Source organism: Solea solea, chromosome 6, assembly GCF_958295425.1.
Source record: "Solea solea chromosome 6, fSolSol10.1, whole genome shotgun sequence".
Taxonomy (NCBI): Eukaryota; Metazoa; Chordata; class Actinopteri; order Pleuronectiformes; family Soleidae; genus Solea; species Solea solea.
In genome coordinates this window covers 9,173,453-9,245,541 of record NC_081139.1, presented here as the reverse complement: position 1 = coordinate 9,245,541, position 72,089 = coordinate 9,173,453, and the positions used below count along the sequence as shown (strand labels likewise).

General features: G+C 39.3%; 3 protein-coding genes across 5 annotated transcripts in view; 2 read left to right on the top strand and 1 right to left on the bottom strand.

The window, feature by feature from the left end:
* The window catches only part of ccdc71 (coiled-coil domain containing 71), a 16,286-nt gene extending 9,921 nt beyond the window's left edge, over positions 1–6,365 (top strand). Inside the window, exons 2-3 of one of the 3 annotated variants that reach the window (XM_058632026.1) lie at positions 1,962–2,153; positions 2,611–6,365. In XM_058632026.1, coding sequence (XP_058488009.1) covers positions 2,621–3,697 — 1,077 coding nt within the window. In that variant the 5' untranslated portion in view covers positions 1,962–2,153; positions 2,611–2,620 and the 3' untranslated portion in view covers positions 3,698–6,365. Of the gene's footprint in view, positions 1–1,941; positions 2,154–2,610 lie in introns of all 3 variants that reach the window. The other 2 variants (XM_058632025.1, XM_058632023.1) reach the window with 2 other exon arrangements.
* Positions 6,366–12,910: 6,545 nt separating this feature from the next.
* stab1 (stabilin 1) lies at positions 12,911–70,614 on the bottom strand. The gene is made up of 71 exons (XM_058630849.1): positions 69,871–70,614; positions 67,600–67,727; positions 66,541–66,656; positions 66,345–66,430; positions 65,865–65,934; positions 64,788–64,883; positions 63,820–63,933; positions 62,938–63,125; positions 62,495–62,631; positions 61,705–61,832; positions 60,811–60,887; positions 59,941–60,063; positions 56,284–56,421; positions 55,961–56,032; positions 55,279–55,392; positions 55,024–55,077; positions 54,531–54,611; positions 54,258–54,416; positions 53,478–53,540; positions 52,939–53,031; positions 52,507–52,593; positions 52,306–52,417; positions 51,293–51,479; positions 50,688–50,781; positions 49,950–50,108; positions 48,819–48,944; positions 47,839–47,928; positions 47,331–47,411; positions 46,997–47,044; positions 46,639–46,769; positions 45,350–45,461; positions 45,097–45,174; positions 44,706–44,807; positions 44,518–44,622; positions 43,976–44,110; positions 43,460–43,588; positions 43,227–43,283; positions 42,902–43,015; positions 42,420–42,615; positions 41,497–41,592; positions 41,352–41,397; positions 39,934–40,013; positions 39,722–39,847; positions 37,996–38,069; positions 36,699–36,770; positions 35,415–35,534; positions 35,282–35,329; positions 32,524–32,604; positions 32,207–32,353; positions 30,941–31,075; positions 30,803–30,862; positions 30,446–30,622; positions 30,150–30,239; positions 29,642–29,788; positions 28,649–28,705; positions 28,396–28,549; positions 27,379–27,528; positions 25,417–25,521; positions 25,186–25,302; positions 24,642–24,774; positions 24,419–24,479; positions 24,058–24,202; positions 22,737–22,870; positions 20,460–20,625; positions 20,147–20,253; positions 19,526–19,645; positions 18,512–18,646; positions 18,074–18,178; positions 16,556–16,705; positions 16,203–16,307; positions 12,911–13,384 (listed from the first exon to the last, which is right to left on the bottom strand). The coding sequence occupies exons 1-71, from the start codon at positions 69,919–69,921 to the stop codon at positions 13,316–13,318; spliced, it is 7,743 nt and encodes a 2,580-aa protein (XP_058486832.1). The 5' UTR covers positions 69,922–70,614; the 3' UTR covers positions 12,911–13,315.
* Positions 56,656–59,275, top strand: LOC131460395 (E3 ubiquitin-protein ligase TRIM35-like). The gene has a single exon (XM_058630850.1). It carries the CDS (start codon positions 57,229–57,231, stop codon positions 58,636–58,638), a length of 1,410 nt encoding a protein of 469 aa, XP_058486833.1. The 5' UTR covers positions 56,656–57,228; the 3' UTR covers positions 58,639–59,275.
* Positions 70,615–72,089: the final 1,475 nt, after the last annotated feature.

Below are 72,089 nucleotides of genomic sequence, written 5' to 3'. Positions count from 1 at the left end.
GATTGGGAATCTCAACTGATGAGGAATGTGAACACGATTGTTGACAATCACATCTGAGAAAACACTGAAGAGGAATACAATTATTGTATCTAAAGCCAGGTCAAGGAGGAGTATCAAGGGGGTGTGTATTTACATTTAAGTCCACAGATGGTGGAGTGAGTTAGGTATAGGAATAATATTTTCAGGGTTGAGTCTGTTTGTCTTTTTACCATCACATTTTTATAAATGGAATGTCTCAAGGGAACTCATTGAAATTTGTCACAAATGTTCACTTGAACTCAAGGATAAAATGATTAGATTTTGGGGGTCAAGGAATTTTGATGATGCCTTTTCAGGGTTTGTCAAATAGTTTGGATAAAGTGTATGTTTCTTTTACAACAAAATGGCTAATTTCCTGAAATAGTTCATATGGAAATGAGGAATTAAAAAAATTTAAGAGATGGAAACTGCTCTCCCTGGACCAGTATTGTTGGCTGAACAATTTGTAATATCTAATTGCGATTGCAATATGATTTGCGATATCAAAGGGAATGGTAATTTTTACATCATTATTTTCATTTTCATTGAAAAAAACATTTAAAAGGATTCATGTGTGGTATTTGTGCAGCTGTACGAAACAGAGATGTTATCTTCAGTCTTTAGAATAAGATGTGCAATAATAAGTCATCTAAAACTATATTTTGACACCAATTTTGGCTTGAACAAATATTGCGTCTCATGCAATCTGAAAATTGCAGTAAGCTGTATTGCGATTTGAATTAATTGTTCAGCCCTATTGTGTACAGCACAATACTATCTCCTTTATCGTGATAAAGAGTGAAATGATAATTTTGAGTATGTATACATTCATATAAAATTACCTCAAGAAAAGTGCAAAAATTAACAATGCAAGTGCTTGAATATAACTAACTAACTGATAATCTAACTGATATGAATAACCTGCATCTCACAGCTATTTTTCTACCACTGTTTTGCTCAAAGCTCTTTAATTATAGCTCTATTTTCAATGTCTGCTGAGGATAGACCACTAGAACTATGCTGAGGAAGCACAGGACAACTCAAAAACGGCACTTACAGATTGTCAATGATATTCTAATGACTAAATTATGTGCCCGGCATGGTGGTGCAGTGGTTAGTAGTGGTGGTTAGCACTGTTGCCTCACAGCAAGAAGGTGCTGGGTTCAATTCCTGGTCTGGGACCTTTCTGTGTGGAGTTTGCATGTTCTCCCCATGTCTGCGTGGGTTTCCCCCGGGCTCTCCGGTTTCCTCCCACATCAAAAAACATGTTAGAATGTTAGTTACATTCGGTCAGGTTGGTCACTTGTGGTGGCGCGCTCAGTCGCAGCGGCTCTGATCAACCCTCCATCTGACCTCGACATTTTGTTGTGCAATACCAGTTGTTGTATAATGACAATAAAGATGCTTTCCTTTCCTTCCTAAAAAAACAAACAAACAAGCAGTTGAATTTACTGCACAGCACTGCACAGGAGCAACAAAATAAATTACACATTTTAAAAGTACACCAGTTATTTTAACACTTTTAATGTAAGAATATTCTCAATGTCTTTTTTCTGTAGTATTGTTGTTTTTTATACCATGTCTCTCTACACGTCCTGAAAAAGTAAGGCAATTTGTGTTTGGTTGATTATTTCTTTGTTGTAACTATACTTCTTGGCAATAATAATCTTTTAGTGTTGGAAAGCCTGTTTCTGTTACTTCCCCTTCAAATGGTGCAACATTTGTAAGTAAAATGCATCTATGGGATGAGCAGTAGAGATGAGTATGTGGGTTGTGCCCATGAAAAACTTGCTAAATCTTCTCTGCCAATGCCAAACGGCTTATTCTGCCATTGACTCTTCATTTTCCTTACTGGTAAAACAAGTAATTATTGGAGGCAATCTCAATTTAGAGTGATATAGTGATAACACTCTGCAACCGCAGGCAATCCTATATCTCCACAGTTTGGGACTGAACTCTATCCTTCAAGATGACAACGCTCATTCCCACAGAGCAGGGTTTATCAGAGGCTACCTCCAGAATTTGGGAGTGAAGAGGACGGAATGGCCTGCCTACAGTCCTGACCTCACCTCCAAGGGGATTAGCTTGGGCGTGCCGTTTGTGCTAGAGTGACCAACACAACCACATTGGCCGAGGTACGACAAATGCTAGTTGAAGAATGGGATGCCATACCCTAGCAGTATGTGACCAAGCTGGTGACCAACGTGAGGAGAAGGTGCCAGGCTGTTGTGGCTGTGTATGGTTCTTCCACATGCTAATGAGGCCCCTGCTTTTTAAATAACTAAATAGTTAAATTGCCAATATGTCTTGTTTCTTCAGACTTCAATCATTCAATCCAATAAACGATACCAAGAGTCATTGGCAGCTGTTTGGCATTGGCAGAGAAGATGCATTTTCCTTAAAAATGCGGCACCATTTAAAAGGAAAAAAAACAGGCTTTCCTACCGTATATGATTTATAGCCAAAAAGCATTGTTACAACAAAAAATAAAGGACCTTACTTAAGTTTAGATTAAGTAAATTATTGAATGGTAAGTGATATTAGTTCCTTTGCATTGTCTAGTTTAACCAAATTGTTTTTTTTATTTTACAGAAATACAAACATGGCTGACGCGGTGCAAGATGCCGTGGTTGGCCGGCCATTGGCATTCACCAATGAAGAGAGGAGGGCTGTTCACTCTTGGTCTCGAATCTCATCAGCAGGGCACAGTGTCCTTCTAGATGCTCTAAAGATCCTCAGTCCGATGTCACGTGATCTCTCGAGCACTGAGGAGCTAGTCACCTTCCTGCAAGAGCTGAATGAAGAGGGCCACAAGCCCACTGTGCTGCGCAGCAAGGAAGTGTATGGCTACCGCTCCTGTACAAGCCAACCTATGACTGAAGACATGCTAAAGCCACCCAACAAACATGTTAGACCCTCTGCCAAAAGGAGAGGAAGAAGAGGCCTAACCAAGAAGAGAGAGGTACACCCATCCTGGAGCTGCTCTGAGAAGAGCAATCCCAGAATCCAAGGCGTCCGCCCTCCAGAGCTGCTGGTAGATCATCGCACCATTGCCTGCAGCAGGACCAGCATTCGGACTCCTGAGAAGTTGCATGCACTGCAGGTGCAGCCTTGTCTCCGATTGACCAATATTGAAGGCCTGTCAGGCTGCCACACAGCAAGACTGCAGATCCACACAACCTGGGACTCGTCCTCTGAAGCACCCCCTGTTGCCTTTTCAAAGCAACATTACCCTCCAACGCTTTCAGGAATACCTTTACAGCCTTCGCAGAATGGTGTTGGGGTGCCCACCAAAGCTGTGGCCTTGTACAGCCAGAAGAGCCTGTCCTGCCCCAACCGACCGGACGGTGCCCTCATTGGAGATTCTGCACCAGTCTTCTATGCTAACGGTCGGGTGTTTCCACAGACTCATACAGAGCTGACCAGCAACGGCTGGAGGAGCAATGGCTTCCACCAAGACAGTCGGGGGCCTAAAGAACTGAACAGCACGCCCTGGCAGAGAAGAAGCTGGAAGGACAAGAAAGGTTTTAGATGGAAAGTGATAAAAGTGGATTACTCTCGATCAGTAGCCGAGGCCCGCAGAAAGGCGCAGAAGATCTTACAGGTCAATCTTTCTCCGGTGATTCAGATCCAACCTCTCAATTATCTGCTGAGAGACTTCAGATACCAGAATAACTGACTAGTTCTCCCCAAACCCCACACACATTGTGTTTGTAGCAGATGTTAGTGTTTTACATCCAGTAGCCTCTACCTGGCTGAGCCTAAGTGTTCATAGCAGACATCATACATGGCAAGGGTTTGTGTCGACTGTGAAAATGTTCAAGCTACACAATACTAAAGCCAACTATCTCTCTGCCAGCTAGCCAATGCTGGTGATTAATTCATAGACCTACAAGTGATCCAAGATCATTTATGCAGTTATGAATAATTTGAAGTATAACACTGTTGTCCCAAAGTATTTTTACTTGAACAGGTGAAACAGTGCTGTCAGTCAGTGGTGCCCTATGTTCGACTGCAAAGGAGGAAATTAAATGAGTGGCAGAATAGCACATTTCCCATTTCATGCCCAGATAACAGGTGGATTTGCAAGGCAGGTTTGAAAGGTCTTCAGACAAAGCAGATCAGGTGGTCGGTTGGTTCTGGCAAAATAAAACTTGAAAAGAGGAAAAAGAAAATTGTTTCCCATTTATTTTATTTTATTTTATTTTATTTTTTTACATGTATTTGTTTCCACCAAAAATCAGGAAGGTTCTGGAAGTGAGTGCAGCAGGGAATTGAACCTAAGGCACACAGTGATGCTTGGCTGATTTGTTTGAACTACAAGTCTTCAGAAATTGTTTCTTTTGGTTCAGTTTATCCACACAATGAGAAAATATAAATGGTATGTTTGACTATTGTGAACATTTGAAGTTTCACAGAGACGAATTATGAATCCCATTATAGAAAATAGTGAGTATGGGGAAAGGGAATCTAGCTCTGTGAACACACTTAAGAATAATATTTAATATCTTGGGCTACATCCAAACTATTTCATTTCCATTAAAAAGAAATGCAGAAATTCTGCTCAATAAAATTAAGACGTTTGAAATTATTGCCTGCTTCATTTAATTTGAAAACTCTTGGGCTACATTTTAGTCTGGACGGGCAGACCTTTACACTGTTACACACCTGCCCATTTGTACCTGAATCATCATAAGATGTTTTCAGGTTGTGCTTTTTATGGATGCAGATTACTTCTGATTACTTGTCTGGACACAGATGATTTTTATCTGAAAACAAATGAAAATGTAATATTATGGATGTAGCCTTAATTGTGAACACAGGAATTCCTGTTTTAATCTCAAAGAGCTCTTGTATTTTCTCATTGGTAATCTTGGATTTTAGAAAATCCCTTTATTTTTTTATTCACAATTATTTCTTTTATTTGGAACTATGTATTTTCCCTCAAATTATTCCATTCCATAATTTGGCCATGGTCCACTTTCACAAGTTTATGATGTTTTACAGACACTAACACGAACTATTCAAAGTGTGCACTGAGCCTGAGAAAGTATCAGATGGTGGTGTTTTGCTGCTCAAGATTTATGTTTGCTTGAAAACTTTCTGTACATTAATGGGAACCAACCATCAGTGTCCTGATGTATGTTTTGTTTTGTTTTTGATTTAAAAATATTTATGGCGAGTCAGTGGTCTGTTAAATTTGTAATTGCAGCTTATGAAAGTTTTATCTCCCATCAGAGCTTTGCTCTGTTGATGGTGAGAATTTTCCAAAATCTAAGTTTTAGTTAGAATTCCTCAGCAGTAATCAGACTGTTGAGGCTCTCCTTAAAACAAAAAAAGCACTTTGAGAGTGTGCAGTGTCACAGTGTTTCACTGACACTTGTTCCAGGTCATGAAAGTCTTTGGTATTTTTATTTCCAGCATGTAAAAAAATATTTGAGATCTCTAAAATTTGGTTTGACTTTCTTTGAACCCACACTGGTTTTTGCTTCTGGTGCTAACTTTGCAATGTTGGTGCTGAATGAAATGGCTCAAGAATGTCATCCTGTTTTTCCCCTACGGGTCCTGATTGGAGCATCTCGAGCAATGACTTCCTGTGAAGTATTTTTTTAGAGGAACTGATGGCACTGTTGCCCCTGCAGGTTGGGATGAGCATGCCAAATCTGCCTCGTGTGCTTTCCAAAGGGTTTCTACTGTGAGGAACTACTCAAATCCATTTATCTGTGAGAAACTTTGCGTATTTGTTTAGCAAATCCGTGCTCCACAAAGTAGATAAGTTATTGAGCATTAACTCTTTTATGGGGGCTCAGAAATGTTAGTTTCACAATAAATGTAGACTTGATTCACTTGCTAATTGTTCGCTGGAGCTTTTACGGATCATAAGCTAATTTAAACCGGATAAAAGCTCCGGGTAAGCCAGAATTGATTATTTTCGGTTTAAATTACTAAACCAACATCAACTCAGTAAATGTATGGTCAAAAAGATTTTGGAAAAAAGAATGAAAATTAAAACTGGATTTACAAATAAATTTAAGGTTTTAATGGTTTCCAGTCTGTCCTGGGCCAATTGGTACAAATAAATAATTTGTTTTGGAAATCTCAAAACTGTTACTCTCTTGAAGCTGACACAATGTCAGTTCTGGGTGGTTGGCTAAACAAATAGGTTTACTTTCTGAAAGAGACTCATTACCTTGCACCCTTTTTGTCTGTTGGCAGTCATGTTCATGCCCACCAACAATTCCCTTTTGTAGATCTTTCTGTTAGTCTTGTTTGTGCAACACTTGTATTATATTGTATTTCCTACATGATCTTTCAAAAACTTTGTTCAATAAAAAGTAAAAAAATTATTTGTGCACAATTTTCTGGGTACATTACTGACTGTTTCTGTGGTGTGTGTGTAATATTGACAATATAACAAAGATGATAAATCCAACAGCTTTGTCTTGGAGACTGTTCAGAACTACAGTGATTGGTGATTGGTCAAAGCCTGGCATCATGCTACAGATTAAGTTGAGGCTTTAAATGGAGCTAGAACGGTTATTCTGGATCAATATTGCTAAAAAACAAAAAAAACAAAACATGCCTGCTGCACTTTTTAATGTTAAATGAAGTGCAGGAAACGACAGATCTAGCCACAGGTCATGAAGGAGGAAAGTACGTTTGTGTATTGTAATCGAAACCCAGCACAGTAATAATATTGTTTAAAACAGGGGCCTCAAACTAACAATGGGGCCAGTGAACTTCTAACCTGGTCAGGAGGGCGCCGGCAGTTAGGAAGTCAGAATTTTGATTTTCATCTGAGAATTCTGAGAAACAAGTCAGAATTTTTAAGTTATATTTAGAAGTCAGGCTGTTTTCCAATGTTTTGTTTACATTTGGTCCTAATCCTTTTATATTATATATTTATCTTTAGTTCACAAAACTGTTCATTCAAAATGAATCTATATATAACAAAAACAGAGAATAAAATAGAATCAAAACAATCACCTACAAGAATAGTATGTTAGTGAGCATCTTAATGTATATAATTTACAGTATGAAAAGTATAGAATTATGAAGTATATTCATCACCTTAAACATGGAGCATACATGTAAACATAAACAAGGTCTTCAAAGCTTTGAGGATTTTTACTTCTGTTGTCCACCTCTACCAAAATTTCTCATTCCACTCTTCTCATTACTTGAAACTAAAAAAATTGGCTATTTATCCTCAAAGTAGTTGGTTTTCAAAATAGTCTTTCACATGCTGCTGATACATGGGCAGACCCAACATGCACTGAGCTCACGACGCAAATTGCACAATCAACGCGCGTGCAGCCCAGGTTTTGGAACCACATGCAAACAGCGAGTTGGATTTGAGTGGACAGCGCACGCGCAAACTAAACTTACGCCCCACCAGTAGGTGGAGCATAAGCCCCGCTCACCAAGCAGTAAAACCATTTCGGCAACCGGAGAAGTAGTCACCACTCGAACCAGACATGTCCGAGGGAGCTGTAGCATTGTTCTCTTCTTCTTTGATAGGAATGTGTCCTATTCCCTGCGTCCAGACTTGTACCGCCATCTGATGGTCAAGTGGGATACTACGGCCCAGGTATACTTCAGCAGCATGTGCATGGAAGTATACCAGGGCCTTAACACTCTGTGTTCAGTGCAGGTTCTGCAGACCCAAGTGAGTAGGACGACAGCATTCAGGAGAGCCAACCAGCTATTTGCCAAAGACTGGCTCACTGGACTGTGGAGGCCATTTCTGTGGCTTACAGTTGCAAAGGTTTGCAGCTGCCCCAGGGTTTACTGGTTCATTCCACTAGGAGTGTGGCTTCATGGGCTCTGCTCAGAGGCTGTCTGTTCAGGACATTTGCACTGTGGTGTGCTGGGCCACGCCTCACACCTTTGTCAGGTTCTACAGACTAGATGTCTCTGGGCCTTTTCTCTAGAAACCAGTCTAGAATGTTTTGATGGGGTGTGTCATCTGTGGTAGTGGTGGTGGTACAAGTCTGGACGCAGGGAATAGGACGCATTCCTACCAAAGAAGAGGAGAACAATGCTACAGCTCCCTCGGACATGTCAGGTTCCCAGATGAAATGCCTGTCAGGCAGGGGAGTCGGGGTCAGCCGGTTCATGGGTCGCCAGGTAAAGGCTCGGATTACTATCCTTGGCAACTACTTCTTCTGTTGCCGAAATGTTTTTTCTGCTTGGTGAGCAGAAAAAGTGGCTTATACTCCACTATCGGTAGGGTGGAAGTTCAGTTCGCACATGCGCTGTCCACACACACCCATGCGCTCTTTGCACACGGCTCTAAAATCTGGGCTGCGAAGAATGGAGGTAGGTGAAATCAACCCCGCTGTGGGACACCTTAGGCAGGAAAGTTGGGTTGGACCATAAGAAGACTTTAGAGAGTGCTGGGCTGAACTGCAAACAGGAGGGGTGGATCGATCACATGTTAAACAAACATAGTGGTCCTAACTGCCTCTATAGACTCTATAGAAAATGTTGAGAGAATGTGTCTAGCACCACCAACAGATCCAACAGTGGAACCAGGGGAAACACCCTTCATGAAACAACCAACCAGGGGGTCCTGTCCCACAGGCTTGTGTCCAAAGCTCATATGACATGCAGAGATGGCAGTCATTTACACTTTAACTGTATAAAAAACCTTTATTTCATCTACCAGTACTTGCATAAACACAAGAAGTCACCACTGAACTTTGAAAAGCGACTGTGAGTCTCAACTCGCACCATTCCTCAAAAACTCACCATTTGTCTAAAAGTATTTTTTCCGAGCTAAGTTTTACAACTGCAGCGAGTGAGTGTCCCCTTGATGGTTGACGTAAGCCACAACTGTGGAGTTGTTTGTTTTCACCTAAATATGACGGCATTGGAGAAACTAATACCCCAGACCCCAGGTGCCACTCTGCTAGTGGCCGTCACACGTCATTGTCAGTTTCACGTTTGCGACTGAAGTAGCAGCATTGTAACAGTTGTAATGCTATGACCCACCACTCAAAATGTCTTATCGTCAAAATGCACTTTGGAAATCACTGGTGCCATCAGCCTGAGGAAGCACTAGCATAATCAGAAGGATACAGCTCTTTCCAGGGGAAATTGGGGAAATCTACAAGAGGGGAAGGAAACCGCTTTTTCCACAGAGATGAGTTGATCTCACTGGGGTTCAGATTGGCCTCTATCATTAACAGATGGCATTCATGTTGGTGGCAGTTGATTTCAGTGCAGTACCACTGTTGTTGGCCTTTGTCGTGATCAACAACGATCAACAATACCCCACTTCACACAATGTGCAGCGTGGGACTGACACTACTGACTTGAAAACAAAACATCGCTATACAGAGAAACACAAATAGTGTTGTGCGGAGCTGATAGGCTAAATCTGCACTTTGACAATGGTTTGAATTTAACACTCATCCGTTTAGATTTAAAAGTTATGCACTACAACCTTAAAATGCCAGGAGGATCAAAGGAAAAATGTCCGTGAACAATTTATGAAAGCTGCCAGAAGACACAAAGCCCCTTGTGGAAAAGCAGGATTGGAGGTGTGAGAAAATGACTGGCCAATGAGGTCCAAGTACGTCTGTCTGAGCTTTATCTCAGATCTGCCCGGGACGTGTTTCATAAGTCAGGAGGTCAGATGTGAACCATCAACTCCTTTTTGAATTGAGCTCTGCAGTGATGGCAAACAGCCAGCCAGTCAGCCTGCAGCAGTGAAGGTTATGGTCTCTGGTCTTCATCCTCCCACCCCCTTCTGCCTCCACAGCGCTGTTTTTCAAGCAAAACCATTTGCAATCTGCTCTGCTCTGCCGCCACTGCTGCAGCTCAGCTCTTCCTGTGTTGGGGGAGGGGAGCTCAGCAAGCGGAAGAAACAGCCGGAAAAGTAACCTCCACAACTGATCGCTCTCCATTTTGGAAAGGTTAACTTACCACGGATGTTTTGATCTCAGTATGGCTGAAATGTTGAATTACACTAGTCTGCTGCTTTCCACCGAGCTGTACAGCCAATCAGCCGTCTGACAGCCACATGGACGGCAGCAGGAGGAAATCCGACTTGTTCTTTTGTCTTTCATGTGAACAGTGGAGGAATGGAAGCTTTTGAAACCGAAGGTCTACAGTGTGAGGGAGCATCTTCTTTTCTTCCTTTTATAAGTGAGCCAGCAGTTAACACAACTGGGCAATAACAAATTGGTTCCTTTCATCATAAAAAGCTTGCCTGCTTTCACTTGGCTCTTTTTTTTTCAAAAACAATGTGGTTGTGTAAACAAAACACATTTGTTGTGTTTAGACAACCACAATAAAAAAATCAGAGACCAATCAGATACAATCAGAGTGACTGTTTTCTTGTAAAAAAAAAGAAAAAAAAAAAGGGTTTGAAATTAATTCTGGCAACAAAGAAATTAAAGAAAAGACTTCAAAGTATCATACAATCATAAAATAGAATGTTTTTGAATGAAAACAGCAGTCTTTTGCAGACGCAGTGTCTGTCACCTGTGTGTCAAATAATTGATGTCAAAAATATATATTATTTATGAGCTGAACAAGTGTCACAGCTCTCAAGAAGATGATGTCAGTCGGTTGTTCTTTGTACCACTTGAGTTCAGACTGAAATGACTCGATGTGTGATGTCACGAGAATGAAGCCTGATGACGATTGTGGTCGCCTGACATTTGTTCCGGTCACCATTAGGTTGACATTTGTGGTTTTAATTTAAATGGGACCACTGAGAATTTTTGTTATGGTTTCTGCCTTGGTCTTAGTGTGTTGTTTGATCTGCTTCTCAATCTCTCTGTATTCATCCATTCTCACACTTCTACGTCCCACGTACCTCTCACCCAATTTTTCATCCCAAAACATCCCAAAGTGCGAACACTTCACCCCTGTTTTATATCAACTTCATTGGCTGCTGCTTCATTTTAGAATTGATTTTAAGATTTTACATTTTCGCTTTTAAAGCCATTAATGACCTTGCTCCGCCGTATTTAGCAGAGATTTTAACAATCCGTGAAAATGAGAGGGTTTTACACTCATCAGGTCAACGGCTACTGACTGTCCCTAGGTCAAGATACAGTGATTTGTGTTCTATTGCTGACCTGGGAGTTTTTAAAAGTGACACTTTACCTCTGTTCTTAATTACATTTTCTAATTTATTCAAATCTTATTTTATTGGTTTACTGTTTTATTGTGTATTTTATTCCAGCTAATTTATTGAGTGTTTTTTATTCTTTCTTTTCTATGTGAAGCAATTTGATTACCTTGCAGGTATTGTACAGTGCTATATAAATAAACTTGATTGACTGATTGATGTCAGCTGGGATTGGCTCCAGCCCCCCTTATGTGGAGGACAAAGCAGTCGACAATGGATGAGTGAGATGCACCTCATTACGTCTCCCATACTGGGGCTTCTAGTTCTTGCCACCTGGCTGTAATTAATATCAGCAATCTCATACGTTTATTGAAGGTCAGACTTTGTGACAGGGATCTAATACTTTTGGGAACAACAAGTTAGATACTCGAGGACACATAGTCAACTATAAGCTATAATTCTCAAACTTTACATTATGCCTCCTACAGATTTCAATGATCATCGTGACATCCATGTCGCAATAGATGTATTCATCTTGAATATGACATCAAGTTTTGTGTGATTGTATGATGATGATGACACCTATTCAATTTTAGGCTATTATAGAAGTTAGCATATGATAAATGAAGATAAATCTTAGCAGGTTGTAGCTAAACACACACACACACACACACACACACTGCAACGCATGCCACATTTCTGACTGTCAGAAAATTATTGCAGCCGCTATTTGTTATGAAGTAAGACAACTTTTTCAGAGTAGTAAGTGTTGGGCTGATGCTTTAGTTTAGGATTATTAATTTACCCACGGGCAAGGGATTATCAGTTACACAAAGAAAAGGTATATATACTAAGTTAACCAACTGCTGGCTGCAACTTCATATTTAACAGATCGTAAGACGTGGCATGATCGATTCTTCTGTGTCTCTGCCATAAAGTAATTTTGGATTAATTTTCAAAATGTCAAATTCTTTTGCTAAGGGTCTAGTATTTTAAAATCAATAGAATTTAAAACAGATATATCATTTGTTTTGTTCTTAAATGTCGTCCATGACATCAGATCAGGTTTTTGTCGGTCTGTAGTTTCAGCGCTGTCTCCACTGGTTCTTTTCACACCTTCTTTTCTTCTTCTGTCATTTTGCTGTTTTCTAATAAACTTGACACATTCAGAGTCTCACGACCAAAAGACACCATCAGTGCCAAAGTCTCTCTGTGAGTGAAGTAAAAGTCTGGTGACGTGGTCTTTCCATCGTCTTTGTTACTTTTGTCTGCGTTAAAATTGCTCACAAATATAGATTCATTTCTAAAAAAGCTCAGTAAATTCTCTGGACTTCCAATGTGCTCCACTCGTGGAGTTTGGCCCACTGGGGTGTTTTAATCGTCTTTGGACAATCATGGAACCCTGTGGCACAGTTGAATAAGATGTTTTCTGCTTTTTTTCCCACTTGCTTTCTGGACTGAAGATTCTGGCTTGTAGGAGCTGTTGGGCAGTTGCTCTCAGCAGATAGAAGTGGTCAGACACTCACTGGTGAACAAAGTGGAGCATTTAAGAACCACATTTTATTCACAGGAATAAGTGGAGAAGCAAAGAAGACTAGTGAGTATATCGTGTGTTGTTTTTTTAACATGTAAAACAAAGGATATGCTCGCTGTAATTTATTTTAGAGCGTGTCTGCCCGTCTGTGTGTGTGACAAGCTGATAACTAACATTAGCCAACATGTACCAACAACACAGTCATCCCACTGCTTGGATGGATCACTTTTGACTCTGAAGGAGATATACTTGAAGGAAATGTTCAACTCTTAGCTGTGAAAAGATTGCCTTTATTCATATAATCTCTGTGTCGGTTTACTGCTAAACAGGTAGTGCATAGAGGGCTTTTGTGGAAAAGCCACTTCTCCGAAAACAGGTGCAAGCTGAGATGGGACCATACAAAAAAACGAGGATCTAAAAGAGCCTGAAAATCATCAGAGAGCTGCAGAGTTGGTGATATTTCTTTGGTGGACTCACAGCTGGATATTTCACATTACACAGAATGATTTCATCAATACAAATTGATTTGAGTTTCCTTACTGGGTTAAGTAAACAGACAACTTTTATTTCTTATTTGGACATACTGTAGGTTAACTGCAAAAAGCTGAACAATGATATTGCCAATAGGTCATTGTGATTTGTAAACAGATCCAGTTGTTGAGTTACAGCTGGTTTTACTGGTCCAGATCCAGAATGTTTGGAGATTCTTCTGGTTGTGTTGACTCCACCCCCTGACTATTATCCTGCAGGAAAGAGAGACAATTGTGAAACCAGGAAAGCCACATGGTATACGGTACAAGTAGCGTGAGGTGACTCTTCTGCTTTCTCTCTCTCTGTGTCACTCACTCGTTACTGTTCGTTACACACATTTTCCTTACTGAACGATAAGCTCCTCATGTGTAACAATATTCTGCCTTAAACTAATTTCATATCTTAGACACAGACCATAAGTCAGTGTAATTAGCTCGTTTGTCTGCAGCTGCTGCCTCTCCACACTTTAACAAGTACTTTAACGAGTGAAAGATCTGACCTCATAACAGTAAATGCTGAGTCCAGTGCAGTTAAACCAGGGCGTCACCCCCCACAGATCCCAGATTTGACCCAGCTGCTCTACACTCTTGCCCGTCAGACTGCGAAACTGCAGTCGCGTCAGTTGTTGAAACTGGAAATTCACAGACGTTACCTGCACCCAGGTACCTACAGTCTAGAAGTGCAACCATTTTTGTTCCACATTATTAAGTCAATCTAAAAAAGACCCTACATTGGCTGCTTATGGATCTTGGTGTCGAGATATCTCATGTGAATGTATTTCTTATTTTCTTTACCCATTTTTACCCTTATATTGTGCAAATCACATGATTTATATCTTGTGTTTTCTCGTGCGACGCATATTGATCTTGTTGAACTTGGCGTGGTTATAAGTCACTCTCCCTCCTTCCACCTTGACGTCTCCATTCAAACGATAAAACATTATAGAAGCCCCAGATATAATCTTCCCTTAACCTGACAGACATGCTGGCACTTTCTATAAAACTGTCAAAGCTGTAATATTTCTTCTTGGACCCCAGTTAGCCCGAAAAACAACTTGGACAGTCCGGAGAAAGTGGGAGGAGAAAGAGTTTTATCTTAAAACCCGGTGACCTCTCCCCACAAGTCATACAAAGTTGATAATTGAAAATTTAGCGTGTAAATAAGGCTGCAAAACTCTTAAAACAGTAGTAGATAGAAAAGTAGGGAGAATCTTTGACACTCTGTCCTCTGATCTCAAAGACAGAGGGACTTGTGAATATTTTCTGAGAACTTACGTTTTTGCACTTTACTTTCTTTTTCCGTTATTTTAAACTTGAGTACAATCAGCCAGGGGTGGAGTCGAACTTGCGACCATTGTTTCCTGACATTATAAATCACTTGAGAAGTAGCTTAATTTTCCAATAGACTTCCATTCAAACTGAGTCCATTTTACAGTCGGCAGAGTCGCCCCCTGCTGGCTAACTGCTACTTCTGTCCTACTTCCTGGACCTCAGTTTTCAAAAATTACATCAATTTCTTATGCACAGTAATATTACGAGGAATTGGTGGATGGAAAGCTAACTTCTAGAGACAATAACCTGCCACCAGTGGGCAGTAAATTAAGCGTGGATTTATACAGACTACATAAGATCTTCTGGGGACAAAATGCTGTTTTGAGATGAGCGTAAAGAGAGATATCACTCCTGCTTTGGAATTATTTAGTTGGTGTATGTAATACACAGCAGCCTGAAGGTTGTAAACAATTATCCCCTTAAACGCTCCATCACAAAACAAACAATAGTTTAAAAAAAAATTGTTCTATTAATGAACAGCTTGTGAGTCCAGGCTGAAGTTGAATGTGAACAGAAAAAGGACTCACAATGTGTGACTAGAAACTGTGGGACCGACAGCAAAGAGATGACGCAGCTGGAAATAAAGTGACGTCAGTAAGTCCTGACACAGAATGAAGGTGTAAATTACTGAAATACTGTATGTCGATGAGAGAGTGTCCTTCACACACTGTAAACAGCAGTGTTGTGTGCGTCCAGGACCAGCTTATATACTGTACATATATATATATAAACCTTGCCTAAATCCTTTACTGTGGGCAGCAGTTACACATAATACCTGTCTGTTCATGCCAAATGTGAAGCAGTTATTTATAACAGGACCTGAACTTGATTTGTAGCCACAAGGCCATTTTCAACCGGTTTTTCCTCTCGAGGACAAAGATATGGCTGACTCCCCCCCCCCTTCCCCCCAGGGGCCCTGGTCACCATAGTAACCACTTACTCAGCACTTGGTGGTGACTCAGCAGTTGCTTGGCAGAAGTAGTGTGCTAAGCTAAGTGTGCTAATTACACCGATTATTGTTTATTCTCATATGAGGCATTAATATACTATATGTGTGTGTGTGTGTGTGTGTTGTTTGGTCTTTTTGTTTGGTTTTTGGGGCATTTTTGAGCATCACAGCTACAACTTTATGCAACCAGCATTGACACTGGGACAGTGACATGTGACTCCATGAATGGCTCACAGGTGAGGAAGATCATTTGTTTCCCCTTGCTCCTGCTTGTTTCTAGGACACCAAGTTCTGGGTCAAGCGACTACTTTCCATGATTTAAATAGTAAATTCTTGATGACCATATAGAGCTGCTTTAAACTACAGTTTTGACATTCACTCACATATTATATATACAGTGCATCTATGTGCAGCACAGTTTCTGTCACACATCTTTCATACCCATTTACATGCTGCCTGGCAAACATGTCTGTACATTCAAATTGATCTTTTTACTCATCCAAAGGTTTCCTTACTCACATGTAAATACACCAAATATCCACCCAAGAGAGTCAAAGTTATCACAGTGGCAGAGGTCTTGAATAAATTGGTTTAGATTACTGGTGTCCACACTTACACACTGGAAAATACTGACTGATTCTCTCATCTGTGGTTGTTTGCTTAGTTTCAGAAAGTGCAAAAAATCTAAAAAAAAAATCTCGTCTGGAGGCCACATTACATGTTTGGCAATATTTACATTGGTCAACTCACCCCAAATGGCTCCCTGAAGGCCCTGGAGCCACTGTACAAAGGATTGGGGATTGAGACCAGAGTGGGTTTGGTTCTGCTGCCTGCTGCACCATTTTCATCCTCATTCTGTCACAGAGGAAACCACAGCGATTGTGTTAGCAGTGTCCGTGAACCACCAGCAGCTGAGTCAGTGATTTAAACTTGACATTTTTTAAACAGAGAGATCTGAATTTTATCCAACATTCAACAATTAATAAAGTCAACATGAACTACACCAAAGTTTATCATAATAAGTAGGAAATTAACCAAATGCTACAAGTACAAGTACACACTAGGTCACACTGGGTCAGACTGTGTGTGCATGCGTGTCTCACTCTGAAGTAGTGGAAGCGGAAGGCATCGGTCTTGTGTTTAAAGACGTAATAGCCAAGTGCACCCAACACACATGCCAGCAATGTCGACACCAAGATGGCTGCTGCTGTGCCACTGGAGTGGGCGTGGCCTCTGGAAGCATCATGGGAGATCTGGAGGTAATGGTACAACAACCACAAACACACACATGTGAATTACTATATATGTGAGGAGATAAGACTGAACCTGTTAATCCACACCATTCAATTTCACACTGTCCAGCTCTAAATGCCATGGCAACAGCTACAATAACAGCTACACTGTTGCCATGGAGACATGACTCACTGTACCATATTTTTTACTACCAGCATTATTTCCCCAGAGGAAGATAACATCTTGACCAGTTCAATGATTCATTAATGTGTAAGTTCCATTTAGAAGACAGACAGACAGAACGTCATGGTCACATGTCCACAGGAACGTCCCACTTTCTTTCATTGATGACTTCTCGCTGTGCGCTTGACCCTCATACAGTTCAGGTTTCCAGTCTATAGCACAAGACCATCCTTCACTAAAGTTTCAGGTGACGGATGGACTTGAATGGTAAAATAGGGTTAATGCTTATTTCTTTATCAGCTTCTTAATTTTTGACAGCGTTTCAAACTCTGGCACCATTTCCAGTGCAGTCATATGATGTGCATCTATCTTCTGGCCATTAACATAGCCATTATTCATCAATTTTTTTAGCTAAACTTACTTTTTATAACTTGTGACAGGGCTAAATAATCTTTATTTTGTCTTACTTCCTTTAATCAACAACTTCACTTCACTCGCCATTGTACCGAAGATGCAAAATAATAACAACTGTCACGTTGTCACTGAGCTCCATTGTGTTGCTTATGTTTTCTTGATGTAACATTTTACAAAAGGGGCAAAAATATAGGGGCATGGGAATGGTGTTGATTACCTTTTTACAGCGGGTTCAGACAATTTTCAGGTTTAAGTGTGAACAGCAAACTCAGCAGAATGACTGGACCCAATTATTCAGACACCTTCCAGAGTTAATGTCTTAACAGGGCTCTAGTGAGCTACTTGGTGATTCAGGTGAAGAAGATGCCCTGATTAGGCCACACGGTGGCATAGTGTTTGTTGCCTTGTGGCAAAATGACTCAAGTTTGCAACCGGGTTGGAATAAGGGCCGTTCTACATGGAGATTGCATGTTCTCCCCATGTGTGCGTGGATATTCTCCGGGTTTTCTGGTGTCCTCCCACAGTACAAAAACATGCAGAGGTTAATTGGACACTCTAAATTGACCATAGGCGTGTGAATGTGAGAGTGAGTGGTTGTTTGTCTCTACATATATATGTTGGCCCGGCGATGGACTGGCAACCTGTCCAGGGTGTACCCTGCATTTCGTCAGCTGGGATTGGCACCGGAAGCCCTGCGACACTCATGTGGAGGATGAAGTGGTAGACAATGGATGGACAGATGGAAGTTGCCCTGATTGTTAACAGCTCTGGATTAAACCATCTTGACTCACTGGTGGCGGGGGTGCAGTCAGTGGGCCCTCAATGACATGAATAATCCCGTTTATGGCAGGAATGTCCCAGTCCAACAGCAGCTGCTTGTTCACCAATTTAAAGCTCTATGAATAAATAACATGCAGTCATTAATAAGAGAAAGTTGAGTAAAATGGCACTGATTTTTAGGTCTTTAAATTTAAATGTATATGAACATTTAATCATTTGATCATTAAACACAATATATTTACATATCTGTCAACACCTGTAAGTGTATGTTTCTAGCACCTCAAACATTGTTTAGTAAATAGTTCATAACTGAACTATAAAGCTATTAATTACAATTGGAAGCCTTAATGAATAGCATTAGAAAGTATTAGAAATAAGACTTATCTATGGCTAAGGCTTATTGCAGCCATAGGTCAGTCAGGGAAAGAAATGGCTGTGTTGTTTCTGACCTCGTTGTTGCCATGGGTCACAGTCAGGTTGAACCCAAGCCTCGATGCGATTGCTTCTTTATGTCTCAGATCCTTGAAAAGATGTCTGCTGTGATTGGATGAAATGTGATACTCTAGATCCCGACCAGACAGCGTCTAAAGACACAAATACAGAGATGAAACATTCAATTTTGCCAACAGCCTCTGTTTAAACTATAGATTAGTCTTCCTGGTCCATTATGTGGCCAACCAGAAAATTACAATATATTGAATATCCATTGGGGGCCAATCCAGTAGATACAAAAAAATAAAAATAAAATGTTTGAATGGAAGTCTAAGAGAAAATTATCCTAATTCCCACTTGATTTATAACATCAGAATCAGCTTTATTGGCCACGTATGAGTGCACATACGGACTCGCTTACTGTGTAATTACACTTAAAACAGAAAAAGGACACATGACAAGGACAATAAGTGGACAACTGACCACTGATAAAAGGCAACTGATAAATTAAGGGGCTTGGTCTGTACTGTAAAGCAGGGGACATTTTAAATATATAAATATATATGTACACAGTGTATTTACAATTTGTAAATGAACTGGTTTAATGTTGATACTAAATATGTTATACATCATTATGTTAGATGTAGATGAAATAGATACAGCACATAAATGTGGATACCAGTGTGATTGACGCCTGGTATGGTTCCAATGGAAGCCTGGTTGCAGAACATTACACCAGCCATGTTGAATTTTAATTTAGACTGGTGAATGGGGATTATGTTATGTTGACTAATGGTTACTGGACAAACAGACGTAGCTATTAAGGAAGGAATTAATCAAAAATCTTTGATTTGTTCCATTCTCAGACTTCAACTGCTCTTTAAAGGCTGACATGTATACTAATATTGTAGGTGGATTAATAAATGTGTGCCACATTTGAAATAGTTATCATGTGAAAATTATACAATGTGTTGATTATATTTAATGAATTCAGTCGTTTTTAAGTCATTATTCAAGGGTTTAGGAATCACCTGGTGAGGGGCGAAGCCAGCATTATGTGGAACAAACAGCGTGACCTCAGACGTCCTGTGAGACAGAAATTCAACAAGCTTTTGGCCGTCCGAGGTTGAGTCACTATAATCCAACAGCAACTTCACAGAGACAGAGACAGAGAGAGGAGACTGAACTTAATAAAATATACAGATTATTTATTGTCAAGTCTTAAAATCAGCCCCAAAATCTACTGTACTTTTTGAGGGCTGATTTCACAGACAACATTGCCTCACTCCATTTGTAAACACAATGTATGTTTTTATTTCTAAAAGGAATGACGCCAAAAAAAACTAAAAAAAACTTGATGACAAGTTCAATGAACCGGAATTATCATTTTTTTTTCCATTTTATTTGACTTTTGACCCAGCACTTTTCCTGTGCACGCCTAATTAATATCAGTGTCACACACTTTAACTCCATTACTTTTCTAGACACGTGTTCATAACATGTACAACACAGATCTTTGTGCATAGTGTGACAGAAAAACCCCCACACAATTAACACTTTACCCTTAACTCGATCTGTGTCCTTATTGTTTATGTTGAATGAATGGAAAGTGTATGCAAAACCAGAATTGTTGTTAAAAATGTGTCACTCACCTTGTAAAAGATGGAGAAGTTACTATACGTTGCAAGGACATCTGTCAGAACACCGTTACAGAAGTCCCCGTCTCCAACATAACCAGCAGGACACGTACACGACACATCTGCATGTGTCCACACACACACACACACAATTAGGATTATCAGAGCTTCATGTACATATTACATATCAAGTTTTTAGATTATGAAGACCAGCTATAATAATAATTTTGATGCTTGTACATAAACCCATGGACAGATGCTGTTCACAATCAATCTCCTGTGATAAAGATCCGTCAGCAGAGTGGACCTGACTCTGCTGCTGTAGTACCTGTGAGCCTGTAGCAGTAGGTGTCATACTTGCTGCTCTGGTCCACGGGTTCTTTGTACATAACCAGACCCACGTGGTTGTCTCCACATTTGACTGAAGGGAAGCGTGTCGGGTAACCCACCCTCCCTCCCTCGATCCAGCCAGCCGCGCACAGATGCATCCCCAGCTGTCCAGACGAGAAAGGATGACAACAACATGATATAGATGACTGATCACATGCTCCAGCAAGCACTTCTGTGGTCAGAACAGCAGAAAGATGAATCAGTACTTAATCATTTACTGTAGGAGGCTCCTAGACTACAGTGGCTACAGAGAAATCTAATGACTATAAACCGATTGTTAGAATAATAGATATAATAAAAGAATGAAAACACTCAAAAAGATCATTAAGGCTCAGCATGACTTGATCGCTCGCAACAGACGAAGCCAGCGACTGTTTTGTGTATCTGCCATCTAGTGGAGCTGGTATTATTATGGTGCAGGTCACACACATTCACTGCCTGCTGACTGTGACAGCAGCATGGAGAATCTGATTAAGCAGTGGTCTCAATAGTGATAGAGGTTTATTGTGAATTGCAATCATAGCATTATCAAATAAAAAAAAAAAAAATAGTTACAATACTAAAATGAAAAAGTTGTTTGTTATTTGTTTATTTTCCCTCTTTGTTTTTTTTCTTCTCTCTTCTCTCTATACTTCTGTGACTGCACGCTAGCACTAATAGCACTAATACTGTATACATGTCTCTTTACAGCAACAATGCAATACATTTCAATACACTATAGTGTAATGGACTCACTATACTCATGTGACTGTAACTAACTAGTGTGATATTACAGAGCAGATGTTGGGCCACTTATACTTGTATACTCCTACAAATTTAAATATTGTTACTGTTACGGAGATTTTGATTATCAGGTGAGACAATGGAGTTTCTGGAGTCAGTGATAAGTTGAAAAGCTTCATTGAAGACAGCTCAGATCTAAAGGGGAGCCTGAGACAATGCCTGACATCTGAACAGTAAGGCATCATCACAGATGGTTAGTAAGCCATGAGATAGTGTATCCGGTCCAGATGCCTGACGCCTTGGTATCTAGGGAGGGAACCTTGAAAGGCACCTAGTTTGTGTCTTATCCTAAGTTATGGCTGTTTATATTGAACACTAGGTCTGGTTATAAGAATATGTGAGTAATTAAGCTGAAGATTAAAATCTTTCTCTCACAGTTACCACTTGAAAATGGTGTACGCTCTTCCAAACTTTCTACACCTTGTTGTAAAAAGTAACACTGAACCACGCTAAACACCAGAAATTCCATCCATCAATCTTCTACCGCTTTATCCTCCACATGGAGGTCGTGGGGGGCGCTGGTGCCAATCCTGGCTGACATAGGGTGAAAGGCAGGATCACACCCTGGACAGGTCTGCAGCCCATCACAGGGACATATATAGAGAAAAACAATCATCCACCCTCACATTCACATCTACACTCAATTTAGAGTGTCAAAGAGAGACTGAAACAGAAACTACTGTATTTACCAGCTTTGGTGGAGGACTGTGCTTTCTGAGTGCTCTCTCCACTTTTCAGTAATGAGATAAGAAGATTAAAAATAAGTAAGGACATTTGTGTTTGGTGGATTATTTCTTTGTTTTCCCTTTAAATGTTGCCACATTTATAAGGAAAATGCATTTGTGGGATGAGCAGCAGAGTTGAGTATGTGGGTTCTTCTCTGCCAATGCCAAACATCTTACTCAGCTATTGACTCTTGTTTGATGTCGTTTATTGGATTAGATGATTGAAGTCTGAAGAAACAAGACATATTGGCAATTTACATTTTTTAAACAAATAATTAAAATGAATAAATGTCAGGAGCATGTGGAAGAACCACAAGCTACCTACAGTACATACACAACTGCTGCTCAACCCACAAATGCATTTTCCTTACAAATGTGGCACTATTCAAAAGGGAAATAAACAGGTTTTCCAACAGTATCAGATCTATAGCCAAGAAGCATTGCTACAACAAAGAATAATCCACTAAACACAAATTACTTTTTGTGCTAAATTTATATATTCAGTGTAAGTGTGTCATATAAACAAACACAAACAAGACACAAATTAAAAAGAAATCCTTAAATTGGTATTTGCTTGTGAATAGGAATAAATCAGTCCAGAGTTAAGGCAGATATTAGTATCATTATTAGCAGGTATTAATAGTGTTTTGAGGGGTTTATTGACCTGTCTACTGTCTGTTTGAAAACCCCTCCTTCAGGCAGTTTACCTGCTGTGCGTCTCCCAGTTGTTTAAAAGTGACCAGTGTGGCACCCTCAGCCTGGCAGGCGGCATTGGCTTGACTGTAGTTCATCTTGTACTTTCCCTCTGTAGAGCGCAGGTGGAACACTCCAGCTGTTTTGGCTGAACCACAGCAAAAATGAAAGGGAAAAAGGAAAGGAAAGGTTCTATACTGTCATTATCCAACCAAAACCACTGCGCAACGAAATTGTGAGGTCATGTTGTCTTAGCTTATTGTCATCCTTACCTATTCAATTTTGTCAATACATTTAAACAATATAATTCAAAGAAAAAATCCTAGTATCTTGTTTTTGTTTCTCTCAGTGAATTAAAATTCTGAGCCTTAAAACCCCCATGTTCAACAAGCCCTAAGGAGCTCCAGGTCCTAACGAGCTATGGGTCTTAACAAGCTCTGCGCATATTCCCACGGGTATCTGTTGGTGTTTGTTTACCATTTTCAGAAAAATTACTATTGTTGTCAATAATATCCCCACCGATGCGTTACCTTGGTGACAGTCATCTTTAAAGGTGTGTTGCCAGTGTACTATACTAATAAAATGATAGATTTGTCATGAGTGGTAAAAGAAATCATAGCAGACAAAAGGCATTACTGTAGGTTACCATGGTAATAGAAACATTTTGAAGCTTTTGAAACAGGTGCTGCAGGTGTTGAATTAACAATGGCTCTATTCAGTTCCTGTAAGTCAAAAAAAGTGTTACATTGAATCAGTATGCATCCTGAATGCTAAATGGAACTCAGCCATCATTAATCTGATTGTTTAAATCTCTGATTTTCCTGCTGTGACCTGTCAAAATGGCTGCTGTGCACAAGCCAACACGTTGAACAAACCAGCGGCTTCATCAACACCATCACCAAATTGCAGTTGCTCGGCAACACAGGTCATGGTAGACCGAGGAGAACCTGGATGGAGTGTGTCAAGAGGGACATCAAAGTGTGCTGCCTCAACGGCATTGACCCACTGGACAGAGCCGCCTGGAAACGTGGTGTGAAGACTAGCCGACTGCTGCCTACCCCTGTGGGAGGGACCCCCACAGCAGTATAATCTAATACTGGATACTACTATACTACTACCAAGACCCATTCAAGGCATTTCTTGCTGGTGGTGGTTCATCATCGGTAGTATAAACTAATTAGCTTGACCATTAAACTTATCTGTTGTTCTGCATTGTTGTTGAACGGGAGATGTCTTAGTGGGACATGACATGTCATAACATGTCACTTTCCTATAAAGAAGTCATGTAAAATAAATGACAATTGTAATAAATTAACAAAAGCACAGATGTCTTACCATGATAATGGAGGTCCTTGCAGATAGCCACTGGGTCGCAATCTCCATTGCTTTCCAGGCAACGATCAACAGGTGGCACCAACTTCTCTAAACACTGGACCCCATTACCCACGTACCCCGGCAGGCACTCACACTCATGCTCATTCTGGAAGAAACAAAATACTGAGTAATTCAGTTTAAATGCTACAAATGCTTGGGTTGTGTGTGTAGATGCAGTTGGTCATTAAAAACTTCAATGGGTGTCATGGATATTGATTGACATTTAAAGCAGCCAATATCCACAACACTGACTGTGTTATCAGGTGACTCTGTGACAAAAGAATAGACAAGCCATGAAATCTTCACTCAAACTTTTACTCACTGGACCGGTGAACTTGCAGGAGGCAAAGTCACTGCAGCCACCATTTGGCTCCTCGACACACCTGGAATATAGAAAACAAAACAGCAGCCTGATCCCATCTGTAAATATCTTACAGTTATATTATGTCAAACTGTCAAACTTATGTCATACTGGTAAGACAGACAGAGAGACAGAGAGAGAAAGAGAGCGAGAACAAGCAACATTTTAATGATGCTACGCTCACCTGTTGATGGGCTCGCAGGAGTAACCGTCTCCTTTGTAATCACTGTGACAGGTGCAGTTGACAACCATTCCAGTCTGGTTACAGTCTGCGTTCTGGTCACAGCCGCCGTTATACTCAGCGCAGAGGTCTGGAGCTGCAGGGTGTTTCATAAAATTGTAATCGGACTTTGTCCACTGCTATGTAACATCATAGCACTTTTCTAGTCTTGACGATCACTCAAAGCATGTAACACTGTAGTACACTGATGCTTGGAATGACTGAATGTGTTAATTGATTCAGGGTTGAGTTTGCAGCAACTTCACAGTAATCTCAACAGCTCCCCGGTTGTGGTTGCTTAGTAACAACAGATGCGATATATGTATACATATATATACACATACATACACAGTATATGTGAATTTAAACAAACTCAAATTTAGACTTTGAAGCTTTGAAGGCTCTATCATAATTCCTGGCTTCACTCTGCTCTGGTCATTCTGGTCACTATCATTGTATAGACAAATGACAACAGTGAGTCATTATCTCTGGGTGATGAATCACTCACGTGGCACTGGACTGCAGAATGTGCCATTTCCCTGAAACCCAGTTTTGCACACACACCCAACACCTTGCACACAGTCCGCCTGTGCATGGCACTGCCGGCACTCCTTTGGGATCGAGCCTAAACCAACAGATGTACGATTAGTCGAACAGGAAAGGTGTATACCTTATAACATCCAGAGGCTGATATATGATTTAATGTATTCAAATCCTTTCATTCAAAAGCAACACTCACCAATTTTATTCTGGCAGTGATTGCCCTCCCAGCCCAGATTACACACGCACTGTCCAGAGCCGTCAATGCCATCATCACACCTTCCCTTCTTCCCACAGCCACAGACTGAGAGAGACAAAAGCATCCACTTTAATAAGTGACTGATGATTTCAAATAATCTAAAAAAGAGAGTTATGATAGAAGAGGTATGTACTCTTGAAGCTTGTATGGAAATTGTACTTTTTTTGTTTTGGTGATCATGGTAAAAAAGGTGATCATGAGCGATAATGACTGTAGAAGCTGTATTCACATTGCAACAAATAGGTCTGGCTCACAGATATCATATATTGATATGAGGCATATCACAGTGTAACAGATGTCTGGCAATCTTTGGTGATATGATGGATGTAATGAAAAAGGATTTGACAACAGAGGCATGTAATCAGAATCTATTTAGAAAATTTGGCAAAACAATACAAAATTAAGCTTCTGTGGTGATATGGCTAAAACCATATCATTGTTTGTATTTTTATGTAACCTAAACGTATTTTAGTAACAGTTGCTACAGCACTGGCCAGTACAGTATATTCAACATCATTTCAAGTTGTATTTTTGACTGGTGGTTTGCAGACCAAGTTCACAGCAGCCTCACACACTGACAAATTTACACAAAATTTCAGAAAATATTCACCACAGCTCACATTCATCAGATTTACGCCAGCTGTTAATATTTGGGTGTCTCTAAATGAAGAAAGCTGGCAGGTTTGTCCTGAGCAGGAAGCATACCCAGCTGTGTGATGGTGAGTGTGGAGTGTCACCATGGCAACAGACTGCTGGTGAGATGATGAGGTGACACATCTTTTTGGGGGGTGAGAAGGGATGCGGGTTTAAAGCCGAGATTAAGTGATTATATTATTAACTATTTTGATAACTGTTGATGATTTCAGTTATTTTTCAGCTTCTCCTATTTGGCCTGTTGGTTGGTTTTCTGTGTTTTTTGATTTTTTTGGTCTATTGGTCAGACAATGCCAGCAAATTCAAGATATCTATGGGTTTTGAGAAACATTCAACATAACTTTTAATATAAATAATACATTAACAAAAACATAATTTATTAATATTGTATTCAATTTTTGTTGATGGATTATACACTCTGGACCTTTAATAAAAATCTTGAGCAGTCACTTTAAAAATCTGTTTAGTATCAATTCCCTCAACAGGACAAAGCTGCTGGAATTTCAAAGAAATATTCTGAACAATGAGTGCATGAGCTGACTATGGCGACAAACTGAGGCAATGGTCAAATTTATACTTTTCATCATTTTTATCTAAAGACAATTAGGTAAATGACTTAACCTTGAAAAACTGAGTGCAAATAGATGGCAGGTGCAACAGATGGTCACAGCAAATATTGATTTACCCAGGCTGATTTTACAGATGAGTCCAATGACACTGTGTGTGTGTGTGTCTTTTCTGGCATAAACACCGACCCTGTCAGGACCAGTAGTCCTTATTTCTCAGGAACTTTAGATTTAGGGATAGGCATTGACTGTTTGTCGTTATGGTTAGGGATAATAGTTCATTTAGGGTGTCCAAATGAATAGAAAACAAAGCAGTGTCTCCAGAAGAATAGCTGTGTGAATTAGGAAGGAATTAATATATACACTACAATGGGAGGGCATCACTGATAGCTACATGTATTTGTCCTATTGCCCAACCATAATAGCTAGCATTTGCCTAATACATGTGCCTCCTCAGAAAGCAATCACAATTTAAAGTTATCATGGCCACAGTGTTAGGTGTCCTGCCTTTTCAGAAATTCACATCAAGCAAATACACCTTCACTTACTTGATTACCATTTTCTATAAGCCATAGCAGTGGTTTCATTTTCAATAACCTATCTTGAAGTAACCCATGCTGTCTGTAGCAATAAACCTTTGCACATGCACGCAAATAAATAGTTGTTCTAGTTTCTGGTGTACCTGTGCAGTTTGTTCCATAGAAGCCAGTGTCACACCGATCACAAGCAGTTCCTCTAAAGCCTGTGAAGCACCTGCAGCTTCCTGAACCTTCCCGACCATCATAACAGGTCCCGTGGTTGCTACAGGGCGCCTCCACACCACCTGGACAGACTGACACAGTGAGGGAAGAAGTAGAGTCAAAAGACAATCGGAACAATGGCTGATAATGTAGTTTACTGATACCAAATTAATAAATGACACCTCATTTTGTTAAAATAAAAGTTAAAAAGGAGGGGGAGGCTGCAGGGGCATGCCCATCTCTATGTTTGAATGACAACAGCTACAGGGTCAGTGTTTGGTGTTACATCTAAAGGAACAAGAAACATAGAAAATAAACATGCTTGGTAGTTAAAAGTCATAGACAGGACATGTTGCTTGTAGAGTACCATGTTATACAACCATGTTCTATCTTCTCATACTCAATTACATGACATGCCTCAAGTCATGATAATATGCTCAGCTGTTGACCAGATTTCCAAAAAAAAATCAGCCACAGAGTATGATTTTGAATCATTTTGTTGATCGCCTGACCTTTCTTCTACAGTAGCACCACCAGGTAGACAACATTTTATCATGCACATGAGAACTAACTAAACACTTGAATTTCTGTAAAAGTCTCCCGGGTTGCTTGCCAAAGCGCAAAAACTGCAAACTGGTTCAAGAGTAATGTTCCAAACAGGGGCTAGACAGATAGCACAAACATTTACCCAACTTAGCTTCCCATGTACTGCTTATGGTTGTGTTTCCCCTTCCTCTGAAATGCATAATACAATTGATACAAATATACAAGTGACACACTAGGACCACACTTGGCACAATCTTTACATTTTTACTTGTACGGTACATAATATTATGGTAAGGGTCAAAGTATGAACACTGTGGCTTCTAGATGTTAGAGTGTTTCCCCCTGGTTCCTGTGGGCTGGATGAATCGAATATCTAACTACAGGAGCTTTTACTTTCTTCCTTTCTTCCTTACCATGACAGTCTCGGCTGTAGTGGTTTTTGCAGCACTTCTGGGTCCAGGAAGGAAATAGACATACTCTCTTGCACCCCATTCTGTCAAAGCGACTCGAAAGACCCCAACGAGGGTAGCTTCTGGAGCGATATTTCGTACAAGGCACTGTCGTCCCCTGGTATGAATGAAAAAGCATTCATGACATTTATCTCTACACAGAGTGCATTATGTATTGTACTAGTTTCAAATGTCTTTGCAGAAAGGTGGATCATACCGTGTCAACGTGACGAGAGGAGCATGCTGGAGGGACGGGGCAATTTCCACAGCGCCCCTGACAATTTAAGACAGAAAGCCTCAGTCCATTGACCAACACAATAAGAGTAGAAAGGATATTTGTATGGATAAAGTCTTGAACCACTGTCACTAGAAACAATAGCAGTACTGGCAGAAGCCAAAGGCCAGTCACACCATTAAAAGCTAAATTCATCCACAAACTCCTATGAAATATTTTGTTCTAGAAGCGCTGAGACATACATATGGATGAATCACAGGGTCATGTAATATTGACCTTTTACACGATAATTTTTGATATATTTATTTTTTTGCTATTTTAGTCCATCACTGCATCATATTGCATCACTGGAGCACCTTTCATCAATAGCTACAATATGTTTACATGTGCAAAATGTCTTCATTCCGAGAAAACGTTCCGATTGGAATTTACAATGCCATCCTTTACATGGATGAAAAATAAATGATCCGATTGTGTTGTGCTTACACATGCATCAAGCGTTCAGTCAGAATAAACTATGAGCAGTGTTGGATAATTCTCCGGAATTAAAAGCAGAAGAGGAAGCTTCACTTCCACTTCTGTAGTAAACAAACACTGCACGTGTCTGCTCGTTCCCTCGCTGTCCACTATCCGTCTAATTTTTTTCCTCTTCTGCGTCTGTGACTTTCATGTCCATATTGGATCAGAGTTTTTGGATTGGCATGTTTACATGACATATTGGCCTTGTTAAAAAACGTTTGGACACCCCTGAGCAAGGCTTTATGACTCACTGCAGCTAGCCACAAGGGGGCTAGTCATACATTCACTTTGGGAGAGCTGTAATGTCATCTATCATGCACAGTCTATGGCAGAGACCGTTGCAGATCCATGAGTATGTTTTTTTTTCTATTTTGAGGCAAAACAAGTACAAGAGCTTCCATAGTGAGTAGACAAGCAGCTGCTGTTTTAAAAATGAAAAGTATTAGCACAACTAACATTTGTTGTTTTGTTTTCGATGCCGTCACAGTGTGCTCCCAGGCCAGGTGGCTCCAGCAATTGGTCGATGCCATAAGCCATGCCCTCTTTGAAGTTCATGTAGCGCTCCACAACCTTGGCTGCATTGTCATTAATCACGATAGCCCCCTGAAAAGACACACATACACAAACACACATACTTAATTTGTGATTTTTTACATTCATTTCTTATTATTAGTAGGTATCACATTATTCATTTTTTTCCAAAACTGTAATACACCACACCTTTTTATTATAAATATTTACATATATACATGTATATCTATATATATATGTATATATACTGTATATATATACATATATATATGTATGTACATATTTATAATTAAAACAAAACACTTGTGTTGTTTTTTGTTTAATGAGCCCAACAGCAGTTTTCACAGATACCACCAGGTGTTAGCATTAACATCCACAATGATGATGAAAACCATGTTCTCTTTTTGGTTTGTGGCAATACGTATTGTCTCACCACCAAGGCCTTGTCACAACTGTACGTGAGGGTGGATCCGTGCATGGTGCGGGATGTCCTGAAAGTACTTGGCTTACTGACACCCATCACCTGCACACACACATACACACAAACACACACAAAATCATGCTGAGAATGTAAGTATTATTTCAGAATATTAATTCTATATTTTTGCATTTGCAACAAATAACATTTATGAGCTATTTATGTCTTCTGCAGTGGATGTATTTACATTAACTTCAAAAGCATTCTTCTTCATAACCTAAAATGACTGCCTTGCAGTTACAGTTCCCTACCCTTGTGTTGCGTATTATATGAGCCTTCACTGTAGAAGCCAGTTGTTCTTGATGGTCAGGGCTAGAGAGCCAACGCTGTCTTTCAGCAGGCAGGGAGTCAATGGCTGCGTCTGTGGGCCAGAACATGGTGAACGGCTGGTGGATGGGCATCTGGACCATAGGGAGTAACCCTGCATCCTACAGAGTTGACAGTACAGATTACTTGCATTACTTTCAATACAAGTGGAACTCAAATTTTTTTTGCCAGTGGTGAAGAGATAAATGAATGAGGTGGAGGACTGCAGAGTGAGAATCAAGTGTAGCAGAAGAAAGATAAGAGGTGGTGGAAGAAGATGCAGGAAGACAAACATGTTTTACCTCCAAGAGTTTGTAGAAGCGGCTGTAGCCATAAAACGTAGCTGCTGATGTGAAGTTCATCTAAACAGAGAGAGAGGAGCAGGTGGTCACAGTCCCCGTCAGTTAAATCTGAATGATCATCAATAATTTAAAACAAACCCTGTCAGAATTGAGGCGTGGTCTGTCCTGCAGCCTGTAGGGTGTCAATAGTGTGTCAATGTGGTGAATGAATCCATTGGATGCTGTATAATCACTCTTCACAATCCTTGATCGGTTGTTGACCCAGACTGAACCCTGCAGTAGGAGAAACAGGTGTGGAGAGAAAGACAGATAAGACATGACATGGTAGAAGACGTAGAAGTGAAGAGGGAGACAGATCTATTTTACTGATCAGTGTCAACAGTCGTCTATATTTGGATTTACAGCAGTGACAGTAGATTGCCATAAATACACATCACGTAACAGACACAAGCACACAAAAGAGAGGACACCATAAAAAAACTGTAGTCAGCATCATGTGCTGGCTTTCACACCATCCTCAGTTCTCAGTGGACTGGATTCCACAAGATGATGAAAACCTTCCTCTGAAATTCTGAATCACATTATTTATGCAGATTAGGCATCATTATCGCAGCATTATTGTGCAGCCAACATGGCTGCACAATAATGCTGAGTAATCTATAGAAGCACCTGAAGTTCACCAAACGTCATGAAAATAGTTTGAGATGACTTGTGTGTGTAGGAAATGTGACAATATAGGAATGCACATGGTTAGCAACCATATTTAGTTGTTAGTGATTGGCCAAGAAAACATTCTGCACACCACTAAACCTTAAAATCCTCAGCCTGGTTGTGCCCATGGATTTATGATGTTGACGCTTAATTCTGATCCTACTAACCAATGCCTTAGAAGAAATCCAGGTATATAGTCCTGGCTAAGCAGCTTTATTTTTTCCATTCTTAGATTTTGTTGAGATTAAACAGTTTAGAAATACTCAAACCAGCAAGTCTGGAGAAAAAAAAAATCATAAAAGGCACAATTTTATGCATGCAATGGATTATGGCCAGAGTCAAATTAGCGCACTTTTGTTTTTGCTCAAATTTTTCCCTGAAAAGAAGTACAAGATTTAAGATATTATATACTGTATGCAAACAAAGGGCCTTTTCTCTCACATTTGGTTCAAATTTGTTAGAATCTCAATTAATGAGCACTACACCTTTGAGATTATTAAGATGCTGAGTAAAGAGGATGAGTATTGTTCAGGTCACAATAAAAGGCCACTATAAAATGTGCGATTTACTGTTGCTTCATTGAGCTGATGATGAATATCCTGTGTCATTCAGTCCATCGCCTGTTTTGTCCACCACCAGTAAGCCTTTGAAAATGCAACATCATGGCAAAAAGTGTGTGTTACTGTGAGTTACCTGTTGAAAGCTGAAGTGCAGCATGTGTCCCAACAAGGAAACAGCACTCCCAGCTGTTTTTAGATCATTAAAGGACAAACGCTCACAGGAGACAATATGGTTAAAGACCAGGTCATTGAGACGACCAGATGACCTCCATTCATAAACCTACACACACACACACAATGTACATGAGCATTAGCTGTTATGCATTCCAGACGTATACTAATCTATTATTTTTTTTATAGATTTGACATTAAAACATAGACTGTTACATTGATACATTGTTAAAATTATTGCTGAATTAATAATGTACGAATATCTGACACTATACTCACAGTGGACATGTTGTTGGTTTCTGATACAGGAACAAAGACAGTCAATGGTCCATCACCAAATTGAATATTAGTTTGCGATAGCTGCGGAACAGTAAAAAAACAAATAAACTTAAGTAATGGTGAGTATGTATTACTAAAATAATTAACTAAAGCACATGAGCCTTTTAACCGAACCCTTCAAAACAAGTAAGAGAAACAGCTCAAACTTAGAAACTAAAGAAACACTGACTCCCTCTCCTTTTTTTTTTGCCAAGGATGATGCTTTTTTGGCCACATATATTAGTTTTTGTCTTTGTTTGATTAAAAAAAAATTAGATTTTGGTGATGGGTAACCTTGTGAGAACGGGTAGTGTATTGGCATTATAGCCTTGGCAGAGGTTTGGGTTTGTATTCTCTGAGTGGTTTTTCATTTTCTTTCATGTAATTTTCATGATTTAAAATTAAAGTTTACAGTCATCCATCCATCCATCTTCTACCACTTAATCCACCACATGAGGGTCAGTTGCCATGATATTGCAATGATTGTGCTTTTTTTGTGTTGTTTATTAGGGTTCGAGCAACAAGGTTGCAAGAACCCTCTTGAAACTGGAAGGATTATTAGGGTTCGAGCAACAAGGGTTGCAAGAACCCTATTGAAACTGGAAGGATTATTAGGGACCGAGCACTCACACAGTGTGCGAGGACCTATTGTTATTCTAGGAATTATTATTATTTTTCTCCGCAGGGAATCTCGAATTTGACCCCCTGAACCTGCGTGAAAACGGACGAAAATTGGCACGCACATCAGAACTGGCTATAAAATAATGGAATTGCGAAAAACCAATGCAAAATGGCTCACTAGCGCCCCACAGGTCACGTGCCTATGGAGCAGGCCAAAATTTAGTTTCACCGAATTTCCCGAAACTTGGTGGGGTGATTCCAAAAAATCCTTTTGACACCATGACCTCGACTCAACAGGAAGTCGGCCATCTTGGATTTGGCGTCCATCTTGGCGTTTTACAAGTTTCGTAACTGAACGAACTTGTCTGAGGGCGTTCACCTTAGCAACGCGGAAAATGCGTCAAATTGTTCTAGACCCATCCCAACTTTTACACCGATCATCGTATCGCACTCAAAATTGGTGAAAACAGTCTAAACACATGGTAGATGATGCATGATGAATATGACGACAAATCGTTTAAAGATGTTGCCATGGCAACGATGCAAAGTCGGATTTTTGTGCCAAAAAAACAAACTGCTACAACTTTGCGAATCCTGGTCCGATCTGAACCAAACTTGCTAGGATTGATGATAGTCCGGCTCTAAAGACGTCTATATGAAAATATTCAATTTGAAAACAGCGCCCCCTGGTGACAGCAGACAATATGACAGCCGGTATTTCAATTAACTCCTCCTAGAGCTTTTGGGCGATCACCTTCAAACTTGGTGAGATCAATGTGGACAAGTTGAGGATCTAAAGTTATCAAAAGCTTTTTAAAATGTCGTATGGCGTACGAGATAGGGGGCGCCAAAGTTGGAGATAATTTAGATTTTTCACAACAGACAATGAAACTCTTATAACTTCACGATGGAAGGTCTGATCCCAACCAAACTTGCTATAGTTGATGATGGTTAGTTGCTGAAACGGTACATGAAAACAGCGCCTCCTGGTGGTGGTAGAAAATTCTAAAAAAACAAACTGTTACAACTTTGCCAATCCTGGTCTGATCCTGAACCAAACTTGCTAGGATTGATGATGGTCCATCCCCGAACACGTCTGTATGAAAATATTCAATTTCAAATACAGTGCCACCTGGTGACAGCAGACAGAATTACATTTATAGTTTTTGATGCTGCTCCAACAGCGATTGTTGTATCCACTTGAAACTTAGTATGTGGGGTGGAGTGGCTCAGTGGTTAAGACCCTACCCTGTGTGCGAAAGACATCATGGTCGCAAGTTCGATTCCACCCCTGGCTGATTGTACTCAATTCCATTGTAAGTCGCTTTGGATAAAAGCGTCTGCTAAATGACATGTAATGTAATGTAATGGGACCCCAGACCTACAGGAAGTGGAACGCCCGAAACAGGAAGTAAAGTCTGACACGAAACTAGACATGTGAGTTACGGGACCTTCCCTGAACATGTTTACGGAGACGACCAGGAAGTCGGCCATTTTAAACAGGAAGTGCCCTCTAACTTTGCCGTACATTGTCCGATTTGCACGAAACCTTATATGTGAGTTACGGGACCTTCCCTGAATATGTTTACGGAGACGGCGTGTACCGAACAGGAAGTTGGCCATTTTAAACAGGAAGTGCCTTCTAACTTTGCCGTACGTTGTCCGATTTGCACGAAACCTTATATGTGAGTTAAGGGACCTTCCCTGAATATGTTTACGGCGACGCTATTGACTGAACAGGAAGTTGGCCATTTTAAACAGGAAGTGCCCTCTAACTTTGCCATACGTTGTCCGATCTGCACAAAACCTTATATGTGACACCAGGGACCTGTCCTGAGCATGTCTTCGTGGTAAATGAACGGGTGAGAGCGCGAGGCGCGGGTCGGCTCGAACCCGTTCAGAACCGCGTGCGGTACTAGTTATTTTTTCTTTTGTTTTTATCAATTTATTATATTTATTTATTTTGTGTGTGAGTGGGAACTTGCTTAAAAACCAATAAAAAGAACTTGAAAAGAAAAGAACAGTTTTATACAAAGTGAATTGGAAGTTAAGTAAAATATAATTATTATCTTGTCTTTTTTAAATGACAGCAACTCACCTGCAACATTATTTGGAGGAATTGGTTCTCTGTCTGTCGGGACACTTCCTGTAAGACAGACAAACAACACAACTTCCTGTGAAGGGTGGAGGTGGAACAGAGGAAAGAGAGACAAATGAGAGATCACACTCACTTGGTAGACCTGTCCCCTGCAATCATAGCCATCACCGATGTGGCCGCTGAAGCAGGTGCAGTTCTTTTGGCCCTGACCCCTGTACTCACACCTAGCATACTTACTGCAGCCACCGTTATTCTGCAGAATACACAAGAACAAAAGCTGCTGATACAGGACAGAAATCAACAGCCATGAAATATATCTTCAGTTTTGTTATATCAATGACAATGATGTGATTATGAAAGTGATCTGTTAAAACAAGCACACATCTTAGTCAGACTAACCCTACAAACATTTATATCTATGTCTATGTGACCAAAATGTTTGCTTTAAGCTCATCTTAAAGCAATTAATCTCTCATTAGTTTCCAATATACTTTGAAATCGGCTTCATGTCCTGATAGGAATTAAGTTGCTTAGGGGGAAAAAAGCTGTAGTAGGTTTCTGGAAAAGGTTGTAACATCAAGCTACACAGTAACCAATTCAACCAATACATTCCACCCCTCCTCTATCTTTTTATCAACGCTCCACCCTAAAAACACAGAACACACACCTGAAGCCGAGTGGAGGAGAGAGAATTGTGAGGACAGCTTCATTTATACTACATCAAGTCTGAATCACTTGCAGTAAACAAAAAAACTAGGGCCGCAACAATTTATCGATCAGTCGAATATTAATCAATTACTAAATTTATTGTCAACTATCTTAATTGATTAATCGGCTCCCTGATTTTCTAGGGGCTTCAGTGTGAATATTTTCAGTTTTCAGTTTTGTTTGCTCCGTATAAGAAACAAAACATTAAGCATTTGGAACAAAACATCATAATTTCAAGGACTGCAAAACACCCAGCAACATTTTATGACATTTTAATGGACCAAATAATTGATCAATTAATTTAGAAAATATCAAAGAAATTGATCGATTATGAAAATAATTATAAGTTGCAGCCCTACACCTAACATTATCATATTAAACCTCACAGGTAGGCAGGTTGGTGAGTGACAGGTATGCCAGCGCATCAATCCATTAGGTCCAACATAAATAATTGTGCATGTTTATAACAGTACATAATAAACATAATAAAGTATGTATTACAGTACAGCTACAGACACCATCTTTTCCACCCAGAAAAATGAAATAATGGATACAACCAGGATGTAAACAAAACATATTAACAGATTAAAGTTTCTAATGAAGGTACCTGCTAAATGCAACATACTGTCTAGTCCTCCTGAGAAAACACTTCAGGTATTCAAGTAAAAGAGGAAAACAAAAAATCACACAATAAACAAAAGACACATACAAATCTGCAGGGGTTGGCAGGATAACAGAATCTTCCTGAACCTTGAAAGCCCATCTGACACATGCAGGATGTCTAGAGAGGACAGCAGAGAAGACAAAGAATACATTCATTAAATCAATCCCTTCATCTGTCTGTGTCACTCTGCCAACTCAGTTTAATCAAGTTTAAATCAAGAAATTATTTCTTATTTACTCCTTCCAAAAATCATTTCACATCATTGTAAATAACATAAGTTTATATTTTGTGCTTCAACAAGACTTCAACTGTGAGCGGCTACAAATACAGCTGCAGTGCCAAGTTCATTTAACCTCCTGTCAGTGTCTCCCTGTCCTCTCCTGTACTGTATTTTAATGTAGCCGCCTTAACAATATAGTTGTTTTAATATACACATTCCTCACTTTTTGTTGTCAGTACAATAAATGAAATATAAATAGTCATTCAAATATGGTCCATAAACTCTACATGTTAACCAGCATTCCCAAGCTGCTATACCATGGTTGTAAAAGTTTAATAAATGCGTTGTTCTCACATGATTATACATATACTGGTTAATGTCCACAGCTGCACCATGAGCAGGACTATACAGTATATGCATTAAAATGAATAAGGAGGGAAAGGTTTGAAGCAAGAGAAGGTCATCCTTAAATTATCTACTCCACGGTACCCTGAACTTAGAGAGTAGATTACATCATTGTTTTCCCTGCACACAAAAACACCAGCATTGTTAGATTTAAACACTCTAGAGACCAATGAGGAAAAGGCCATCTGGCTAGAGGGCTAAACCAGAGAGAAAAAAAATGTGTTAACAAGTTGAATTAGCCTCAGGTGGATAAACTTCATAACTAGCAGAAATGGAGGCCAGAACAATAAATATGATACAAGATGAAACCTCCACAGACTGTTTGGGCTTTACTAATGTGACTCCTCGTGAAAGTGAGGTGGAAATGAAACCTTTAAATCAAGGTTGACTAAATGTTGTGTAATATCTAACATTCTGTCAGGAACACACAGTGAGTGCAATGCAGGAAACCCCTGTACAAGAGTGAGCCCAAGCAAGACATTGAATATTATTTTTAACATTTGAGGTCTGTTAGACTCTAATCTAGAAAGGTGGAGGCTGGAGTGAAGGTGGCAAAGGTTTGCCAGCAGCAACAGTGTGAGGCAGCATTGTTGTAGCAGGGTTGAACTGCCTTGGTGTGAGAGTGCATGTGATTGGAGCATGACAAGTAGATTGCAGCCAGGGCATATAACTACCGTGTAGTGACTCATAATTTACTGATGTGAAGTGTTGTCTTACAATGTTGGGGCCTGCTCTGATGCAGTCTGCAGACTTGTGGCAGCCTCCATTGTTGACCAGACAGCCATCTATCTCTGTGAACATGAACAAAATTAATTTTTATGACATACACAACTTGTTGAAGCTTTGGAATAGTTATCTCCACCTCTTTGGTGGAGAGACAAACAATTTGTTTGTCTGCCTACCTGTCATCATTTTAGTAATCTGGACGCAAATCTGGATTCAGGATTTTTTTTAAAGGAGACATATTATACCCTATTTCCCAAGTTAAAATAGTTCCCTGGTGTCCTAATGAACATGTCTGTGACATGCTTTGGTCAAAATACCATAAGGATGAAGCACCATAGCAGTTCAATAACCCTGCTAAACCCGCCCCTTTCAGAACGCTCGGTTTTGTGCATGGTCCCTTTATATGCAAATGAGACACAGGCAAACACACACCCACTTCTTCCAGGGGGTTTCTGATTTGTCCTTGTTACTGCACTCACTCGCTCAGCTCCTGTTCCCGCCGCTCCATTCCTCTCCCCCTCCCTCCACTAGTTCTCTGACAATATCAACATGGCAGCGTGCTCGGAAAACAGCGAGAGTGCCACAGTTCTTGCAAGCCGAACAGTGCCGAACTGTAAATCAGTTAAAAACACTTAGGGACAGCACCACTGATCGCCACTGCAGATCGCCAGCGGTGAGCGGCGAGCTGCATAAACTGCCGCTGTATGTGACTGTATCAGACTGAGTCTGTGCTCCGGAGACCTCGCCACCGCTGATCGCATGCTGCCGTCATAAGCGCAGGGAATTCAACATCGCGTGTTTTATCGCCTATACTTACACTAAGGGGGACCACGAAAAAAGGACTGAGTATTCTTTTTCCACACTTTGGGGACTGTTGGGCCTCCAGAGTCCCAAATATAAGTATTGATTTTGTTGATTTTGCATAATATGTCCCCTTTAAAAAACAATTGTTAACCTTGAGCAATAAGAGAGTATTGACAGAGGTTTGTGGACAAATGCTCTTGTTTTAAGGTGTATTAATTTCCTCTGATAGAGCAAAAACTGTAATTCCCCATCTTCTAACTCAGGAGTAAGTAGTTGAAGTCTCCAAACATTTCAGTTTTACTACAAAATTGGATCTGGACACCATAAATGGTCAACTCATGTACATTCACTTTGAATGGTTGTCAAACTGCATTACAGACCCGTTGTTTGCCATAGCTGGGAGTTTGCCATGTCAGACACTGAGAAATGTTACATTTTCCAAGTGCCAGCCAAAGCGGTGGGCAATTATATCACATTTTGCAAATCTAACAAGTGCTAACCAATCAAATCATTTTTATGCATTTAGCTCAAACACTTCACAGCCTAAACAGAGCTCTTGAACAAGGTTGTTCTCCCTATTGCCATTATGTTTTGTCAGAAAAAGTGCACCCAACAATTGTTGACATGGCAGACATTGCATTATCATCACTTTTGCAACATTGACAATCTTTTCTACAGAGTCAGCCATGACAGACACTGCGTGGCTAACCTCACGTAGTCACCTCTAGGACCAAGCATCAGCCCTGCCCACTGTCGTGCATTATCACTATATGTACATGTGAGGCAACCGGCTTAAATTTGCAAAATGTAAATAATAATATTGTAAATCTTTTCCAGGTCTTGGAAAGATGTCAGGAATTTCACCCGGGGTAGTTTGGTGTGAGATCAGGAGTCAGGAGTCAGGAAAACAAACCAAGACAGATGACACCATCTCCAGTGTAGTCCTTTCTACAGGTACAGGTCCTCTCTCCTGCTGATATTTGCATACAGACAGCAAGCTGTGAGCATCCACCATTAGACCTGCTGCACAAATCCAGCTCTGGGAATCAAAGGGAAAGCATAATCAGATTTCATGAACTGTATGTATGAGGTTCATACAGTGTGTGCATGTGCATGTGTTTTTACCTTTGCAGTGGGTTCCATTGCCTTCATATCCAGCTGCACACACACAAGCAGCAGCTGTGCCTTTTGGCCCCGTTACACAGCTACAACAAAGCACAAACTGTTCAACAGTGAGGTAACACATTACCACTGAATCTGAATCAGCTACTGATGATTTCTGTTGTCTGTGAAGAATTTGCCTTCTCACAATGTGTCTGGTGATGTTCTAATTTTTCATTGATCCTACTTATGTACAGGATCTCATGCCTCTGTGCCATAGAACTCAACTGCTGCCCAGCTATTATGAATTGGATATTTAGGAGCTGGTTTTAATGATTTATAATCACAATCTCCATATTAGGCTAAAAAAAAAAAACAGTTTGTGGTTTGTGATATTTATAAAATGATATGAAAAATATTGGAATTAGAAAATTTTAAATAAAATATAATCGATGAGATAATAGCAGCTTTTTAATTTTTTGCAAAAATAAGAGAAACTCTATTCCACATAATACATCTGGTGCATCACCTCAAACTAATGTTAAGTATTAAAGTTGCAGCAGGCAGCATTTGCTGGAAAATGTGTTGTTTTTGAGTTTCATTTGCAGGTTATGAAAAAAAAAAATCACATTTGCTCTCATTAGATGAGCACAGACATGCAACTGTATCACACAGAACAAATGACTTGAGACAATCTGTCTCTGAAACAATTATTGTGTTTATTGTCCAACTATTTTGATTTCTTTGCAAGAGAAAAACTTTTATTTGTATGCATCCAGCATCAGAAAAGCGGTGTATACAGAGTAGGTGCAACAGAACAGCCAATAGGAGCAGCCACTCTTGTTCTTAGAACTGCCCTGTGATTGGTCAAAGTCTCCTGTCACTCACTGAACTTCCCTATAATTGGATTGGTTAAAAACAGCTGTGACTTTCGTTGTTAGGTGCAGAAGTGTCATTCTTACTCGGATGACTTGATTTCAATTATACTGAAAGATGATTATGGAGTTATTAATCAACAATGCCAAATTCTTCTTAATTAGCAAAACATTCTACCTTCTTTACGTTTAAGCAGATTAATCAAGTTTAAAAGCTTCCCTAGTGTTGTCAAAAAGGATTTTCTTCTGAGCTGTTGTATTGGATAGCAATACATACATAAAATACAGTTACACCCAATGCACTGGCCAGTGAGTTTAACTGACAAGACTGTACTCAGGTCATTCTCAGTGTCAAAGAGTCAACTAATGCATGATGGTACTTGGCTCTTAGTTAATGACTACCATGACCTTCTGTTCTGTTGCATTGCTTATGTGATAATTAAGGACTCTTAAATGAAGTGAACCTTTTCAACCAGGTCTTTCTTTCATTCCCATATAATCTGGCATCTGATCCACATTACAGACTTAGACACACCACTCAGCTAGAGGCACAACAACATGACTTACTTGGCATTCTCATCACACACACCACCACACGCGTCGTCCTTGATCTCTGAGACAGACAGACACGCACACACAATTTTCAGTTAAAAAACAAGCACAAACGATAGAAGGAGGTTACAATTTCATAGTGTGTGTGTGTGTGTCTTACCGAAAGAGCAGGACACTCCTTTCCAACCTTTATAACACACACACCTGCCACTTCCTGCCAGACCGTCCTCACACTTCCCATGGTCACAGACACACTCTGCAAAACACACACCCATTATTATCATTGTTCACACTATTTATTGTGGACTTATCAGCATTTTATCACAATAGATGTGCAGGTTTGGTTGACTTGACAAAAACAGCAATCATCCCCACCCTGAATAGTGAGATACAATTCTGGATAAGCTGATGCAATATATCAATACCATGACTTAAAAATACTGCACTCTATTCGGATTTGTCCCCCAATCTGATTCACCAATGTCACTCTTTAATGATTCCTTGGGAAGCCACTTTTCACATGAATGACGTTAATGTGAATGGAAGTTAATTGGCTGAAGAAAGAGTTCACAGAGGGATAATGTGGACTCTGTAATGTTATGGCTGTAAATTCTGCACTTAAACTTTTAAGGAGCAATTTGTATTCTTCCCATATCTCGTGATGTACCATGAAATTAATGTTTTGATGTATTGATTATCGCAAAAACACTGTACTGTGATATTGTGGTGAATCATACTGAGCTCTGTTTAGTATGAGCACAATTCGTTGCATCTTCCCTTGTAGTCACCTGATAAGTTATCCTTACTCATTTAGGTTAAATCTGACATTACATTACTACAGTTTTTATGGTTTCCCATTCAGTTACTGGCTGGTGATCATTTATCAGTAACAAATAAATTAGGCACTTGTTGTCTTGACCAAGATATATAAAAAAAAAAAAATATTAATAACCACAGCTTCCATGTGGCTTTTGCTTTGAGAGGTGGGCTCTTGTTCTTTAGTCATTCAAACAAAGCAACGACCTCTTGTGGCAGAAATACATAAAGTCAGAAAACGCAGGCTGTCTTTGTGTGTGTCCTCACTGGAGGAGCAGTTGACTCCGAATCTTCCCGGCTCACAGTCCTCACATGCGGTGCCATGGAAACCCTCATAGCAACGGCACTCCCCATTGCCATGGTTACCATCTTGACACTCCCCGTGATTGGAGCACCAGCTGCCGACATCTCCAGGGCATTTAAAGCACTCGTGGCCAAAGTAACCTGGGCAACAGGATTGATCCTGCAGGAGAAAACATCAGTATTATTGGTGCTTTAATCATTGTTTAATATCACGCCCTACAAAAAACATCTGTTTGTTAAAGGGGTGGTTTTTTGTCACTCAAACATTAAGATCCATTATGTAAATGTTTATTATGCTGTCTGATTATTCTGCCACTAGCCTGTTTGTGCAAGCTTGTTAGCATCAGAGGCTTAGCCTAGCGGGATTGTTAGCATAGGTTTGGTTTCTTTGCAGGTTTTGTACAGAATTACAGTTCATCTACATTGGTTCGGTAGTATCAGCAGACCGTGGTAATCTGAAGACATGTGATGGTGCATCCTTCAACCATCTTTCTTCTCAAACCAACCCTCTTCCTGTATTTACAGTTGGGCCGCATGTTGGTTGGAAATGTATTTTTGATCTGCAGTAGAACACAGTCGAAACACAAAAGAAACACAAAGTGAGAGCTGTAAAGAACACATCGAAATTACATTGTTTCTTATCATGTGTGATGCAAATTACATGCACATGTGTACAAGACCATGTGTTCAACCTGAAACCTCTACATTTGTCTGAAATTTTGTAGCGCTTTCACCTTCAAGGCCACCATAGTACACTGAAAACTTTCTTACTGGTTTGTTCTTTGAATATAAACACTGAGGTGGTCCATCGCAGTCAGTACAAAGTCCCTGCAGACAGAGAAAGAGAGGGGGAGAGGGTGGTTGTCATAAAATCCATCCATCCATCTCAATTGATGGTTTCACAAATTGCACCTGTTTTTTTATTTCAGCTAATTTGTGTTTGTCCATCTTTCCAATAATTCAGTGTGTGGTGGCCATTTATTAAATTATTAATTCATCCTTACATTGGCCTGCAATGTCACCAGTCTACTGCATCTGTTGCGGCGAGGTCTAAGGACCTGATTGAGGACTATGAGGACACCATACTGTGTCTCAGTAAAACTGCCTTCAAGAGGAACGTCGTTCACAACTGTCTGGATGACAAGAAACAGATCAATCCATCCGCTTTGACACATTATCACCTTAACAATTTGTTTTACACGTTTACAAAAATACGTAATAACACTTCTGAAGAGATCCTACTGGAATGTTTACATTAGCATCAGTGTAAATATATTTAACCAAAATACAAATCATCATGAATCTTGTCAGTTTTTTTACTGGCTGCTGATTGAATTGCTGGGAATTTGCATTGACATTTGGAACAGAAAAAAATTCACATTAGTTAACATCAATATAAAAATACATAGATAAAAAATGGATTACAAAATCAGGAGTATGGTCACTAAACTAACAGATACTGTAACTGTGAGGTTCAGTTAGGGTGTGTCATTACTGTGAAGATGTAGGGTCAGAACTACCTGATTCTTTTCGTTAAAGTGGAACTGGACCTGATAATCTTTGCCCAGCAGAGTGCTTTTTAATGTGCCATCTGACAGGTGGTCGAGAAAAATCAGCTCATTTGGAATCACATGGTACTTGAACACATCAGATTCCTGGACAGACACAAACATGCATAAAAGGGTTAAAGACGTGAGAAGGAGGAATAAAATATAGTTTTAATTATTTAATATTATTTAACTGTTGGTAAATTGCTCACTCTCCATGCCAAAGTCATTGGAGTTGTTCATCCTTTACTGTCTCCACTAGTCAGTTCAAATGTGTTATTTTGTGATCTTGGTGTTTGAAATGTTTTGGTTCAGATTTACCTAACAGGTTCTCCACGACGACAAATGTGTACTGGTGGCACACTCAGTGCTAAAAGTTTGTCAGCACCTCACAGAAATACACTTTAGAAAACCCGAATTACTTAATTGCGTAATGTGAGCAAACCCTGGTGGCACACCTCAGGTAATTCAGGTCAGAAACAGTCTGTGCACTTGCTCATATCAACTGGGCGTACCAGGATGGGGGAGTTAGTCCTGTTGAGGTGCTGCCTGATGGCGTTGTCTGTTGGTAACAACAGGGTAAAATCAACCGGACCCACATTCTGTGACAGGTTGTACATCTGTGGCAACAAACACACACACACACACACAGTTAAAAACAGTGTTGTGTTTAGGCAGATGACCATACAGACAGATATCTTACCAGAGCGTACTCTCTGAAGAGAATGAAGTTGGAAGAGGAGTTCAGAAAGGCCATCAGTGTGGGCGGCTCAGGGGGGAGGACAGAGACAGGTGGGGCCAGAATCTGACCACATCAAAAAAAAAAAAAAATGTTATACTTCATTAGACAGTTTTCTTTTTTACCTCATAATTTTAAATGTATTCTTCAGGTTAATGAAAAGGGGGAAACAGTCTTTCACTTGGAAATTAGAAAATCAAACAACAATATCCAGTTTCTGTTCAACATACTAGTTTTGCATGGAAAGTATGTTTCTTTAGCACCACCATCGAGGCCAACTACTAAATGTCAACTGGTAAATATGAAAGAAAAGTCTGTTGAAATAAAATGTTGACTGAAAGAAAATGACTGTTACCTGGTCTATGATATGAATATAGCCATTGGTTGCCGGTAGGTTGTGTATGTCAATGGAAGCATTTCCAATGTGGATCACCTGGAACACAATAAAAGTGAAATACACAGAATACTTGTATATGTATCTAAGTATATAATAATTTTATCTAGAAATGTATTTATTAAGTTTATGATAAATGATAAAATTGTGTAAACTGTATGAGTGTCAGTACATCCACCTGCATGTGAAGTCAGTCACAAGGCCCCATTCTTACCCCACTGCTGTTCCTGATCTCCAGATAGGTGAGTGGATTGAGGGTGGGCAGCCTGCTGCCCGCCAGTGTGGCCAGATCCTCTCCAGAGTAAATCCCCCGTAAAATGTGAGCCCTGGAACCACAAAAAGCAAATAATTACAACACAACACAGACTCACATTGCGCTCCCGGGAGCAGGAGCTGCAGCTGATCTGCAGCTGATGCTGCAACAGCAGGTTCCCTAAGGTTTAAATGATAAAAGTAATATTTCTGCATTTAAAGATCTTATTTTATAAATGATGAGACAAATGTTGGGTATTTTGTTGATTAGTGTACTTGCCATAATGCCATACACTACTGTCTCTGCTATAAATTTCGAGGCAAACCTACAATGAAAGTTAAAAGGTGAGGAAGGACAATTTTGCACATTCTGCTAACAAAGCTATGCGCTAATGCGCAAATGTCAGGTGAACGAAATGAGACAACAAGACAATTATTCCCTTATCCCACAATGTTTTCCAACATCATTGAACCAGGGCTTTCGTTATTCTTTTGATTGACTGACACCTAGTGGCATAAATTACATACTGTGCATTTTAGGACAGAGTTTGTGGTATTCTCAATTATTTTATAATGTCACCAATCTCCTAAAGAAAGACCAAAACCAACAATGTTTTACATCAGCTGCTATCAAACATGCACTGAGCTCCAGGGGGTAATGCCAATTTCACAGTAGCCTCTATAACCTCTGTCCCTCAACATTTTCACAAAGGAGAGCCATTCTCAAAATCTTAACAAACTGCTAACTATAGAGGTAACAAACTATAAAGGTATAAATTATAAAAACAAAAATGGTGCATTCAGATTATCATGCTGTTTGCTGTGCTCTGAGCCCATACAAAGTCACTCCAGCAATCCTCCTGCCAGCTACTTTGGGCTAATCTCAGTTTATTTCCAAGTGAGCTTGTAAGAATTCAGCAAGAGACACTTGCATGGTCAAGCCAGGCGTCACCCACTTTCCTGGAACCTCCAGAGATTCTCAAATCTTTGGACATTACAAAGAGGTTTTGTCTGAAAACTGCTATGAAGTGTTATTGTCAAAAGTCACACATCTTGGGAATCATTTTATCAGCAGAACAAACAACTTCTGAACTCTTTCTGGACCTTTTTCTCATACTAAATGCTACATAGAAAGCGGATGTCCTTCTTCTCACCTGTACGTATGTATACTGGGGAAAAGAGAACAAGGTTTGCATGTCCTCGTCTTTTTGTGTTGTGTGTTTGCATATGGGTGTGGCTGAGGACACTGACCGCAGGAAGTGAGGCAGATGGTGTCGGCTGGTCCAAAACAAAGTCTGATCTGGACTCATGCTCCTCATAGCACGGTTTGATGGAGCCAACAATGTCAGGTTCCCATTCAGGTCCACAGAGAGATCACTATGCTAATAATGTATATGCCCATACCACACACACAAACACAAACACAAACACACCTTAATTTTACAGTGCCAATGTACAATTTTCAATTAGATTAGCTAAATCTAATCTCCACATCTGAGACTATGATCTCCTGTAGGTTAGCTCAGTTTGAACCATACAAGTTAGTTAGAAGTAACATAGAACACTGAGTAAGTGAGTATTCACAGAGTAGTATCTTGTTCTTACACACCTGACTCAGTAAGGAGAAAATGATCACTTTTTTGTTCATGTCCATTTCCTACAAACACACATTACACACACTCACAGTTATTATAGCATGGAGTCAGGCTGTGATTTGTAGATGAATTCAGGTTGTATTACAGTAGCAGTATGCAAATTATTCAGGTAAGAGCTTTACATTTTCAACTGGCTTTTTACGTTAGCTCAGTGAGGCAGAAACGCATTCATTCTGCTGCTTTGTAAACTTAAGTATTCAATAAGACTTGTTATTGGCAGATAACGGAATAAAAGGGTCAAGCCCGATAACAAAAAAAAAGTAGGGCATAGCAAATTTAACAATTTACCTCCAGTAATGATCCATAGCAGATGGTTCCATTTCCTCCATAGCCATCAGGACAGACACATCTTGTTGTCTCACACTTTGCCTAACATAGTGTACAGTAGAAAATGATCATGGGAGATTAATGTTCCCTGTGAGCATTAAATACAGCAATTAAAACCGTTCTCATATTTTTTACTTGTAACACAAACAGGAACACTGGTCATTAAATGCTTCAGAGTCTCCATAAGAGACAACTGAAAATATTTTACATTTGAAAAATCAATTAGTATTTCGTCTTGACATTAGTGTTGAATGCTAAGAACTGTGATCAGATCAAGTTTTTACCAAAGTAAGACCACAAACTGTCTATCTCCCAATATGAAGCATAAGTGGATTGTGTGAGTCAATGAAATGATAAATATAGATCAGATTACCATCATTGACAACATCTGAACATTTTCAAAGGGCTGCCTATGGATTAAGAGGTAGTTTAAGGCTGTATGTGTTTGCATGTGTGTGTGTGTGTGTACCAGTTCATGGCAGTTGTTTTTAATGCAGGGGTTGACCGGCTCACACACAGTCCCATCTCCTTTGTATCCTGTTTTACAGACACACCGACTCTGCAGTCACACAGATACAGAAACAGGTCTTAACCATTGCCCCTAAAATGTTAACGCTAAAATATGTGTATTTCAGACAATTTATGAGTAAGTTAATTAATCACATAGACAGTAAGAGACAATAAAAGACGATGATAATGATGATGATGATGATGATGTATATACACTGCCTGGCCAAAAGAAAGGTCGCCACCTAAAAAAAAGGGTCACATCGTTGGACCGCCTTTAGCTTTGTTTACGGCACTCATTCACTGTGGCATTGTATCCATAAGCTACTGCAATGTCACAAGATTTATTTCCGTCCAGTGTTGCATTCATTTTTCACCAAGATCTTGTATTGATCATGGGAAAGTCGGGCCACTGAGCAAAGCCTTCTCCAGCACATCCCAAAGATTCTCAATGGGGTTAAGGTCTGGACTCTGTGGTGGCCAATCCATGTGTGAAAATGATGTCTCATGCTCCCTGAATTTGAGCCTGATAAATCCTGGCATTGTCATCTTGGAATATGCCCATGTCATCAGGGAAAAATGCATTCATGGAATAATCTGGTCATTCATTATATTCAGGTAGTCAGCTGACCTCATTCTTTGGGCACATAATGTTGCTGAACCTAGACCTGACCAACTGCAGCAACCCCTTACCTATTTGCTTAGTTAAATCCAGGTTGCGATTTTTTTTTTGGACAGGCAGTGTATATACAGTATATGTATATATGCATATGTATACTGTATATATGTATATATATCTCAAACAAACAAAATAAAAAAAGAGAAAAATGGGCCAAATATCTGCCATAAATAGCATAATATCATTATGTGAATTTGTTTAGTTAAAGCTGGGACAGAAAGGTATGAACAGTTTGTTAGTTATTCATCTGTTTATTCACTGACCTGTCCGAGTGCTATGTTGTTACAGTCAGCATTGGGGCTGCAGTCTCCTCTGTTTTCCAGGCAGGGATTGATCAGGTCACACAAAATACCATTTCCCATGTAACCTGTTTTACAGACACACTCACTCTGCATTCACACAGACACACAAACAGGTCTTTACTATTGTGCAGCTATTTATTACAGAGAGTTGTTGAGTAATTCATTATTAAATCTCATAGAACACAGTGAGGAGCTCTGTATGAACGTTTGGTGCAAATTATGAAGTTCATTTCTCTGTTTTTCTCAAAACTACAAGAATTAAAACCAGTCTCCTCCCACCCCCGCGACCTTCATGTGGAGGATAAAGTGGTAGAAGGTGAGTGAGTGAGTGAGAGACTCTAAATTTGCTTCAGTTTATCTTGTAACAGATTGTCCTATACACACTGACTACGCTGACCATTGAAAGATCCTATACACACTGACTACGCTGACCATTGAAAGATCAGAAACTGAAGCAACGCTGCATCTGACCATTTGACTGTAAATAGTACTGTTAACATCACCTACAATGTCTTGCTAAATTAATGTATATTTTGATGTTTTTTGATGGTTGATGAAGCATTTAAATTGTTAAATTTTTACCAAAAACTGAATTTTTGAAAGCATTTTGAATTTTGCCCTCAAGCTCGGCAGTCAAAAGAAAATTACATCACTTAGGCAGTTTTTGTTGACAACATTGCTGCATTGCAACATTGCTATGTTGTCTACATAAAGTAGACAACACAGTACACTTTCGAAAGCCTTTCCATTCATGGAGAGCAGAAATAATGCTGCTCTGTGGTTGGTGATGTCAAAGTATGAAGCAATCTATTAGGGTTGATTGGCAGACAGCTCAACAATATCCTGAGCTGTCCCTGTTCTGAGTTTGTGACCTCAAGACCATATTGCAGAATGTTAATACCATTGTCTTGTTTCTAAAAACAAAAAAATCAGGTCTCCTATGTCAGCTGGGATTGGTCCCCCCACAACCCCTGCAAGTCCCCTGGGACAGTACACACAATCCCAGGGGGAGCTGGAGCTAGAGTGTGAGGGCCTGGTCAGTGCTGCTTACAGCTTAATGCTTAAATTCATCTTCACTTTTTAGTAACCAACCTGTCCGGGTCCGATGTGAGTACACTGAGCGTTGGGGCTGCAGCCTCCTCGACTCTCCAACTGACAGTTGTTAATCTCAACACATACTTTGCCGTCACCTGTCCATCCCTCGATACATATACACGAAACATTGCCTGGACCCACATACACACACTCTGCCTGTAGAGACAGAATAACACAAGAGAGAGAGGATATGTTATAACAACACTTTTTGAATTTTAATATGCACTTTTGAATTTGTATGAACAGAGCTGATCTACTGTAGTGTGGGTGAACATCTTTAGGTATAATCAAACCAAATATACTTTATTGTCCCCGCAAGGACATTTTTCTTGGGCAACAGTTGCAGAACACAGTACACAGTACAACAGGGAGCACAAACAGCCAACAAAGGACATATCCTTCACAGAATATACATAACAGAATAGAAAATACTGCACCTGTCTTAAAAATGAGAATCGCATATACCCTAAAAACGTAAAGTAAATAACATTAAGACAAGTTTAAACAAACCAGTAGCCACAGTGCAAAATGGACAACTCTAAAGTGACAGTGCTTATTGAAATACATGACAGTTAACCTTTTTCTCTATGTTGAGTAGTCTGACAGATAAAATGTTAAAATGATTAAATGTCCCAAAATGTCTATTCTCAACCAGTGATTCCAAAAGTGAGGGCCACGGCATTCTTAAATAACTCTGGGGAGGTTTAACACACAGACACTAGCAGTAAGTCTCACGTTGGTGTCGCAGCCTCCTCGGTTGCTTTTCAGGCAAGGGTTGATCGGTGAACAGGAGTGACCATTACCATCATATCCATCCCGACAAACACACCTGGTAAAGCATACACAAGCACATTTGAAGCTGAACAAAACTGACCTGACCTGCTCCTCGAAACTACAGGGATGAGTAAATTATACGTTTGGCACTCAAACCTTGATGTTCCTGTTTGATATGTTTGAAATGTGTATTTGTTTTGTCTTTGTTTCTAAACACAGAGTTGATATAAGGATAGTGTCAACTGTAGGTGCAGAAAATGTACAACAAAAATGAGAAAGGATTTCTGATGAAAGCAAAGACGACTAAAAAAAGGGGATTAGCCAAATTGGACACTCTAAATTGACCCTGGTGTGAGTGTGAGAGTGGATGGTTGTTGTCTCTATGTGGCCCTGTGATGGACTGGCGATCTGTCCAGGGTCGCCAGTCCATCACAGCTTCCCCGCTTTTCGGCCTATATCAGCTGTGACTTTATGTAGAGGATAAAGCAGAAGAAGACGGATGGATGGACAAAACACAGGAGCCAGAATGACCAGCTGTATTTGTAAGAGAAGAAGTAATATCTTACGTGGTATGTAGTCCTGTGTGTGTACAGTATGCATGGATGTGACAGTGTTCCTGCAGACCATCAGAGTTGCAGGGTGTGGCCGTCTTGTCACAGTTCTCTCCAGAGTATCCCTCTAGACAAGATCCTCTGCGACACACACCACTAGAGCCAGGGCGGTTATCACACACACCATGGACACACCGACACTCTGTGGTCGAGTGAGCACATGCACACACACACACACAATTCAAACATTTTAGGTTAGTCAGTCAATAAAACAGAACATGAGGCAAAACACATCACTGTATATTTACATTTGGGGTGGACGAAATTATCCTCATTGATAATTTTGCATACCCAGTTATACTTGGTATGACTAATAAAAATCCGCTTTTGTTTAGAAACACTATCTTTGTGATAACTGCTGTTAAATGAAGCAGGTAAATGTTTTCCCTTGTGGTGCTCGGAACACTGATGTCACCCTCAGACTAATGGAAAATACTGGTTGTAATTCTTCAGCTCCATCCGTTTTTTAGGTTGGTTCATAATCAAATAGCTGCTAAAAACATATTTCATGTGTCTTGGAAGGATTGAACATAAACTGATCTAAAAAAAAAAAAAACCCTGAAAGTGTGAATACATACAGTGCAAGAGCCCTTCAACACAGAGGAAAATCAGATTTTTCAAACCAGCTCTGAAGGCGGTAAAAACAGGCAAATATGGTGAACATTGTGTAAATCTTCAGCTCAAAGGCTTTCAGTAAGCAGCCTGCGGATATATCTGCCTGCTTTCCTTAATATGTCCATAGTCTTTCTCCCCTCATAATAATGGCAGCTTATCTTCTGCTAAACTTATCCATTGTTGTCTGTTTTCAGACATTTTTACACATTTAATGAAATATAAGGAGCACTGAAATGTTGCAGTATTTTATTTGATCCCTGATCAGTTCATGCACTGAATGTTGTTTGTGAGCAAGCATTCATCTGCAGGCAAGAGTTACAACCCGTAAAGATAATAAGTCTTCTTGCTGTTACCTTCGTCACAGTTCTCTCCATACTTGCTTGGATCTGAACAGATGTGGCAGGCGATACCTTTGAAATTTGATTGACAGCTGCATGAACCATTGCCTTGGATACCATCAAAGCACTGCACGGGGGACAAAAATAAATAAACAAATAAATAACCACCATCAGATGACAGACAAGACTCTTGTGACAGAGTTGAGCGTTCCCCACCGTTCCTTTGTCGTAGCAGGGATTTTGAAATCCTCCAATACAGGGTTTACAGTCTGGGCCAAAAAATCCTTTACAACACTCTGCAGTCTGTTAAAACACACACACACACACACACACACACACAGAGTGAGAGAGAGAGTTTAAAATCGCTTATATTTTTGACATAATTCTCCGTAAAGTACTCTCTATTTTAGTCATTTATTTATTGAACTTTTATGTAACAAGAAAGTCCCTTTTCATGTATGTTTTGACCTCAGGTGACTGTGTGGTTTATGTCATCTTTCTGGATTCGTAAATAATTTGATGCATACATGATGTCATATTTCTTTTTTCATGGTCTGTTTTCCTCTCAGTGTTGTCAGTCTGACATGCTGGCGCACAGGTTTTGCACCTTTAAAAATAAAGCTCCCGATTCAGTGTTGCCACTCTCACCTGCTTGGTGGTGTTACAGTGTAAGGCACAGCCTTTTTGAAGTGTTGGATTCAGAGGAGATGCGACGTAATCACAGCCAATTTGGTGACTTGCCTGAAGAAACACACACAAACACACACAAATGCACACAAACAAACACACAGGTCTGTTAAAATTTCTTTTCTCATCTAGAGTATATTGCTCAACAGCGGGGAAAGCAAAGCAAAGCAAAGCAAAGCAAAGCAAAGCAAAGCAAAACAAAACAAAACAAAACAAAACAAAACAAAAACACTGATTTAGGAACTCTATTTTCCTTAAAATTAAGATTTTCAGTAATGTAATACAACATTAAATTGTGACACCATGAGACTTTTTATAAATAGCATATTTTATATTATTTGGTATTTATTATTTATTCTAACCCTGTAACATTTAATTCAGTGGTCACCTATTTAATGACACGTTCACATAAAAGTAGAAAAGTAATTGCACAGTTTGTAATCTAGTCATACTGAATACATTTTACAGGGAAGTGATCAGAAGAGTTATAATTATTTTACCATTTTAGTGCTGCCTTCTGGACATTGGGTCTCATAGAGGTAACTGCAGTGAATACAGGGACCCTAAAAACACACAAGCAGATAAAAGTTAACACTTAATCTCTGAACACATAATTGTGAAGTTAATACTAATGATAATAGAATGGATAGAGTGAGTCATCTTTCATTTTGAAGGTTGTTGGTTCGATTCCCAGCTCCGCAAGTCTACATGCCAATGTGTCCTTGGGCAAGACACTTAGTCCCACGTTGGTGTGCCGGAAGTGTGTGAATGGATAGAAAGATGTGTGATAGAATCTGTGCTGCACATAGATATGCTGTATGTGAATGGGTGAATGACAAAACGGTAGTGTAAATGAGGTAAAAGGAAGAACTTCAGTCCCTCAAAGCCTCCTCCCAATTATGTTCTATGGTTGATAATGAGTGCAAAAGGTAAATCAGCAAAGTCCCAAGATGTTTTTTATGCAATAAAATGTGATGCATTGGTAGGTAAACTAATGGCCCAAATATAAAATAAATAAATATTCATGTATTGGCAGAGTTAATATATTGGTCTTTGGTATCTAAAAATATCTAATGTGCAAATAAAACCAGTTCTAATTGATATTGTACTACTAAGTATGATCTTGTGCCTATATGGTAGAATGTGCCCAATAATAATATCGTAAGCTTAAATAAATACATCAATTCCTCAATGACAATTTGGCCATTATTAGCAGCAAATTATCTCTGCTGGACGGACTGTTGATTCAGAGTCTGTGTGTTTGATAATAGACTTCTCACCATAATAATTCTGCTCTCAATGATGTCACATCGATGAGGCAGGACGGGGAGGATGGATGGCGGGTACAGCAGCCCGTCAATCATATGAATTATCCCATTGGATGCCATAATGTTGGTGGTCACTAGATGGATGCCCTTTTCCCCCAACAGGATCTGACCCTGGAGGCAAACGGAACAGGGCTGGTAGTGTTTATGGAGCCTTCTAATGTTTATTGTGAATTAATGATTGAACAAGACAAACCATTACACCATAAATAAATCTTAGACACTTACATCATCAGACACAGTAATAGTGATGATCTGATTAGCCATTGTCACAATCTTAGGAAGTGCAGCCAAATCGTCAACGGTAAGCTGCCGACAGAAAAATAATCATCAACTAAAACTTCACATTTAGTCCCATTTTGTAAAACATGATATTGGAAAGAGCAAACAACATCATCCAAATATCTTAGCTATTCTTGGACCTCATCCACACTGGTACCAAAAAGGTAAAGTCTGCCTTTGGTCAAAATAGAGTTAAGAATGCATTTAAATATAAACATGTGCTAGAAATAGTTTAACTTAGTTAAATGTGGTACACAGACCACATGTTGACTGGGATATAATACATGAATGAATATCTGTTGATTACTAGTAGAGAGTCATAAATTGATGGTCATAAATATCTGCCTGACAAAAAAGTAAGTAAGAAAGTAAAGTGGAAAGGAAGGATTGATAAACAGATGATAAAGATAGAGGAAGCAATGTGTGGGGGGCATCTTACCATAGTCTGTGAAAAAACATGGTGCCTGAGGAGTTCCTGAAGTTTATGTTTGGCCTTTAGAAAAAGCATAATATCATTATAATAACAAAATATTGCATAATGGTCAAAGGACTAATAAGTGGCAGAAATATATTATTGTAATAATAATAATACATAAACAGACTTATCAATAAAACCTGTATGTTACCACAAATAAACAAATAACATGAGAGCTGAATAGACAATGAGATGTGACTCCACTCCCTCTGTCCTTACATCATTGAGCATATAAAGGATGCTGCCGTCTCTGGATCGGTCCACGGCTTCATTGGTGGGAACAAACACAGTCAGGGGTCCAGGACCTCTGAGAGGAGGGGGTGACCCACAGTTCTACATACACATACATAGTTTACAGTAACAATGGTAGATTTACCATTTAAACAGAAGTGAACAAAAATGTTATTTTCTTGAGAGGAACAAAGAATTTTTAGCTTGCACAGTACTATACGAACATGACATATACAGTATATGTATATACAGGCTCTGGTACTTATGACAAATGATATGACTTTGTTAATAGCAAAGTTTAATTTTTCAAACTAAAGGTTGGGTCCCTTTAAAGGGTCACCGCTTGAGTCTGAGAGATTGTGAGAGAGGAACAAATTAAACATTTACGCAAAATACCCCAATTTTAATGAACAAAAAATATTATAATTATCATATTTGTCTGTACATCAAATCTTTATCTGAAAAGGAACTACAGCTGCCAGATAAATATAGTTGCAAAGACCATTAGTTTTGTCACTTTCTCTTTGTTTGCCCATACATAGCCTTAGTATATTGGAATGTAATGGCGGAGTAAAATGAGCAACATTTCAATCGTAAAGTGATTTATACAAAAGATTTGTTCAGATAATGTTGAGATAAATTAAAATATCTATTTGAGCTCATTACTCACATCAACCAGGGACAGGAAGCGGTTATATTTTCCATTCTTTGTCAGAATTTCTCCAATTGTTTTATCAGCAAACTGGACACATGAAAAAAACAAAAAAGAAATCAAATGACTGACATTCATATTGTCCAAGGAGCAGCTTCAGCCACTGGCATACAATCAAAAAATAATCCTGACTTGATATGCTCCAGTATTGGTAAATAAATAAATAGTAGAAATTGTTGAATCATTTTTATGGTATACTATATGTCAATTAATCCCCGCTTATTGTATTTTAATGTCATTAGCGAGTTTTCCATATTTGTTAAAGTGGCCCTTTAACTCACCTGGTAATCATAAGAACTCGTATCAGAAAGAGTGTTTGTGATTGGCTGGTCGATGATATGGATGATCCCATTTGCTGCTGGCAGGTCTTCTTGGACAACAGTGTACAGTCTGCTGGGATTATCAATCAGGATGAACTTCTACAGTCACAAGAACAAAAGAAGAACCACAAGGAAGATGCTCATTGTGTTTATATGGGCTTTAATAATCTGGTAATTGCAATAATCTATACTATCTTGAACATTGAGGAGAGGACTGAGGACTTTGTTCTCCATCTCTTCAGTGTTGAAGATTTAAATAAGAGCCACTTAAACAGTCTACAGCCAGTGAACTGTAAAGTAAGCCTTTAACTTTAAGGCTACTGTAATAAAATAAACATATTATTTTCCGTATGTGCTAGCCAAAAGTGAGTACCCATTTAAATACGTAACTTCTGCTGCTAGGGTGTCTCTCAATCAAAACAATTATGGAAGACCTAGTTTGATCGTGTGTGAAAATGTTACATATCTTTAAATCTATTTGGTAACTATTGTTTCTTTTTCATTATAACAAACAAAATGTTTTTGCATTGCAATTTCTTTACTGTCTTTTTAAGATAAAATGTCCTGGTGGGAGTTATCTCTCGATCAGAGCTCCACCCAATCTATGACTCAACACAGAAACACAGGAAACAAGACATACATTCTTTCATGTGTGATAGCACACTCAGACAAAGACACAATAAAAGATTCACCCTCAATAAGAAAAACAACCATATCCACTGATAGAGGAGCTGCAGGAGGAAACAGAGGGGAACAACTGAACACTGCTGAAGCGCTTCAACAAGCTGAAGAAACCACTTTGTGAACTGAGGAGCCACAACTCAAAGTGAAAGTAAAATTCAAGGATCTTTCTAGGGTGACTGATCACACTGTTTGCAGTTCTTTCCGTTTAACACGGTGTGAAACATGTTTTCCGTATCAGATGAGGATTTATCTTGTCCTGTTTGCCATGATATCTTCCAAGATCCAGTTGTCCTGTCGTGTAGCCACAGCTTTTGTAAAGCCTGTCTTCAAAAATGGTGGAGAGAGAAACAAACATGTGAGTGCCCATGCTGTAAGACAATATCACCAAAGAGAGATCCACCCCGTAACTTGGCATTAAAGAACCTGTGTGAGGTCATTTTACAGGAGAGAGATCGCAGAGGTTCAACAGGGTCTGAGACACTTTGCAGTCTTCACTCTGAGAAACTCAGACTCTTCTGTCTTGACCATAAGGAGGCAGTGTGTCTCATCTGCAGGGACTCAAAGAGGCACACCAACCACACGTTCAGACCCATCGATGAAGCGGCACACGATCAAAGAGAGGAGCTCAGGAAATTCTTGAAACCTTTTCAAGAGAAACTCCAACTCTACAAACAAGTAAGAGGAAATTGTGATCAAACAGCAACACATGTTAAGGCACAGGCCCAACAAACAGAGAAGCTGATCAAGGAGCATTTTAAGAAGTTTCACCAGTTTCTGAAAGAGGAAGAGAAGGCCAGACTCTCTGCTCTGAGAGAGGAAGAGGAGCAGAAGAGTCAGATCGTACAGGAGAAGATTGGTGCTCTGAGCAAAGAGATAGTAGCTCTTTCCCACACAATTGCAAAAACAGAGAAAGAACTGAAAACTGAAGATGCCTCTTTCCTGCTAAACTACAAGGCTGCAGTGGCAAGAGTCCAGCAGCGCCCTCTGCTGGATGATCCACAGCTCATCTCAGGTGCTCTGATTGATGTGGCAAAACACCTGGGCAACCTGACTTTCCATATCTGGAACAAGATGAAGGAGATAGTCTCCTACATTCCTGTAATTCTGGATCCAAACACAGCCGACCCAGAGCTTGTCGTGTCTGAAGATCTGTCCTGTGTGAGATCTGCAAACTGTCAGCAACTCCCAAAAAACCCAGAGAGGACCAAGTTCTCCTGCTGTGTTCTTGGCTCTCAAGGATTCAACTCAGGGTCTCATAGTTGGGATGTTGACGTTGGAGACAACAAAGACTGGGAGCTGGGTGTGTTGGGAGAGTATATCCAGATGAACGAACGCCTACAGTCCGGCTTGTGGAGAATTTTATTTTCCAATAGGAAATTGTCAGCGTTCTCTACTTCAGGCTCAGAGCAAGATGTGTCACTGAGAAAGAAGCTCCAGAAGATCAGAGTCCGTCTGGACTTTGACAGGGGAAAGCTGTCGTTCTTTGACCTTGACACCAACACACTCATACACACCTTCAAACACACTTTTACTGACACACTGTTTCCATACATTTACACTGAGAACCGCCTCTCACTTAAGATTTTACCAGTGAAGGTCAGTGTGACAGTAGAAACACAGATATTATTCTGACAGGGTTAAGCAATAACACAATAGCCTCTGATTACATTTAACCGGATGTCTTTTATTATTGTTTAATATTTTAGGGCTGTATTAGATAAATGTGGGCAGTGCAGAGATCAATAGTTCATGTAATGAAGGAATCAGATTTGAACTTTTCTGTGTTCTGTAAAATGATTTAGTTTAGTACGTTTTTTCCCTTGACACAGCAGCCATTTTGACACATTTTAGCAGGGAAACCACGGGTGTTAAAAATCACATTGAGAATGGCTGTGTTCACTCAGGACAGTGTGACAATGAACCGGCATGCACACTACAACTGGTAACTAAATGGCTCTCAGCCATTATTAATTTGGTAACTGTGATTTTCCTCATGCCAAAATGGCTGCTGTGCAAAGTGCACATTGATGATGGTGGTGGTGGTTGTATGAAAGATTATTATGCCATATTATTTATTGAATTAGCAAACATCATTATTTTACTTGTTATTAAGTATCCATTCATTAACAATTCATTTTTCATGAAGAAACAGCATGAGTGTCACTTTTGGTGGTTAAAGTATCAAAAGGGCTGGTGGTAGTATATTAGCTGCAACCAATTAACTGGAACATAGGCACGAATGAAACCGTTTGCTGTGTGCCTGTGTGTTTCTGCCCTCTAGTGTCAGTAGTTGTCAGTGATAGTTTGGGAGAGAAGAGCTGCCACTCTGCAACATAAACAGTAAATCCATGCGTTCCAACAATATTTTGATGACTGTCAGCCACTGGACTGCATCCTCAGTAATGAAAGTGATGACTGTGTTGTATTTTTACAGATACTTTGACACTGTATTGATATCTTTACCTTCTGAGTGTGATGTAAATTCCTTTAAATGTGATATAATGAGATGTTAAGATGGTATGTATAAGATCAGTGTAATTAGTGGAATATTAGCTCCTGTTCAGACATAAGGAGGCATCACATGATGATGATAACTAATACTGCCCATATAGTTATAGCAATAATAGTTAAAAATATGTGTTGTGCTATGTTTACATGTCAAAATTTCTTACATTAAAAGTAATAATGATTTTTGTTCAGCAGATATACAGTGTGTAACTTGTGATTTTACAGATAAAAAATTTATCTAAATGTGGTGACATCATTAAAATCAAAGGAAACGAACAATTGTTTTTTTGTGATCCTCTTTAAGTCGAAAGGTTTCTACCTTATGAGGTTTCCCCTATCACGTGACTCATTTCTGTCAAACTGTCCACAAAATGAACTCATCCATGGCCATGAGAGGGCTATGAAGTTTAGAGAAGACGTTTTTACCTTGTTGCCTTTGCTCCTCCACTTGGCTCCTCCATACATGTTAATGTCTTGTCCCTCCAGATCCTTGTAGAGATGCTGACCCAGGATCAGGTGACTTTTACAAACCAGCTCCTCGTTCACACCCTGTAAAGATAGTTTAAATCAGTGGACCAATAATCTGGATTTTTTTTTAAATTTTTTTAAATCAGTGGACCAATAATCTGGATTTTTTTTAATTTTTTTTTTTTACTAGTATTTACAAATACTAAAACAAAAAAATCCCACTCTCTTCTTTTCAAAAATGGCTCACAAATATTGAAAAGCCCAACCATGTGTACTGTGAAAGATTAGGTATTCTAATGATAGTCAAACTGATTCAATTACTTCCATACAGGGATGGGTGATAAAACATTATATTTCAATATTTTTTAGGATTTTGATGAAAACGATAAGTAAAAATTCAAAGACTTGTGACTGATCTAGGTCATGTGACACTGAATCCTGCTCACTGCTGCACACATTCAGGGAATGTGTTATCTAAGATCTATAATTATATCAGATAATGATATTACATTAGATGATATATCTTGCCCACCTCTATTTCCACATAATATATTCTCAGGATGAAACCACGACCCTGTTTCCCATCAATTATACTTACATAGCAACAATGATGGCAAATCCAATCACTGCCTGGATTATTTATGTTCAAAGTCAACATGGTGGCTGTAAGTAGGTGTAATAACTTGAGAGACTTTGAAAAGTGCCAATCTGTAAAATGGCACAATTTTGGGCATTGGAACATTTATAGTGCAGTTTCAGTCTTGCCCCGAGAATGTTGCTACCACTTATCCTAAAATGGCATATGTTTGCTGGGGTTTTGGTACTTACAGTTAAAGGTGTTTTCATTAGGGGGATGAAAGCTGTGAAAGGTCCATTGTGACTCAGCAGCAGTGGACAGCCTCTCTCTGAAATATACACATACACACAATTTAGTCAAATGTCATGGCAAAACACCAATACAACACCATCACCAAGACGGTAACTTAAAGTGTGAGCTATTGAGATTATTGTGATTTTAGAAATTCATTGTACATCATAACAATGGCAATCCAAATAAAGAGTGAAATACACCAATTCTGCATAAGCATGTACATTCTCAGTTGCAGTTTCTCATAAATACAAGTTAAATGTGCAACTCTTTGATTTGTGTGCCTGGTACATTTATTAATAATACATGCTGTAAAGTGTGTTTGTGTTTACAATAACATAAACAAACATGATGGAATATATAATATATTTATTATCTTACAGTGACCCTATGAAAAAAAAAAAAATAACAATCATATTCCCATACTTAATGGTCAACTTTATTTCTATAGCATGTTTAAAAACAACCAGGCTTGACCAATGTGCTTTATGAGTTAAACGGTAACATAAAACACACTAAAAGTAAAGTTTAAACTAGTAAAATATTAGTAAATGGTAAAAATGTAGTAAAATCTGTCACAAATATATGTTGTCTTCTCAAAGAAAGGGCCAGAAAGAAAAGATGGGTCTTTAAAACAATTTAAAATGTTCATTAGTGAACTGTTGACAAGACCTGATCGCCTCTTCTTGGAATTTTTTTTTTAAATTGTGTCACTATATACAATGATTAAAAACTGATGAATGTATGAATGAATGGAATGGAATAATGTATTGTATGTAATGTATTGTATTGATGCTTCTTCACCAGTCAGACTCAGAAGAACAGATCATATGAAGAATTTCTGGTTATTTTACCAAACAGCACAACAGCTTCCGTCAGATTTTCTCTTTGGCTTCCACTCCTGCCAAGCTCTTTAAGTCGTGCCATCAGGTTACCGTAGCAACGCCGGCCGTCACCGATCTCACCTGTCTCACACTCACACCTGAGAAAAGAGGGGAGGGGTGGGGGGTAAAACAAATTATTCTATTCTGCAAAATAGAGACATCAGAGTGACACCAGCTGCTGGCTGTTCATTTAAAATCTGGTTCTAGTTCAAATTCTAGAATAGAATAGCCTTTATTGTCGTTATTTTGTGGACGAAATTTGGGTGCCACTAGTTCAAATTCTAGACCAACAACTCTATATTTTCTAGATTGAATCCTGGTTCTAGATGAAGATCTGGTTTTAGTCCTGATTCCAGATGTACACTTGGCGTTTTTCTAGTCTTAGCTCTAGTTGTAGATATAGACAGAAATATTTTCGGGATTTAGTCCAGGGTCTCGATATAGACCGGCTCTGATGACTCTTTAACATTTTGATATTTGATTGGTTTCATGATGCAATATTAGTTGAAATATGTCCCAGTGACAGTAAAGGAAATGATCCGCTGTCCTTGTCTTAAGTGTGGGGAAAAAGATCTGTGTTGTCTACCGGCCCAGAGGTGCATCAGCCCACGGGGAAAATCCCCAGTATGCCAACAGACAAAAGTCTTGAGACAAAAGTCTCTAGAAAGAAATATTCTTTTTCTGGCACTTGTAGAACCAAGAGACAAACGAAGAGACAAACGAAGAGACAAAACAAACACAAATTGTTTGTGGCTCTGACCTGGGATGTCCATCTACTCCACTCCTGCAGGTAGCCGTGGGGTCACAAGTGTCTGCTGCACAAGCAGAAACCAGTTCACAGCCAGATTCAGGATTGCCACCAATAGGGGACATGCCAAACATACAGTCACAGCTGGACTGAAAGACAGACAAACACAGAGACAGTGAATGTGGTTAAACAAAGTTTCATGGATGTGATTTATTATACTTCTAAGAAGTGTATGTTCCAGTGTGTATCATTTAGTTGTGTTTATTGTCAGAAATATAAGCTACTACCCATAAGTATGTTTGTACTAGTGTGTATAACTGCTTTAAAATAAAAGCTTTTGGACCTTAAACAAACTATAGTTTTCACAAACAAATAAGAAAATATACAACAAGGGATTTAAAAACAAATAGGCCATGGTTTGTAGATTACGATTCAGAGGAATATCCATGCCTCACCTTATTGGGTCCTTTGAAGACACAAATGGTGGAGTTGATGGGACACCCTCCATTGTTCTCAGAACAAGGGTTTTTGGGTATGCAGATCCTGCCATCACCCTGGTAATCAGGCTTACACACACAGTTGACCTTTGAACCCTGTGAGGAGCACTGGGCATTGATGTCACAATCCCTTGCTGAACAAATGCCTGAAATGGATCATGAGAATTACTAAGAGTTAAAATGAGATTCAAAGACATTTGTCAAAATAATAAAACAAACATAAAATAAAAAAAACACCTAGCTGTTATACAACCACATCTGCTGCGATCCTCCCTTCTGTTCCTTAGCTATGGTGTTAAATTATGGCCACATACTGTAAGTGTTTTGTATAATTTTATTGTCACAGCAAAGCTGACTTTTGACATTTTGTTATTAAATTATTCACTGTGGCTTTCAGTCACTGGCATGTGTTTTTATCTACAACACCACACTAGGCAGAAGTATTTCTTACTTATCTTATCTTTTATAATGGAAACATGGAAAACATAACCTTCATTTTTGGACATCATGTGATATAAATTGCGAAGCTTTTAATTTTTAATACAAGCAAATGTTAATGTTGTTATCCTGTATTGTGAGTTTTACTGCTGCGGTCTTATCATATAAAATCATATCAAAATAAATTGGTGTTTTCTAAAACACCAATTTTTTATATATATATTTTACAAATTATAAAATATATCAATCCTCTGCTTTGAGCTACTGCTAACATAAGCATGCTAACACAAACTTGAACTAATGTACCAACAACACCCTACAAAACTAAAAAGTAACTTAAATATTAAAGCAGTGTTTGAAATAAACAGAGAAATTAAGTTGGCGGTGGAGCTGTGTGTTTACTTCCGCATTTGCCCTGTGGCGTCTTCCTGTGTCCGGGCAAACATTCGCAGTTGGCGCTGTCTCCTTCTCCTTCGCAGTAGGAGTAGGGCTGACAGTTACTGCACCTAGTGCTCACTGTCAACAACACACACACGCACACGAGCACACACACACACAAACACACACGCACAACTGATTGACTGACTGACTGAAGTGGCTGAAGAAAGCCAGAAAATCAAAACATCACCATTTTCAGGTAAAAATAGAAGAACTAAAGTGGAAAATTATCACATGATGAATTTGAAGTTCATCCTCTCTTATGTCCTACACACATTTTTCCATTGTTATACCCAAGTTATTACTTGGTGATTAGTGTTGAAATACAGTGTCTTAAATATTAAATATAATATTACCTAAATACGACATCATTTCAAAACTATTACCATATTGTTTCTGTTTACAGTGGTTAAAGTTTGAATAATACAATGCTTTATATGCAGTAAACTACATGTATAGAGATAACATGACATTAAATTACTACCAGCTCTGTTTAGGAAACCACACATATGTTTCTTTTTGATTTGACTCATTAAAATCTCTCCCCAACAGTTTCCTCTGATGGTGCAACTGCTCAACTCCAATCAGTTCAGTTACTCAGCTAATATTTTTGTCCTCTTTTCACTGAAGTTTTATGTCTAATTCAGGGGTGTAAAATTAATCTATTCTACAAATTGCATCTCTGAATATATCAATCATCACTAACACAATTCTCTCTCAATCACAATCTGTGTTGTTCCAGCCTAGTCTTAAATGCCATTATTACGGTGAACATTTATTTATACTATACTATGTAAACAGCATTCACATTGACAGATTTCAAATAATAACCTGGGCTACCAAGACTATACATTTTAATTTAACCTATGTATAGCGTAATATGCTTTATTTAATCTAATACATTATAATCCAACAAGATGTCATGTTTTTACCTTGGTCACAGTTCTTTCCACTGTACGGTGGCTGACACAAACACTGTCCATCGCCCTCTGGACCTTTATTACACACTCCATGCAGACAATCACACTCTGGACAGACACAATGACAGATAGTACAGTAACAGGTTGTTAAACCAGTGAGGGATATGCATTTGTCTCTTTGTGTGACTCTGAGCAGCATAATGTAAAAAGGATTTAAAAAACAAACAAACAAAAAAGAATAGTTAATCTCGTGGGAAACTGAGAAGCCTTGGCAGGGTCTTTTACACATGACCTTGTTATTGTCACTCCGGCAGTTTGCCCCGCCCCCTCCTCTGCCGGCCTGCTGGCCCTGATTACACACACCTGCTGACAATTAAGCCATGTGGACTTTAAAAACTCTCTGTTTCCCTGTTTCAGTGTCAGTGTGTTTTGTCCATGCCTGATCACCAGAGCTCCTCGTCACAGCCACAGAATCCACATGCTTTCAATTCTGAGCGACGTTTTCTTTGTAAGTTTTCTTATCCTAGCTTTTCAGCTGATACTTTAGTTAAGATTTATAGCCCTTTTTGTTTTCCTCCTTGGGAGAGATTTCTGTTTGTAAATTTTCACAGCCATTTTAGGAACTCCAATCACTAGGATTGTGACTTACATTTTATTAGTTGGATTGAGTAGATCCAATCATTTAGATTGCGTTTTGTTTTTGACCTCGTTCTTAGTTAGTTAAAGATCGCCAATCAATAGGATTGTGCTTTGAGTTAGTTTTCGTTTTGAAGTGTTTAGAGCTTTGTTTTCCTCCGTTTTGGAGAGTTTTCTGTTTTATGTTTTACATGATAACCATAGTCTGAGTTTGTTTCCTCTTCGGAGTGATTTTTTTGTTCCGCAACGTCTTTTGAAGAGCGTTGCGCTTTCCATTTGTTATAGTTTTTCATAGCCACGCTTTTGTTTTCCCTCAGTAAAGAGGATCTGTCTTGTGTTTTGTTTACGAGTGCCAATAAAGACAATTAAAAGGCCTCTGCGTCTGAGTCCTCTCTGATCCGTCTTGTCAGTTATTATCATACAGGTCAGAATTCCGAATGTTAGAGGACCAACCTTTATCACACTTGTCTCCAAAAGCATTCGGATTCTTACACTCCTGACATGCAAAGCCGGAGAAGCCATCCTGAAAAGAGATCAAATCATCTTTTAAGACCTGGAATGTCTGTTGCATAAAATCAACCTATGTTCATTTCTCATGTTCCCAAACACAAAGAGAAGCAAGAGAGGTTGAATGAAATAATACAGATCTTCTGTCAGTGAAACAGGCTGAATCTGACAACTACTATACTTACTATATTTACAGCAATATTAACCAGATTAAGACAAAAGTCTAAATAAGAAATGTCTTGTAAACAGCAATTTCTGATTTAGTTTGAAACATGGTCACATTAGATAGACACATTTACACACTAATGAGACAATATTGTCCTATTGGAGTTTTAAATTATGAATTAGGGACATTGTTGTCTCTGAGGTAACCCACAGAAACAATCCCATTCTCTTAACTCCTGATGGATAGTTAAGGCTACTAACGTCACAGATACAGGTCCCATTGCCGGTGCCTCCATCCTGACAGGTTCCATGGAAGTTACAGGTTTTCCCTGACCAGCTGGGACATGCTGCAGACAGACAGAGAGAAAGCTGAAAGGATGTGATCAAGTCTATGGATTGTTGTGATTAGTGCAAGAAAATGACAATCAAGGGAATGATGTGTGTGTGTGCGTCTTACGGAGACACAGCGGGCCCCAGTGCTGTGGGCAGCAAACTGGCTCCATGAACCCCTTCACACAGCTGCGCTGACATCCATTCAGCCCTATCTCCCTGCCGCCGATCTGCACCACATAACTGCAGCACACAGTGGACATGAGGTGAGCAAGCTGCTCCTTCCACACCTACTACAAATATAATTACAATATCTATCAAGATGAACTTAATCTGTGTATTTATAGGAGATAAGTCATTTACCAATTTAATTTAAAACATTAATAGTGTATAAGTAACATCAGCAGACTGTAGGTAAATGATAAAAGTTAAAGCTGCTTGTCCAGGTGACTGATACAGTATTAATAAGAGTATATCAGGTAAAATTTCATTAAAGCGTCAATGTAGAATTAGCATTTTATAGTCCTGCTGATCATGATGGAATTTTGTTAATTGGTTTATAACTTGTGTTCACGATAATGATGTATTTTATTAAAATATCATATTATTCTTAATGTAAAATTTTCATCTTCAATAACTGATGTGGTAAGTACATTATATTGAATTTAAAGGTCACTTGTGTAGGAATTAGGGGCACTATCAACACAAATTGGATTAGGATATTAGTATTATAATCACCTGAAACTAAGTGTTATCCACAGAGCAAAACTTCATTTGCTAGGCCTGGGAATGAGGGCAGAATATTTTGTTTTAAATGGAGTTATATTAACGTTTTGTATTGAAATTGAATGTCGGTCAAAGGGAGTCAAAAATGTCTGAGAAACTGCAATTTTAAAATTCCATTTTTATCTGAAACTGAAAAATATGTGAGGGTCATGACGGAGCTCAATTGAAGAGAGAAGAGAAGTTTCTATGTTAAAATACGTGGAACCAGTAAGTAGTAAAAAATTATTGTTTAATAGTGTTTTAAAGCAACACAATGTAGGATTTCAATCTTAAAAATAAATAATGTCTCAAGATGATTTTGATACATCAACTTACAACAGGATGAAACACATCTAGGTCTGCAGATGTATTAGGTCTGCATTGCTTGCATTGGCACAAAGTAACTGTACTGTATGTTCACCTGCAGTTGGTGGTGCCCACACTGCTGAAACCATGGGGGCAACTGCTGGTGGTGACAGCGGCACAGGAGGTGCAGGAGGTGTAAACGTCCATCCTCTGTGAAATATCACAGCGACCTGGAGGAGGAGTCTGAGGGAACAGAAATCTATGACTGCACAGCCACTCACAGAACTTGCATTACAACTTAATGTAAACGACCAGTACAGCCCTGTTTGAACAAGCAACAGCTCCCACTCAGTCTTCCACTGATACTTCCACAACTGTTTGGAGAAGTAGTGGTACACAAGTAAAAGCTGTTGTACCAGATGTGGTAGTGTATCAGGTGATATTACTTTTGATTCATCTATTATCTACATAGCATATCCAGCTGTGTATCCATATACAGCTAATATTAGACGCCTGCAAGAGGCAGAGCTCACCCCTGACACCCCACCACCCCATGTGACAACCCCTTAGAAAACAAATACACAAAGACAGTAAAAACACATAAAACTAAACTATATTTACACGTTTATGTAAAACCCAAATATTAGCCAACAGTAGTAGTAGTAGTAGTGGAGACACCTAATTGATAAAAAACAGTTTCTTATTACATACACTTCCCAGCCACATAATTAGTTACACCTGTACACCTGCTTGGTAATGCAAGTATTGAATCAGCATTTAAACATGTAGACGTGGTCAAGACGACCTGCTGAGGTTCAAACTGTGCATCAGAAATAGGAGGAGAGGTGATTTAAGTGACTTGAACATGGGGGGTGGTGGAAATCTTTTTTTTTTTAATAATTTTTTTCCCAGCCCTTTACGTTTCAGTACTTTTAATGCATTAAGTGAAGTGATTTCTTGGAAATGGCTGGTTTATCTGTTAACATAATATTAGACGTTTCAGAAAAGGGCAGCTAAAGAGTCAGACGTTTTTATGATGCACAAATAGGTTGTGAGGATTTGAGGAGCTCTAAAAAAGTGGGTCACATCATCAAACAGTTAGAAAAAGACTGGTGTAAAGTATTCAATGAAATCAGTTTCTGAATGAGTTTGTGGTGACTGCTGCAACAGTCTTCCATCCAGCCATTATCTATGCAGGGGATGCTGTGCCAATCTCAGCTGTGACATAGGGCGATAGGCGGGGTACACCCAGGACAGTTCGCCAGTCCATTGCAGAAACACATAGAGAAACAACCCTTCACTCTCACATTTGCACCTATGGTCAATTTAGAGTGACCAATTTACCTAATCCCCATATTGCATGTTTTTTGACTGTGGGAGGAAGCCGGAGAAAACACACACACACACGGGGAGGACATGCAAACGCCATACAGAAAGGCAGAAAGGCCGTTGTTCCAAACAGGGCTCAAACCCAGGTCTTCTTGCTGCAAAGGCAAGAGCGCAAACCACTTCAGTAACCATGTGGCCCACTGCCTCAGTCTTAATTTTAAAAAACATCACATTCCCTACACTAGTTTTAATGGCAGTTTAAGGGTCACTTGTATTAGAAGTCCATATAGACAAATTGACAGGACTTTTCCACTCGTCAGTCAGAACTGAAGAAGCATCCTGGATGAGAGGTGAAACACCATCAACACAACTAAAGCAAGTCCAGTTGCCTTCAGTCATTTATCAAGTCATGGTATGAAACTACAGGCAAAGTGAAACTGCTGTGTTGACATGTATGTGGTTTAGATAAATTCCTCTTTGAAAACATAACCCAGATGATGGGTATCAGGATATTTCTATCTCGGCAGCTTTGACTACGACACCATGGACGGATGGATGACAGTGTTGGTCCAGCACTTTGATCCAGACTGAAACATTGATGGATGGTCACAGGAGGATGAAGCATAATAATGTAACGAATTATTTAATCAATTTTCTAAAATTTAATTGTCAAAAAATTAGAAAACAAAAAGTGTAAAAAATGTATGTAAAATCAGGAAAATTGTAAGTTAAGAGTTTCGTTTCAAGATTTAATTATGTTTAGGTTTTGGATAAGGCCTATATCTTTATCCCTTCTTCACTCAAAACAAGTAAAGTGTTTTCATTCATTCAGTGAGCAAATATAAGACCTTCTTACACTCGAACAAATACAAATGATTTGTGAGTTCAGGCTGTGGTGAGAAAACAATGTGAAATTGCATTGCAAGGAACTGCTTTACGCTGATAAATTTGTATCAGAGTAAAGCAGTTCTTTTTAGAAACCAGCAGAAAAACAGGTGACACGGTAACTCAGTCTGTAGGAATTAGAAGTGTGTGTGTGTGTGTGTGTGTGTGTTACCTGTTCTTGCAGAGATGTTTGTAGACAGAGCAGCAGCAGCAGCAGCAGCATGGCTCAGGGTTTCACATCCAGGAGGAAAAAATAAATCTACTAACCCAGTGTCCACTTCAGTCAATAGGAAAATAAACCCCTCAAAAGTAGACAATGTGTCCAGCCAATCAGGTTTTTTACCTAGTTTTCTTCTCACATATGTAGTCTGAACTTTAAGCCCTACCTACTGTACAAACTACAGGAAAAACAGACTGATAAAAACATCCTCTCTGCCAGAATAACACAACGTTTAGTCGACAAAAGACAACTGAATGCAACCTGCTGTTGAGTAGAAAACCCAACGTAACAACTTAAAGTAAGAAAAGATTAAAACTACAGGGTGTATCCATGCAGGCACCCACCGTTCAACAGCAGCGTTCCTGGTTCATTTGAAGCCTTACTTCAACATCCCTGTTTATTTGGGAGACAAACAAACAACTAACATATCTAACAAATTAACTCTGAGCTCAGTGTCCGGTGAAGCAAGAGCAGCCGGAGGCTCTAATGACTGCTGGCGTCATATATTTTCTGATCCAGGAAAGAAAGAAAAAAACGAAAAAAACCGAAACTGGCACCTCCTGGAACCTCCCAGCAAAGATCATCTCCTCCTACTACTTTCCTTGTAATAACAGCAGCAGCACTGGTACAGTTAATAACTGCGGTCAAGTGAGCCGTTATTCGTCTTCGCGTGGTGTAGTGAGCCGTCATTCGTTTTTAAGTGCGCCCGTGCAGTCGAACTTACGGTGAATGCTGGGAGTCGGCTGAGAAACAGCGCTAGTTTGATACCGGCGCGATCACTTCCGGTCTTCAAAAGTCAGAAAATACAATTTTTACTCAGAAAAAGGCCGAAAACTCAATTTTTACTGTACAATAAAAACACTTTGGCCCATAAGTTCTCACAGTGGTTGGTACGGTTGACTTCAGGGGCATGCTGACTACTCCCTCAGTCATTATCAAACATTTTTACTGTATAATTTTTGCGAAATTAGGCATCAAAGTTGTCCTTTTTTTACTTTTTGATGCTTAATTTCTCAAAAATGATACAGTAAAAATGTTTGATAATGAGTGAGGTAGTAGTCAGCATTCCCCTGAAATCAACCGTACCAACCACTGTCAGAACTAATGGGCCAAAGTGATTTTATTGTACAGTAAAATTGAGTTTTCTGCCTTTTTCTGAGTAAAGAAAAAAACAACTTTGCAGATTAATTTCTCAAAAAATATACAGTAAAAATGTTTGATAAAAAGTGAGGGAGTAGTCAGCATGCCCCTGAAGTCAACTGTACCAACCATTGTCAGAACTTATGGGCCAAAGTTATTTTATTGTACAGTAAAAATCTAAATAAATTAGGGAAAATATTTCGTTCAAAAGCTTCTGGTCAATGTGACCCAATGTCTTAAAATCAGCACCATTGATTGCACTTTTATTAGTAACGTCATATTTTGAAAAACGATTTGCTCGGTATGAAACTAGCGCTGACATTCTTAGTAAGTTTGACTACAAGGGCGCACTTAAAAACGAATGACGGCTCACTTGACCACGCGAAGACAAATGACGGCTCACTTGACCGCAGTTGGTAATAGAGTAGAATAAATATAAAACCATTGCGCTGTCTCCAACAGCCAGAGGTTTGTATTCTCATAACTACTGAACATGAACTACAGTGATTTCTATTCTTACTTTTGTTCAAATCATCTTTTTGAAACCTTTCAGGGCTCTAAAATCCAATGAGATGGAATTATCAGGGAGAGGAATATCACATGTAATGTGTACGCAGTGTCAAAGTTCAATGACTCTTTCGGAGAGATTACAACAGATTGAGTAGTATCCCCCTTAGGGAAAGAGTTCATTTAACACCGATTCTGATAAGGACCAAATACACTCGGACAAAGTGGTAATTGAACTCTTTAAGTGTTGATTTGACACTGCAAAATTGACTGCGTATTTCCCGAGTTTATCCTGGTTAATGCACAGCAAAACCCTCTGAGATGTTTGAAGTGAATACAGTGGGTATATTTACGGAGAAAGAAAACTCACTACCACTGAACAACTGTGATAGCAGATAAGCTACTTTAGCCTTCAACTTTAGGGTCTATCTGAGATGAGGGCGCAACAGATTGTGAGAAATCCTCTTTCTTCCTGACAGGAAGCTTTGAATGGAATTCGCTATCGGTCGTCCCAGTGGGACGGT

What these genes read in the sequence shown, in the direction of transcription:
- stab1 (XM_058630849.1), bottom strand. Translation starts at nt 69,921, where the DNA reads ATGCTGCTGCTGCTGCTGCTGCTCTGTCTACAAACATCTCTGCAAGAA. An exon ending in CGAGTTCTTATGATTACCAG is followed by an intron (nt 56,033 to 56,283) that starts GTGAGTTAAAGG and finishes TCATGTGTCCAG; the next exon opens with TTTGCTGATAAAACAATTGG. An exon ending in CCTTCAGGGAGCCATTTGGG is followed by an intron (nt 13,385 to 16,202) that starts GTGAGTTGACCA and finishes TCTTTCCTGCAG; the next exon opens with GATAATAGTCAGGGGGTGGA.
- LOC131460395 (XM_058630850.1), top strand. Translation starts at nt 57,229, where the DNA reads ATGTTTTCCGTATCAGATGAGGATTTATCTTGTCCTGTTTGCCATGAT.